This window comes from Ipomoea triloba, chromosome 12, assembly GCF_003576645.1.
Source record: "Ipomoea triloba cultivar NCNSP0323 chromosome 12, ASM357664v1".
NCBI lineage: Eukaryota > Viridiplantae > Streptophyta > Magnoliopsida > Solanales > Convolvulaceae > Ipomoea > Ipomoea triloba.
In genome coordinates this window covers 8747182-8818390 of record NC_044927.1, presented here as the reverse complement: position 1 = coordinate 8818390, position 71209 = coordinate 8747182, and the positions used below count along the sequence as shown (strand labels likewise).

Below are 71209 nucleotides of genomic sequence, written 5' to 3'. Positions count from 1 at the left end.
TATATATATATATATATATATATATATATATATATATATATATATATATATATATATATAGCGTATATGATAAGAGAAATATGAGTAATAATACACTAAACAGGTGAACGGACAATTTTACTCATTCATTTGACCTCAACTTAACCAAAATTTGATGAAAGGATCAACATTGAAAAAAAAAAAATTGAAAGTCAAGGGGCTTAAATTGTCCAAATTAAAAGTTGTGGACTAATTTTGAAAAATCAACATAGTCGGAGGATCATTGCTGGAATTAACTTACATTTTTATAACTCATAATGTACATTATTCTAACAGATAAAATACATTATTCTAACACATAATGCACATCATCTTATCCCAGAAGTTTCATTGTTCTAACTTAATGTACATTATTCTAACACATAATGTACACTATTTTACCTAGAAGTTTCATTATTTTAACATGTAATGTATATTATTCTAACTAAAATTATACATTATTTTAACTCATACAATTAAGAAATGTCGTTTTGAACTGTGACACATACAACTGTGTAAGCCACAGTTCGCACAACTGTGTAGATTATAGTTCACACAATAATTTGTCTATATTAATTGCATGCATATAATTTAAATGTCATTTTAAATCGGTTCATATATAATACAAGGCTGACTTGGTCCATAAGTATAATTTGCCCAAAAGAGTGGCGTGGGGGGCAGTTTGTTAATAGTTACTTGGGTTATGTGTCAGTCTGTTTTCCTTGTCTATATTTAATTTCCTATTTACTATAAAGTGTGTAAATAAAATTTCCTTTCTTGTCCTACAAATTTCCATCGCATTTAATGATTGCACTTGACATTTCCTGGGTTCACATGATTCTTGATGGTACGTCACTTTCTGCCTATAAGATCCAAGTTATGTGAACCCTAGCTTGGGCAATGCCCATTAATTCCTATTCCATTTTCCCTTTTATGTGCCATAAGAATTTCAGAAATATGAAAGTCTTGCTATACAATACCATTTCTCTCATACCAAATCAAAATTATGTAAAATTATAAGAGTATTGAGCGACTAATTGTCAATTAAACTAATAAGTTTAGGTGAACGCCGAAATAAATTTATTGTCTGGTGAATTAATATTGAAGGTGGACAAGAGCAACGACAAATAAGAAGATACTATCGGTTTGATATATATGACTAGAATATTATTGGATGTTGCTTTGCTTCTGGGTGGAGGTTTTTGTCATTAATTCATATTATCAATGGAATGTTACTTCTCCTTTCAGGAATCTAAGGTCAAGTCGACTCGTCTTCTATTAAATAAAGGGAGTATTTATACTGTTATTATTAGCATATGTTATAAGGAGTTTGACTTAGGAGATTACCATCACGATCCTACTACATCATTATATCCTAAGTTTGTTGATGACCTAGGATTGGACAACACCTAGCTCTGATGAGTAGTTAGTCTTGAGCTACTGCCTGCTTGGCCGCTTATATCAATGTATAGGTATATATGGACTACTTGCGTGGGTGGACCTCGTTCCCTTGTGCTGTTATTGTACCTTCTCTTTTTTATTGGATTGTGTTGTGTTTTACGAGTCATTTGGAATGTTTTCCATCATAAATTAAATAAATTAATTAGAAATCACAATTATGTACTCAACTTTTTAAATGAATAGTGTTAATTCATTTAATTTAGAGTTAATTCTAGAAATAGTCCTTCGACTATTGACTTTTACTAATTTTTGTCCTCGATTTTTAATTTTACCAAAGTTGGTCTCTTAACTATTGATTTTGTACCAATTTTGGTCCTTATGTTAAATTTATGTTAAATAGGTGTTAAAATTGAGGACAAAAATGTAAAACTAAATATTTTAACCTTTCTTCTTCACTTTGTTTCCCCTCCTCTATCACAAGATTATATATGAAACAATGTGAGTCAATATATCTATTTTTAAACATCTATTTTTATTTTTATTTTTTGTAAATTTTTAAATCATTTAAAAAAAAAATTAGTTTCACCTGCTATTACCTTGTGTCTACCTGCAAATTGAGCTAACTGCACAAATTTAAGAAGTTATAGGCTTAATTGTATAGAAGTGATGAAGAGATGAAGGGCCTAATCGGAGCTTTTGTAATTTTTGTGGCTAATTGCATTTTGACTTATAGTTTAATGGTTTATTTGATCTTTATCCCTATATTTTTTTTTGTGTGTAGTACTGATTCTATACAATGTAATATTGTCCATAAATACTTTCTCAACCTGTGACCTCCTATTTGGGAGAACCACAAAGGTGCTATTGAACTACAAGCTACTTGGCTAATTCATATATTATACATTCATCCAAAAGGCAAAGACAAGTCAGAAATGGTTGGTTTTTATACTTGTACATATATTGTTGCATTATTAGTACGTATTGCAGTTGGGGGAATAGTTGGAAACTGAGAAAAGATAAAAAGAGAGTGAGATAGGGAAAAGAGAAGAGGGCTTGTTTACAACCTAGTAGTAAGTGTCAAAGAGATGATGATCTTGACTTATCATGGAGGAAGAAATAATGGAGTTGTGGACCACCAATCAAGCTCAGATCAGCTCCATTATATAATATATTCATGCCCTCTCATCTACCACTTCATCAACAACTCAATTATCCTAATCATACATGGCAGAAAATAGGGCACCAAACTTCATCCTTGCTCTATGGACTTGTCCAAACTGTGTTAGTTGTTGAGTATTAGTACAGTGCAGATTTTCCTAACCAACACATCACCAAAAAGAGATGTTATTATAACTACTGCTTTGACTGCCCAACACCTTCATCATCATACTTCTAGCTTTTCTATCATAATGACCACTAGTGACTACAAAAGTGAACAATAATTATCCACTCTTGTATGTAGCTTGCTAACATCTACCACAATGTCCACTCATAACACAAAACACATGTATAGTAGTTGCAGTTTCATATAGATTATTTCAACATGGATCAACTCTTACAACACGGTTGGTTCATGGAATAAATATTAAATATTTCATCTCTCCCATTTTATGTGTCTGGATCGATTAACGGGCTTCACCGAAGTTATTTACACTTCAATTTATCATAATATCATGGTTATTATTAGTACTAGTTTTACACGCACATTGCGCGATACGGTAATGCCCAATGTTTATATTTAAATAAATATTTGAAAGTATATCAATACAAGATTATATAGGAGAAGTTTATACATATGTAATTGAATGTCGAATTTGTTTATTTAAATATGTAACTCAAAGTATATGAATCCAAGATAATATAGGAAATTCATTATAATTGTCACTAAAATAAATATTTGCAATTTTGTAAAATTGATAGTCTAAATAATTGGTCTAAAAATGATAGTCTAAATAAATACTACTTTTGGTTTGAATTTTTCTAAGTATTCTCAATTCCCTTTTGAGTAACATTATCATTGTCTTCATCTTTACTATTTGTCCTCTTCATTTTTGTTCGTAGTGTGTTATTTGCAATTAGGTTACTGTTCGTAGCATAGATGACAATGTCATGCAATGAGATTATGATGTAGGAAGCTATGAACTTTCCTTTAGGTGTTCTGCGCGGGGTTCATTTGGTTCAACCATTATTGTTGAATGAGTTATTATGGATAAAGAAATTCCTAGTTTAAGGAATAAGATTAGATAAATTAGTAAAAATTTGAACATTTTAAATATAATGAAGTCCAAAGATATTAAAAGGTAGTTTGACCATCTGAACCATCCATTTGAGTTAATAATTTGACCGTCATTTTTTCTACCCATTATAGGCCTAACTTTTTTTTTGGCTCTTATTAGTATAGTAGATATAAATTTATATATTTAGAAACTACAACAAAAAGTACTATTAAACCAAAAAAATAAAAAATAATAGAGAAAATGGCTTATTTGGTTCCAAAGTTATACCCATATGCCAAGGACCTTGTGGTCCAGTGGTACAAAGTTGCTCCAAGTCTTAGTGGAGGCGATATTGACTCTTTGTGCTTCAATAGGTTGAGAAATTAGTTATGAACATATACTGCATTATAACAGAGTCAGTTTATTGATGACTCAGTTCCTCAATTATGATTGTATCCATTTTTTACCCCACGTTATACCCATATTGAAAACTCAAAGCCCCTTTAAAATTAGCTAGATAGGTAAAATAGGAAATTCATAATTTATTGTCTATTTTTCTTTCATTACTAGGGATAAATAAGATGCGACTTTTCCACTTTACCCCTCAAATTTTAAATAGTTTTTGAGTTTTTTTCTACTTTACCCCTCACATTTTAAATGGTTTTTGAGTTTTTAGTCAAGTTGAGATGGATCCCCAACGTCGAGAACCAAACGAACCACTTCACTCATTACTAAAGGGTTAAATGGATACGGTCATAACTGAGGGGTTGGGTCAGAATCTGGGTATAACTTATGAATCAAAGATGCAATTTTCTCAAATTAATAAGATAATATTTTAAAATCATTAAAAAAAATAGTTAGTTTGACCAATTAATAGTAAACAACACCGTTAAAATGGGAGAAAAGGAAAAAAATAATATTATTGGTAATAATCCTATTTCATCCTTCAATAAGCCTTTTGATTTCTAAGGGGAATAAGTTATTCCCCTCATGAAGGAAATAGCTGTATGTTCGGTAAGCCTTTTGATTTCTAAGGGGAATAAGTTATTCCCCTCATGAAGGAAATAGCTGTATGTTCGGTTTGTGGAATAGTTGGAGGATTCTTTTAACATGTGTGTTGAAAAAAATTGTAAATCACTACTGTACACTTGTTTGGCTCGTCACTTGTAAATTGTGTGGTGTGTTTGATTTACTAGTGAATTCCTCTGGGATGATACGAGAAGATGGAGTAGAAGGATTACATTTACATCATCTTTGAACCATTATAAAATTTGGGAAAAAATGTCAAATACACCCTCAAACTTTTGGTAAAGTCAATTAGGCCCTTGAATTTTTGAAAGTTGCAATTAAATCCACAAACATGTTATTTTAGAGCAATGAAACCATTAACCTGTTGGTGAGCTGTAATTGCAGGTCAATTAAGGTTCGAGCCAACCTCCGGCAACATCCGACCAAATTCCGGCAAGTTAGGTCCAATATAAGTTGGTGACCAACTTGGTCGCCTTCTCCGGCAGAACGCGACCAGCGACCGTGTCGTTGATATTTTACCTAACTTCCGGGAATTTGATCGGATGTTTACCAGAGGTTTGACGGAGTTGGCTGGAACCCTAGTTGACTTGCAATTATAGGTCACTAATAGGTTATTGGGTTTCATTGCTCCAAAATAACATGTTTGTGGATTTAATTGCAACTTTCAAAAGTTCAAGGGTCTAATTGACTTTTTACCTAAAGTTTGAGGGTGTATTTGACTATTTTTCCCTAAAATTCCTTGTCTTATTTACATTATACACTTTATTTTACGTCACCATATCTTTCTTTCACGTTAAAAATCTTTTGAAAAACCTTTAATATTTCTCTTGTGCAAACTTTAATTTGCTTTTGACAAAAGTTTTTTTTTTCATTTATTATATAGTTAAGTGTTCAACATAACATTTAAGGGCGGAAGTGTTGAAAGTCCAGCTTAGTCTAAAATTTTCTAAATTTGATTAAGTTAAGATTTTATCAAAAAGTCTCAAAAGTTCATTTACCTCACATTAGACTTTTCCTTCTATTCAACTGGGACGACCATTAACTTTTAGATATCCAAAATAAGATTTTATGTGTAAAATCTACCAATATTTAAGTCCTTAAACAACATATTTGAAGATTATTTCCAATGAAGCCCTTTAACATAAAATTTGCACGTAATCTGCCAAAAAATTATGAAGATTCATAATTCATAAACATTAATTTGCATATGCACACAATACATTACATTCATCGTCACCATGCATTAAATATATATGTATATCCTATATACTATAAATACATCAGGCATTCACAATTGAAGGCACACAAACACAGATACTAATTAAGTTGAATACATAGACGAATTGAAGATGGTTCAGTACGAAGCAAAGAGTGTTTGGTTAGTGATGGTGTTAATGTTATTGATCGCCAGAGGATCTATTGTTGAGGCCGACTATTACGAAGATTGTTACAAAAAATGTAGTGCCCATTGCATTGGTAGTGGTCGCTTAATATCTATCTGTCTGGGCTTGTGCCATAAAATATGCTTGAACCCACCACCGGTGAGAGCCTCATCAGATGATACAATTGTAAGCTCGACTAATTCTCTTTACCTGCACAACTGATGTATTGTACTGTTTTTAGTGTAATAATCTAAAAACATAATAAATGTGAATGGAAGTTATACTCTTCATTTATGTCCGTTTTTCTATTAAGTTTTTTTTTTATACATTATGCTTTAAAAGTTGTACTATATAATATTTATATTTTCATATCTTGTTCAATAATAATAATATATACGCATTAACTAACATGGTTGGCCTTCCTCCTTTAAGCATGAGATTGGGAGGTTTGATACTCACCCATGTGAATGGATCAAACCATTTGTAAATTTAAAATTTTAATATAAAGTATTATTGATATTGAGCACATATTTTTTATGCATCGCATAAAAAATACTTGTAATAATATATATAAGCACATTTTGTCGACAGAAATATAATTTTTTTTTTACCGAATTTTATATTCTTCTTAATTTTCAATTCCTTCTAAAATTAATGTTTTATACAATCTTATAGACTATTGTGAATCAATCACACAATAATCTATCACATATTAATACTCTTTAACACATCACTGTCAATTTATTGGAATTCATATCTTTAAAAAAAAAATAGATAAAGTCAACTCCATATGCGAAATATCACTCTTACGCGTTGCGAGTTAATATTAATTAAGTGAGAGAATGGATTAATAGATAAAGTCAACTTTATATACGAAAAGTCGAAAAGTCACTTTTAGGAGTTTTTTTTTTTTAATAAATTTACCGGGTCTTTTTCTGTCCATTTAACGGTCCAGGTTCACTTCATATGCGGAATGTTATTGGGTTGTGGCGGATAATCGGTTATTAAATTGACTATTATAATTGGACTAATTGAACTAATATTTATTTAATTGGGTTAATTAAATGGCCCATTGAATAATTAATTGGTTTAATTATTTAATTAAATGTAATTGGATGTTGGATTACTCTGCCCAAATTGAAGAAATATATTTAATTGAGTTGGACCAGACTATTGGATCAATTGGGCTGCTTAAATTGATGGATTTTGACTTGGTTTTGGGAAATTGTGAATATTATATATTGGTTTGAAATGTGATGAAATGATAAACTTGGACGTGATAGTGTCCCGATACATTCCTTATATTTAATTCAAAATATCAAATTAAATATAGGAATTATCCAAATGGATAAAGGTGGTTAGATTTTTCTTACCCATTCATCATTATAAATAGTGGTTTCATTTTCAAGGAAAGAGAGCTCTAAAGATCTGCATACCGAAACTCTGTCAAAATCTCGCTAGAATATCGAGCTGCATATAAGCCTTTCATTAAAGAACAAGATGCTTAACTCCGGAGGCCTTTCAGCAAGGAACACTTCCAGTTCGGCATACTCCGAATTTGGCATACTTTCAGTTCAACATACTCTAAACTCGGCACACTTCTAATTTGACATACTCCGAATTCGACACTTCCAATCGGCATACTTCTAGTAGAGAATTAGATGACTTCTTATATACAGAGATTGTACCTTCCTCGTTTGATACATACTACTTCATTGTAACTGACACTTTGAATATTGAAATATACAATTCATGTTTCTCAGGTTTACATAGTTACTTGTTGTATTCCTATTACGTTATTCAATTCACAATACATTCATCCAGTATCATACGCCATTAACGATTTTAGTGATGGCTTCACATACTGAATCTGACACATCTTCTGAATGTACGCTTACTGCCGGTGTGCCTCCGGCTTCTCGAGCGGCTGCTCTGGCGCCGCTTTCTACAACCCATCATTTTGTATCGATTAAGCTCTCCTCCAGGAATTACCTTTACTTGCGAGCGCAGATTATTCTCTTCCTCCGTAGTCAGGGCTCCTCAAATATGTTGATGGCACATATCCTTGTCCATTATTGCCGGCGGCCACCTTGGAAGGTTTTGCACCAGTCAACAATCCTGTGGTGGGTTATGTCCATAATATACATTTTTGTAATAGTGTTATAATCAGCTAATATTATCAACTGGTCAAACCAGTTAACTAATCAGTTATTAACTATCAACTAACTCAATCAGCTATCAGTCATTTACCTAACACCCCCAAAGTACATAATTGTAACCCATAATGTACAATATTTTAACACATAAATTACATTATTCTAACTCATAATATACATTATTCTAATAATAAAATTCAACAACATTGTTTTAGACCACGTTTTGGACCATCCACACAAAAATTTGCCGAACTCAATAATTATTGCGTGGACCGTGGTCTACGCATTGGACCACGGTCTAAAAACGACGTTGTTTCGTGCAATTTTTTTTTCAAGCGACTCACTGCAACATAGATTTTTATAACACATGCTGTACATTAGTCTAACTCATAAAATACATTATCTTACCCCATAAGTTTTATTATTCTAACACATAATGTACATTATTCTAACACATAAAGTAAATTATTTTAACTCATAATGTACATTATTTTAACTCATAAAACTCAACGATGTCATTTTGGACCGCGGTTCACACAACTATGTGGACGACGGTCCACACAATAATTTGCGGCAAATTATGATATAGACCTGGGTCCACCTTGCAAGGTAGACTCAGATCTATGTTCACAATTTTAGAACTCTATATTAAAATTTTAGAACTCTATGTTCACAATTTTTAGACTATATATTCACAATTTTGTTATATATATTCAAAAATTGTGTTATACTATTTAATATAGAGTTATGAACATAGAGTTCTAAAATAGTGAACATAGAGTTCTGAAATTGTGAATATAGAGTTCTGAAATTGTGAATATAGAGTTAAAAAATTGTGAACATAGAGTTCTGAAATTGTGAACATGGACTTGAATTGTGGACCCGGGTCTATGGCATAACAACGGATAATTTGCCGAACTCAGCCAAAATTCCACTTTGGGCAAAGTATGCTATGGACCCGAGTCCACTTTGCAAGGTGGACCCAGGTCCATGTTCACAATTTAAAAACTCTATGTTCACAATTTTATATATCAATATTCACAATTTTTGAACTCTATATTTACAATTTTGTCATATAGATTCAAAAATTGTGTTATACTATTGAATATAGAGTTATGAAATTGTGAATATAGAGTTTTGAAACTGTGAACATAGAGTTATGAAATTATCAATATAGAGTTCTGAAATTGTGAACATAGAGTTTTGTAATTGTGAATATAGAGTTCAAAAATTATGAACATAAATTTCAAAAATTGTGAACATAGAGCTAAAAAATTATGAAAATAGAGTTTTAAAATTGTGAACATAGAGTTTTAAAATTATGAACATAGACCTACGTCCACCTTTCAAGGTGGACCCGGGTCCATGGCATAACAACTGCGATAAAATAATTGAGTTTTCTTTGTTATTTGTTAATTCTAACGGTAAAATAATTGAGTTTTTAACAGAAAGTCATGGATCTAATATGATGAAATTAAAAGAATGAGACTAAATATGACAATGCCATAATAGTGAAGGACTAAAAGTGGAAGTTGCTCAAAGTCATTGATGTAATATAGCAAAATTAAAAGAATATGACTAAATGTGGCAATGCCACATAGCGATGACTAAAAGTGAAAATTATTCAAAGTCAGGGATGTAATATGACAAAATTAAAAGAATAGGACTAAATGTGACGTTGCCACAATAGTCGAGGACTAAAAGTGGAATTTGCTATATATATATATCACCCGTTTTGACAGCTCTGAATTCACGCAAATTTTACTGTTGACCGCGGTCCACCAAGCATTATGGCCCAAGTGACAAAACGACGTTGTTTTAATTAATGAAAACAGACGGATGAAACGGACTCCGTTCCGCGCAACTGCAGTTCCCTTTCAACACAAGTGCAATATCAGTTCAACACAACTGCAGTTCCGGACGAATGAAACGGCGTCAACACAACTACAGTATAAGTTCAACACAAATGCAATTCCAGACGGATGAAACGACCCCCGTTCCGTGCAACTGCAGTTCCCTTTCAACACAACTGCAGTATTAGTCCAACACAACTATAGTATCATTTGAAATGAACTGTAGTATCTGTTATGGAGATTTACGAGAACCGTTTCTCTTACTTATTAAAACGACGTCGTTTTGTGACCATGGTCCACAATGCATTGTAGACCACGGTCCACGATATAACGACGGCTGAATTCAATAGCCAAGCAAGGATATCCCAAGTGGTGAGCCTGGTCCAATCCAATCGGATGAAGACAACAAACTAAGCGAACCCAAGCAACTCAAATAAATTAAGCCCAAAAAAAAGGGAGATAAATTTGGTAAGCCCAATTCAAACAAAATCTAATACCTCATTTGAGACAAATTATATCATTCACCAAAGTCTACCCTACATTGTGAATCTTAGTCCAAAAATAATCGTTAGAGCTTGTACTTATAGTTGACAAATTATATACAACAGCTAACAATTTTTGTACCTGTATGATTAAATAGTGATTGTAGTTTATACTTATTAAGTATGAGCTTGTATAGTTCATAAAATATTAATGCTATTTTGAATTTTGTACTTTTAATTCATAAATTATGATTGAAAACTGATTTTGGACACTCATTAACATTGCAAAGGATTACAATCATAATGCGTTTAAATTACAAGTCCAAAACATCTATATATATATATATATATATATATATATATATACATACTTAATTTTTTGAAAACCAAAACAACCGAACCAATATATTAAGCCTCAACAAAAAAAAATCAGGGGGAACACTATCCCAATACAAACGTTCAGTCCAAGTCTCATTACCATGGCTAACGCATGGGCCTTCAACCAGGGCCTCTTTACACGCCATTGCCTCGGCCAAGAGTGGATCCCGAACATATTGTAACTCACCATTACACGCAACGAAAAAAGCACCTTCTCCCGTAACCAAACCCACTCCGAAAGTCACACGCCCTAGTTCCCTGTCGGAGCCCAGCATCAAAACGGCAAACTAGCTCATGGGATGCGCTGGACACTCACAACTTCGACCGCCCCAGCCCACACATGCAGCGACGCTGTTACCCTCCTTCAAACCGTGATTGGAGTCGCACTTTTCTCCTCCCAAACTGCCATGTTCTGTGCCTCCCACAAGGAATGAAGGACAAACAGTCTTATAAATCGCTATCAATACCAAGAATTTATATATATATATATATATATATATATATATATATATATATATATATATATATATATATATATATATATATATATATATATATATATATATATATACACACACACACACACACAATTTAAACAATTAAGAAATTGCTAATAAATTATAATTCCTATATGAAAAAAAAAACATTTTTCCTAAACGAAAAGCAAGAATAGTTTTTAAAATAAAAAGAAAAAAGAAAAAGAAAAAGTAATGATATTCAATTCTAAGCCAAATAATTGTGGGTTGATCGTGTCTTCCCTATCCCTGTACAAACGGGAAACCACCGATTGGTTGCTCATAGGAACCACAAACAGTCTTATAAATCGCTAGCTACCCTTTATAAACCTCTCCTTCCACCACAGACAAAATTAAAACAATCAAAAAAATAAAAATAAATAAAATAAAATAAAAAAATAAATTAAAAGTAAAAATACTCAAGATCCATGGACTCCTCGATGATGATTCTGTTCTTCGTTGGATCCCTCTTCCTCCAGGGAGCTCTTGGTAATGAATTAAATTCCTTTTTCTATTAGTAATTTTCATTGCTTGCATGCATTCATTCATTCATTCTATATTTGCAAATCCATAAAATAGGCGATTAAGGCGATTGTAATATTGTGATATTTAGGTGACATTACCTGCGAGTATCTGCCAGCAAATGTTTGTTCGTTTGCGATCTCGTCGTCGGGTAAGAGATGTTTGTTAGAAAACTCAGTGACGAATGAGGGGAATAAGGTGGAATACCAGTGCAAGACGTCAGAGGTTGTAGTGGGAAGTAGCGTGGGGGAGCACATAGAGACAGACGAGTGCGTGGAAGCATGTGGGCTCGATCGGAAATCCGTGGGTCTCTCCTCGGATTCCTTGCTCGAGTCGTCTTTCACCGCGAAGCTTTGCTCCTCCTCCTGTTACCAGAATTGCCCCAATGTCGTCGACCTTTACTTTAACCTAGCTGCCGGTGAAGGTAAGACTCAATTTTTTTACAAATCAAATTACATATATAGTTCAGTGGTCGAAAGGCTGAAAGGCTGACTGGCTGATTGTGTGTAGTATCACTTCTCAATAAGGGAAGATCTCAAACAGCGATGAACACATCCCGTGATTACTTTCTCTCACAATCCCGGACAGGGAGTCCAGCAGTTTACCTTATCTCACAATCTCCAAACACATCTCGTGATTACCTTCTCTCACAATCCTCGGGCAGAGAGTGAGGGGCCCATAGGTTTAAACCTATATTTTTTTTAACCTAGGGTTTTTTGTTTGGTTGAATATTTAGGAGTGTACTTACCGGATCTATGTGAGAAGCAAAGGAGCCACACTCGACGTGACATGATTGAGCTTAAGAGCAGCAACGGCGAGATGGCACCGGGTCCTTCATCCGAAGAGGGTCTTGTTGGCGCTCCACAGAAGAGCCCTCGCCGTGCCATGGTTGAGCTTTCCAGCGGCGCGCCTACCCCCACTGATGATGATGATGTCGCTGCCCCATCTGTCTAATTGATCGAGGAAACAGCCCAGGCAGGGACTCTTGCATTGGGTCGTTCATTCATATTTATGAATGACAGAAGTAGAAAATATATATATATATATATATATATATATATATATATATATATATATATATTATTCATTTATAATATTCAGTGTTGTCGACTTGCATTGTAGTTATTTCATTAATTAGATTTTTCCGTTGAGATCATTCTTCATTACAAAAATTTGTAAAAATTAAATAAAGATCCATTGACATTCAGTAGCTCCCAATACTCAACTTTTCAAATTATAAATACATCATCCAGTTCAATTATATCATCAAGCACTTCTTACCCCACTCCCATGCTAGTGCCTAGCTTGTGCTTTAATTTAGATCAAATCTGGCACTAAGGGTATCCCCATTGGTTACTTTTGCATTGATTTTGAAACAGTAATAACTTGGTAGGCGGTGTTTTTTGCATTGATTTTGAAACAGTAATAACTTGGTAGGCGGTGTTTTTATAAATAGGAAGGGGATGTTTTATAGGAGTTCTTTCTCCTGCAAAACTAAGTGTTTTTGCAGGTTTGGTGGGCCCCATTTGGGGGAGTGTCACTGTGCCTCATTTGCGTGAGGCGCATGCAGTGACCGCGCCCGTATCAGTTCAACAGTTCAACACAACTGCAGTATCAACCATGACCCATCCCTTTCAACACAACTGCAGTATCAGTTCAACACAACTGCAGTATCAACCATGACCCATGGTCCACAATTCATTGAAACTTCTCAAAAATCACACTCAAGTTTAACTATTGAGGAAGGCCTAATATTTGTGTGTGGGTTATGGTCGATACTGCAGTTGTGTTGAACTGATACTGCAGTTGTGTTGAACTGATATGTTATCTTATGGAATACATTATTGAAGCAGCTCCAAGGAAGAAGGCAGCAGCAACTTCTGCTTGAAGTTCTTTGAGGGTGAATCTATGAAGTTTAGATCAAGTTCTTTAGTTAGGCAATCTAATTAGACATGTCTGGTTTCCACTCTGATCACTTCTTGCAAATGCATTCAGATTTCAAGCCTTCTCTTTTTCCATTTGTGTCAAAAAGATGCATGGACTCTCTTGCAATCTCAGTTTTATCACAGGTACTTCTGGCATCCTCCTATAATTTAGTTTTGCCTGGGTGCTTACCGTCAGAGATTTGGATCGGAGAGCATATATATGACTTACTCTAGGGTTGGCATATGATGCAAGCAAGTCCCTATGGGGAATATCATTTCTCAACATAGAGATAATTGGATAGACATTCATCACCTTGGTTCCACGATTAGTCTCACATTCAATTCGTTCCTACATGAGTTCTTTCAACATTATATATAAACTGCTCCTCGGACAAATCACTCCCAATGGGTACCTGTTTTCCACAAATCTATGCCAGCATAAGGTTCCGGACACCATCAAATCTTTTTTTTTACACCTTACACGGCTACACAACACTACATATAACAAATAGATTTAGGTATATATGCCAGTATATAATGTTGGAAAGTCATTCTTCAAAAGACTTCTTTAACTTGCTTTTCTCCCACATTGCTTTCAAAACCTTTGCTTTCAAAACCTTTCTACTCCCACGTTATAAAGGATAGCATTTCAAAGGAGCCTTGAAGTCTTATGAATTGAGAAATAAAGGGAAATGGCGTGTGCGTTGTTGTTGTTGCCTTGGTTTGCATGCGTGCGAGATGTGGATCTAGAAATAAAATTAAGAGTTCTTAAAACATATATCTACTTATTATTATTCTTTATTTATTTATGATAACAAACAACAGTTTAAAATATCACCAGATTTTGAAACAAAACTTGAATATAAACGTAAAATTTTAAAATAAGAATGTTTTTCATATAAGGAAACTTCGGCCGCTTAGAATAAGCACGAGTAGTTTTGATTACCCTACATTTAAGGGTTGGAAAGCATTTAGAAATAAAAGTAAGAATTGTTCAAACATCTATCTATTTATTATTATTTATGATAACAAACAAAAGTTTAAAATATCACCAAAGTAGATTTTGATGAAACAAAACTTGGATATAAATGTAAAATTTTAAAATAAGAATGTTTTTCATATAAGGAAAAAAATGGTATATATATATATATATATATATATATATATATATATAATAATAATAACAAAAGTGTCTGACCAAGTTTTCTTGCCCAAACTCAGGGTTATTTTAGTAATATTAAACATTTGGACAAAAATGTCATTTATAATTAGTATTTAAATAATTAATTACACTTTCCTTTTGAAAAATCTTCCAAATTATTTATTACATTTTACACCTATAAATACAATGGAAACTTATATTGCAATCTTGATCTTGCTCATATAATTCGGTAAAACAAATGAAGAGGTTGCAATCTACGGATACTTATCTACATATTGTCTAGTCTGCAATCTTGATCTTCTCCATTTATGTATGCTCATGTAATTCGGTAAAACAAATATGAAAAGCGTGCAATCTACAAATGCTCATCTACATATTGTAGAAATTGTAATCTTGATCTTCTCCATCTACGGATGTTCATGTAATTCGATAAAATAGTCCGTGGAAGCCCAACGACAAACCTCGCAAAATTGCAAAGCATAAAAAACAAAGATTGCATGCACCATAATAGGAAAGAAACAAATTGTATGTTGACGTTTTTCAATTATCTATGTTTTTATGTATGTATGTAATGATCAATTCACAACCTGTATACTTCAGAACTCGTTTCAAGTTTCCTTTTGAAAGCCATATGATGTATGTATTTAATTATTATACTAAACATAATTGGCATAGAATGTTTCTATGTTTCTAATTACGGAATTAAGGAATTAATTTCATATATATTAGTATACCCTTTTATTATTATGCACCCGTATATATGATATAATATGATGTACATATGTAATTGTTATGATAAATATTATTGCATAGAATGTTCCTACGTTTCTAATTACATAATTAAGGAATTAATTAATTAATTAATTATATATATATATATATATTCCATAATTAATTTATGGATTTCAAGAATTATATCACTGTACCTCCATTATATTGAAGTCTTCCGATGCACAGTTATTAGTTAAAAATTGTGATTACTATACTTGAATAAATAAAATAATAATATTAAATTTTGTAGCCTCAATTTAAAATCTATTATGTTAAGATTATAATCATAATAATATAATAATATTCCGTAATAATAATAATCTAAAATTCTTAATATAATTGTCCTAATATAATTTCCCTAATATTAATAATAATAATAATCATCATCATAATATAATAATAATAATAATAATAATAATAATAATAATCCAAAACTAGATCTTAATATAAAGTTCATAATTAAATTTTTCTATTAAATCCGTTTATAACGGTAATTACAAATATAGAATTAGGAAAAATTAGCAAGATTGGTTCTAGCTAATCAATTTCCTAATATAATTTCTATAATATAATTTTCCTATCATATTTTAATTAATTGATACTTTTCCTAATATATCTTATCATGTGTTAATCCGTTTATTATGGTAAATCTATATACATAATTACCATATACTATTTACAATTGAGTAAATACCAATTTTGATCACACGACTATTAACAAAATGACAATTTTGGTCGACATGTTTAATTTCTACCAATTTTGGCCCCACGACTATTTTTTTAGTGTCAAAATTCATCTTAGTCACATATCCGTTTAAAACGTGCCGGAATCTAAAAATTTTAAAAATACTTTCGTCCTTTTTAACTCAATATCCCAATTTGAGCATGAATAAAGAAATTTAAGCCCTAAGATCGATCACAATTCATAGTTCTCCTCCTCAAACACTACAAAAAAACGCCGGAATAGCGACGAACAAATTCCGTCGCTAAATGAGGAAATTCCATCGGTAAAGCGTTTAGCGACGGATTTCGTCCGTCACAAAAACCCTCCTCGCTAGAATTTTGCGACACAATTTTTTTCCGTCGCTAAGATTTGCAACGGATAATTTCCTCGCTAAACGAAAAGAATCCGTCGCTAAATTTCGTCCGGCGACGGATTCGTCGATGACATTTGTGAGGGACTAGCGACGAAATTTTCTGTCGCTACACTAACAATTTGTCCATCACTAATTTCCTTCTACGACGAGTTTTGGACGAAATTTGCAAGGGATTAACGACGGATACTTCCGTCGCTATTATTAGTGTCAGAATTTTCCGTCGCTATTTTCCGTCATTATATGTAGCAACGGATACTATGGTCGCTAATTTATTTGAATTGAATTTCATTTAGCTTGAACTTAGTGACGGAATTATCCGTCGCTAAAATTTTAAAAAAAAATTACCCACAATTAATATCATGTATCTGCATTAAATCTATTATATTAAAAAACATAATCTAAGCTTGCCAAATATATTAAGCAAACATAATATTAATAAACTTCTAAAAACAACATCAACATCCAAAAACATAATCTGAGCTTGCCAAAATAATAAGAAACAATGTCAAACAACATCAACAACATCCAAAAACATAATTGAGCTTGCCAAATATATTAAGAAAACATAATTGAGCTTGCCATATATATTAAGAAGTGTCACATCCTAATCAAAGACAACATGGTCAATAAGGGCCGAAACAGTCGTGAAACCATGATGTTCAAAACGGGGAGTAACAATGAACGGAGCAACCTTATCATATAACCATGGCTCATCCCATATTCTGGTCTCATTCTCATTACCAATCTGGCGGTAACCTCTCTGAAGAAAACCCTGGTCGCATTTCCATTAGCTTGGGTTTGCACCCAACTTTGCTTGTAAAAAGAGCAATTTGAAAAATACATAGCTTTAAAATAGCTTTGCAGCCAACGAATTCGGTTGAATAAAAAAGCGCCAGCCTTGCTTAGCCAACAGAGCTAAATTAAAATCATGAAGATGTTTAAAACCAATACCACCACACTGCTTCGGCATGCACATACGAGACCAAGAAAGTCAGTGAACACCCCCTCAACCATTAGATTTTGACTCCTACCAAAATTTATTCATAACCCTCTCCAGGGGTCAACACAAAATGTCGTAGAAAGATAATAAATGCTCATAGTATAGGTAGGCAAAGCTTGGGCTACACTCTTAAGCAAAACTTCCTTCCCGACTCTAGAAAGGATTCTCTTATTCCATCCCCCCACTCTTTGTTTGAGTTTTGTCTCAATAAAACCAAGAACTTCCTTCTTATTTTTCCCCACACCAAGAGGTAAACCCAAATACTTTCCAATAGAATTAACATATAATACACCAACTTCAACCGCAACCAAATTAGCATCTTGAGCCCAACATTTCTACTAAAGACCATACATGACTTATTAAATTTCATCGACTGCTCAGACATCTCTTCATACTTAACGAGGCACCTTTGAATGACCTGCGCCTCCCCAAGTGTAGCTTTGAAAAAAAAATCAGGTTGTCATCTGCAAAGAATATATGTGAAACAGCGGGAGGTTTTTTTTTTTTTTAATATGTTTAACTATATATTTGTGTTGTAATCATTTTCCTCTTTTTTTTTTTTTTGGTTGAAGGTTTTTTTTTCTTTTTTAAGTCTTGTTGCTTAGAAGTTTGGGGAACAAAATGTATCAAGGCATTAAGTATAGGGTGTTAAAGCACAACTACATAAAAAGGGAACAAAAGAGGGAAAACACCCAAGGATGAGGGAGACAATTTGCCCCCTGCCCAACCGACAGGTTGCCATAGGCGATCGATAGGCCTCCATGGTCACAACCAGACCATGGCAAGTTAGGCGACAAAGGGGTTTTTGGTCGATGGTTGGTGTTATTTAGCCAGTTGATTGGTTGGCCCGTGGGCAGTTTAGCCATTGGCTAAGTGGTTGGTCTAAGTAGTGGGTAGGTAGCAGTTTTCCTGGTTCTTTGCGAGACGTGGCAAATTGGTATGAAATGTGATAGTTGACAAGAGGCACGTGTGTGGTTATGGTTTGTTAGACACCTTGGTTCATTAGTGTATATATAGGGATGAGTTCTGGTGCGAGGATGCTCCAAGTGAAAAATGGGGTTAGATTTGAACCTTTGATCAAATTAGATCAACGGCTCAAATCAATGAAAATTTTAGAAAAAAAACGCGCGTCCTGTTGCAAGGTTTAACACAAGTTCCTAAAAAGCTTTTTCTTCATGTACTATGTCTTTGGCCAGAACAAAACTGATGAATTAAAGAAGCAAACTGTAGAAAAATGTCACACCTTAAGAAGGAAAACAACGCATCTTAAGAAGGAAAATCACACACCAAAAGCTTTAGATTGACACATCTTAAGAAGGAAAACAATGCACCTTAAGAAGGAAAACCACACACTTAAAGCCTTAGGCCGACACACCTTAAGTTTTAACAACTGGCGCACCTTAAGAAAAAAAATCACGCACTTAAAACTTTAGACTGACGTACTTACGTTTCAACAACTAACGCACCTTAAACTCAAGCCACGCACCTTAAACCCAAAAATCACGCACCTTAAGAAGGAAAACCATGCGACTTAAGAAGAAAAACTATGCACCCTAAATTTGACCTAGATGCAAAAAGACCAAATTGAAATCGCGTTTTTTTAATCATTGTTGATAATGGACGTTGATTTATGCAGAATCAATGGCTCTCATCTAACCGCACATGAGCCACCCACCCGCACGCGAACCTACTTTTCTCTCTTTCTCCCTCCCTCTCTCTCTCTCTCTCTCTATATATATATAGAAGGGGTAAGGGGGGCATTCTCTCTTCTAGACATGATCATCCTTGTCAACATCAACACTTCCACTTGACCTCACTCGTTTGTTATTGGCCATATACTATAGTATGGCTTGTTGGTTGGTAACTTTCAACTAGTTCCCCGTATTTTGACATTAGTCGTAGGCTAGTTTGGTATGTTAGTTGTAAAGTTTCCAACTAACACTACCTAGTTTGTCATTGGCCCTAATTTGCTAGTTTGGCTTGTTGGTTGGAAACTTCCAACTAACTTCCCAATGGGTCAATTGACTTGTAGGTTAGGCCAGTAGGTTGGGTTCTTTTGGACTTGTATTAATTCCTTATTTTATTTAATTCATTGTAGCCCAATTGCAATATTACAAAGGGTTTGAACTCTTATTATTATATCATTAATTTTCACACTTATTTCTCCTACATTAGCACAGTTTTATGATGGCCCCGGTCCATTAAAAACCTTCGAAACCATTAAAACAAGAGAGAAAATGATCTCTCATATATCTAGAGGTAAGATAATTATTGTTGAGTTTCTTCTTCCTAGTGAGCGTCAAGATGGGTCTTTGGGCAAAAACTCTCTATTTTTCATTTGTTTTTCAATCATTTTCCTCCCTTTTTTAGGTGGGGGAGGGGTGTGTGTTTATCTCTTTTATTGTTTGTTACTCAAGAGTTTTGGTTACCTTGGTGGAAGTGTTTGTTCTTGATAACGGAGAAAGAGGTGGGGAATTGGCCGATCTAGAATTTTTTTTTATATGAGAATTGATAGTGGGAAGATACAAAAGGAGGGAAGTGAGTGATGGTGGTTTTCAAAAGGTAGGGGTGGAATGCGTTTGTCAAAGAAAGGATGATTGATGAAGGGTTTTGACCATAGCGAAAGAGGTTTGGTGGTGGGAGTATGGATGATTTTTCTGAGGGAGGTGAGGGAACGATAGTGGATGGAGGGTGGAGTATGGTGTTTGACCGGGGCGAGGGTGATGCCATAGATCTAGAGTTTTTTCAACATAAATTAATGGACATTAAAGGAAATGGTGGTGACATAAGCAACAATGACAATGGTGCGTCAACGACGATATCAATGGTGACGACTATGCGCATATTGAAAAAATGATGGTAATGAATATAGTAATGGCGACTGTAGAAGTGGAAGCAACAATGACAACGGTGACAATGACGGCGATGATTACGGTAGTATAATGAGCTAGGGTTTTAGATTTTTATTTTTTATTGAGTTGCTTTATATTTGTTATTAATATATTTGGGCTTAAATATGTTTTTTTTTAATTGTATTAGATTGTAAAATTTATCTTATATTCTATTCTTAATATTGAAATTATTGCATAATGGTCATTTAGTGAAAAAAAAAAAAAAAAAAAAAAAACGTAGGTAAAATTGTGATAGCAGCAATGTCCGGAACAGGTGCCTACAATATCTACGCGCCAGTCTTCCTCACTCGCAGCACTGCAGCTGTTTGTACTTAGGCGGGTACCTATGAATTCTTAGATAATACTATAAATTACTTGAAAAAAATTAATACGCAAAAATGGAGCTTGATACCGCCGAATTGGAGGATGCGCCGGTTTCTGCTGGGGACGCCACCGTCGAGAGCGGTGGCGGTGGCGGTACAGGTGAGGAAGACGACGAGGTGGTGGTGTTGGAAGACGGCAGCGGAAACAGCGACCAAATGAGCGATAAGAAGGCGGCGGCGGACCGAGTGAAAGGGCCGTGGTCGCCGGAAGAGGACGCGATACTGAGTCGGCTGGTGAGCAATTTCGGGCCGAGGAATTGGAGCCTGATCGCTCGGGGAATTTCCGGCAGATCGGGGAAGTCGTGCCGCCTCCGCTGGTGCAATCAGCTTGACCCTGCCGTCAAACGCAAGCCGTTTACTGGTAACTCTCAATCTCAATTTCATTTTCTCTAAAAACATATTTACGAATTTTCCTAATTTGAATCATCATCATAGGGCAAAATGTGTTAATTCACTTGTAAGAGAAATAGGATTTGATAATTGCATAGACTCGCTGTTTACACCAATATGGCAATGTGGATGTGGCTTTAAACATACAAAGAGGACTGAGAAGAAATCGTAGTTGTAAAGCTTTGTCCTTTACTAAATTGTGAATTAGTAACAAAGAAAACAAGTTACAAGCAAAATGAATGGAATGGAATCTCTCAAATCAAATTCCAGTTGTTATAAAAGTTGAATAGTGAACATTGAACATTGATAGGGTGTCCTATGAACACGAAAAAGGAGAGTGTATTTTCCATTTCAACCATAAGTGCATCCTTGTTCTTTCCCTATAATGATAGCCCCTCCTACTCTCCTAGGACGCATTAGACGGTAGTGGTATGAAGTGTTGGTAAAAGTGTATTTTCCATTTCATTATTTCATACTTGTAGATGAGGGTAAAAGTGTTGGTAATACATATATATATATGCATGACATTCCTATGTTAACTGTGGAGGTTAGCTGTGCTTAGAAAGTAGTTTTTTTTTTTTTTTTTGGTTTTTTTTTTTCTAACTTTTTGAAGTAGTGAAACAATTTACATATTCATTAGATATTCTGGCTTGGAGAAAATTGTATTAAGTTCCATTTGTAAGCATTAAGTTATAGCATGATATCAATCGGTTTACCACTTCCATTGGCATTTCTCCGTGTAGAGTAATGAACAGAGAATTGCTTCTACCTATTTTCCTTGGTGAGAACAAATATCCGTTGTAAATCTTGCTTTTGAGTTTGTTTAGAAAGCAACTAATGCTTGCAAATCCATTTGGTAATGGATGTTGAAATATACTATTTAGCATTCTGCATGGAGTGAGCTATACCTGTAGGCTTTCCATTTTAGAGAACAATCACTTTCAGTTCAACTAGTTTGGGACATTGGATAGACTCTGGACAAGTTCTATGTTAGGCACAAATTCTTATTTATTTCTATGTCTAACACCTAAAGCCATATGGCCCAAAGTAGATCCCCCTGGGTATGTATGGTGTGGGGGGATTGTTGTACTCTACCTTTTCTATCATCATTCCTCATATTTCTGCATGTAAGTGGAGATGTGCGTAGTTTACCACTTTCCCTTAGATAGGATAATCTGCATTTTATAATTATTCTACAGTGATGTAAATGCTTTTAGTACAGAATGTGACAAAAATTTCAATTATCTAAATTCTAAAATGCCAATGAGACTAACAAATCTATCAATTGTGACAGAAAATTTAATGATCTAAAATACCAATGAGACTAACAAAGCTATGAATTGTGACAGAGGAAGAAGATCGCATAATTCTCCAGGCACATGCTGTCCATGGAAATAAATGGGCATCAATTGCAAAGCTTTTGCCTGGAAGAACAGACAATGCAATTAAAAATCACTGGAATTCTACCTTGAGGCGGCACTATGCGGCACTTGGAAAGCTTAAAGGTGAGTTTGGCAACATGGGTGAAGATGTTAGCCCTGAAAGATCTAAAGCGTCCTCTGAGGATACTCAATCATGTGGAGATGTCAATTCATTGAAGGCTTCTGAGGGAAAAGATTTCTTCTCAGTTGAAAACCCAAATGATGTACCCTCTGAAGACAAGAACCAGGATGCAGTTCAATCTATTGAAGAACCAAGGGAACCACCTACTCTGTTCCGCCCTGTGGCGCGTGTAAGTGCTTTTAGTGTTTATAATTCTTTGGATGGCCCAGAAGCCTTTTTCTCAGTACCAAGAGTTACTCCTCTACAAGGATCTTCGCTTCAAGCCACCTCAAATCCAAATATCGGGATCAGCAAATTGCTTGAAGGAGCTTTTGGTGAACATTTGGTTCCTCGTCAGTGTGGCCATGGTTGCTGTGGAAATTCACCTCAAGGAAATCATAACAGTTCCTTACTGGGTCCCGAGTTCGTTGACTATTCAGAGTCTCCATCCTTCCCAATCCATGAATTGGCTGCATTAGCCACCGACATAAGTAATGTCGCTTGGCGTAATAGTGGATTGGAAAATGGAAGCATCAACTTATTCTCCAATTCAGCTAGTAGTGTGATGTGTGGCGCCTCTCATGCACAAGGAGAAAGTTTGGAGGAGATGAGGAAGAGCGACCACCACCATTCACAGCTTGAAAAGGGCAAGGCATTGATGGCAGATCCAGCTTCAACACCAATATCTAGACAACCTCTACAAGTAAATACTAAAACTTGAAGCACGAGCTAATCGGGTGAATTCATTCGCATAATTTGGTAATTTTTTCAAAGGCACATGACAAGTAAGTTATCCAGAATACATTATCGTGTATTTGAGCCTCTAATCAGTAAAATATCTTGGCCTTGGCCCGTGGCTTAGAGTTGCTCACAAATTGTTCAAGCTAAAACAGTCTTGAGTCCTTGCATTAACATGCTGGAGAGATGGGATTTGCATGGTTGTTGTACCTTAACAAGAACAACATACTACATTTTTTAGTTGTTTTCAGATTTTCATTTTCTTTGGGAGCATTTAGCCAGAAGTTGCAGTGGTAGAAATGTAGAATGGAATAACTTAGTACATTTTTGCTTTTGCTTCCTTTTACAATTTTTTGGATGACAAGGGAAACCTCACAACCCTTTTGGGTATGAGCAAACCCAGCCTTGTGACCCTAGCCGGCAAAGGACCACAAGGAAATAAACCAACTTATGTTACCTATAACTGACCGGTTCAAACTAATGAGGCAAAGATTTAACTCGTGATCTTGTGATTACAAGCGTGGATCTCTGACCAGCGTGGATCTCTGACCAGCTTGGTTGGGGACCCCACTTCCTTTTACATTTTGTTTCTTCTACTTGGTGCCGTTTGAGTGGGGACCTTTGTGTTGGCCGACAACTCATGTTCTGTACTTTGGTATAATACCATTGCCCTGTTATGTGTGTTTGTGTTTGCAGAGGCCTCTTATTCTTGGAGATGACATTATTATTATGTATATTCTATTCAGAGATTATGTGTATTCTACTATATAATTATGTACATTAATGATTTGAATGTCATGCCTCATGAAACAGAAATGATAATACTTAGGCTTATGATTTTGTGTATTCTATTAATAGATTATGGGGGTGTTTGGTTATTGGCTTATCAGTCAAATTTTAGCTTATTTGATCAAGTTTAGCTTCTTTGACCTACCAATAAGCTATTTTGAAGTGTTTGGTAAATGGCTTATTGGCCTTGGCTTATTGGGCCAATAAGTTGAAAATTGAAAAGCTAATGAATGTAGCTTTTTCTATTAGCTTGTTGGGATTAATGAGTATATTGACTATTTTGTTCTTTGAAATCAATGGAATTTACTTATAAATGGGTGGTGGATTTGTTATACTTAAAGGTTGAAATAATACAATACACGCATACCCTTAAATGTCATTTTACATTCAATCAGCTACTAATAACCAGCTAATTTACCAAACAGTTTTTTTATAACCAGCTAATACAACCAGCTGGTCAAACCAGTTAACGCAATCAGCCATCAACTACTAGCTAAACCAACCAGCTATCAACTATAAGCCATCAGCCGTTTGCCAAACACCCCCTATGTGTATTCTAGTATATAATTCTATACATTATTGATTTTTAATACCATACACAAAATCCATGTAAAGAATACACAAAAAATTGTCACACATGTACACATAGGTGATCTTAGTGTTTACACTACTCCAATGGTTAACACGCATAATCTATAACAATAATATACATAATTCATAGCAATAATGTACATAAATGATAACACTAAATACACAAACACATCAAAATCTACGCATAACTCATCTTACACTACTCAAGTGATTAACATACATAATTGAGATGAATGTACAGAATTTGTGGTCAGAATACACAGAATGTCAACACAGAATGCACAGAATATCATCACAGCATACGCAAAACTCATCTTATAAGTTAACGGCCGAACAGAAAACGAAATTTCAAAAAAAAAAATCGTTAATTAAAAAGATCCAAAACGACGACGTTTTGTATAGGGGTGCACAATGCATTGGGCACCCTGGTCCACGATATAAATTGCCAAGAATAGTGTGTTGGGCTTAGAAAGGTGAGCTTAGAATGAAGGGGTAGGTAAGGGCAAATTATGCTATGGATCGGGGTCTATCTTGTAAGGTGGGCCCATGTCCACATTCACAATTTAAAAACTCTATGTTCACAATTTTAGAACTTTATGTTCACAATTTTAGAACTTTACGTCTACAATTTTAGAACTCTATATTCACAATTTTAAATATTAATATACAAAATTATATTACTCAATATTCACAATTTTTGAACTCTATATTCACAATTTTGTTATATAGATTCAAAAATGGTGTTATACTATTGAATATAGAGTTCTGAAATTGTAAACATAGAGTTCTGAAATTGTGAACATAGAGTTCTGGAATTGTGAACATAGAGTTTTGTAATTTTGAATATAGAGTTAAAAAATTATTAATATAGAGTTAAAAAATTGTGAACATAGAGTTTAAAAATTATGAACATAAAGTTCTAAAATTGTGAAAATGGACCTGCATCCACCTTGCAAGATGGACTCGGGTCCATGGTATAATAATTCGTAGGTAAGCCGATGAGAGGGGATGAAGGAATAGTGACAATTTATATCGTGGACCCTAGTCCAATATATAGAATTTGACTTCATAAAGTACAGAATCCATGTTCATAATTCACATAAGAGAAAATTGTCATTTTGGTATACTGACTATATGGGTCCTGTTAATTAAAGTCCACGACTTTCAAAACTATTAATTGCATACCATGACTATTCAATTTTTATCAATTTTGGTCACTCCGGCCAAATTACCGGCCAACTTCGCCGGAAAATCCTAAACCCTAAAATAATGAGGGATATTTTAGTAATTTCACATGTCTGGTCTTCATCTCCGACGTTCTTGCACTTTTCCGGCAATGCCTTCGCGATGAACAGAGCAGCAAACGGCAGTGTTACCCCTCCAGCGTAGCGTCAGCATCCCCTGTAGCAAAGCAGAGCATGTAGATGTGTTCTCTCCGAGTAGCTTTGACCGGCGGCAGCTCTGGTTCCTCTCTATCAGAACAATGGCGACCTTGGCTCTCCTCTAGCGACGAACAACAGTGGCCTCCTCTCCGGCGATCAACCTCCTTCCTCATCTCTGTTTTTCCCAGTGGTGACTGTAAGCAGCGGTGGAACAAAGAACCAACAGTGTTGTCCGGCGATCCTTCCCTTCCCCTGTCTGGCGTGAGCAGCGAGCTTTCGACGACGGCGCAATGCAGCAAGACCATGGCAGTGGCAGGCTGGATTCCTTCTTCTCCTTCTAGCAGCGGCGGGAAAATGGTGGTCCGCCGGAGAAGAAGAGATGTTTTTATATGCTTCAAGCTTTAATTTGCTTCAAGAGATGTTTTCAAGCTTTGATTTCTTGTTAAGTTTGATGTTTTTATTTGCTTCAAGTTTCATCTTCTTGAAATTGCATCCAAAAGGCAAGAAGCGGCAGATGGTCCGCCGGAGAAGAAGAGATTCGTCGGAGAAGAAGAAAACAGACATGAAATGACTAAAATACCCATCATTATTTTAGGGTTTAGGATTTTCCGACGAAGTTGGCCGGTAATTTGGCCGGAGTGACCAAAATTGATAAAAATTGAATAGTTATGGTATGCAATTAACAGTTTTGAAAGTTGTGGACTACAATTAACAGGATCCCTATAGTCAGTGGACCAAAATGACAATTTGCTCATTCACATAATTATATAGTTGAGGACACATATATAAACACTTAAAATAATACACAGAATTCATGTTCATTATATTGTGTTTATGTGTATGTGTATAATGAACATGAATTCTGTGTATTATGAACATAGGGATAGTAAGATAGGGGGTAGTATGGCCACAATGATGCCATCAAACTACACGGTACTTGACATTTCAATTAGCTATATTAGATAGCAAAAACTTATTTTACGAAATCTAAACTTATATGAAATTACAATTTTTTATTAAGCATAATTTTGTTTTTGGGATTACGATGAAAACCTACAATTACTATCTGAATGTATGAATTGAGTAAACTATAATCTTATGTAAAATTTTGTAAATTACACAAGTAAATCGTACTAGAAAAGTCATGTGCATCAGACTCAATAGAGAAGATGTTGGCAAGAATCAAACTTGTGATAGCCTGATACGAGAAACCAAGAATCGTGCTCCGCCCATTTCACCACTCCTTTCGCAACTATATTTTTAATTCTTAATTAGAATAATGTCGGTTATTGTTATTATTTGTTACAAATAACCAAAGTACTGGAAAACCAACCTTTTTCTGTAACTGACCAAGAAAAATCAAATATCACATGATCACATGTATCATTGTCTAGCTAAAGGGAAAGGGGGAACAAAATAAATAAGCAAGAAGAAAAGGCAAAAGAAAAAAAAAAGTTGGAAAAAGAAAAATGATTCTGTGAGGCCAACTGCCCCAATGCAAATAGTCCAAAATTTTCTGGTGCACTGGCTCCTACTCCTCCTCCTAAACCACCACAATGGTCCACCATTACTGAAAAAGTCCTCAGAAATATGCTGTATACATGCATTCTTCTTCTTCTTCCATCCATGGAAAAGTTTTTCCAAAAAGTGGAGGAAAAATGAAAGATTATGTTGTTTGGTTAGATAGAAAATGATTTCCATGGAATTTGACTTTCCAGGAAGGAAAACAAATTCTGAAGTAGAGTTAGGTATTTTGTTTTCCAAGGAAGGTGAGAAGAAAGTATTAAGTTTTGGACTATTTTACCATCAACCAAATTTATTAATTACACATTATATATAGCTAAACCATTATTACTAAGGGCATATTGGTTTTTATATCCATAATTCCTTACCATTCCAAACTCAACCAAACAATGAAATTCATATTCCCAGTAATTTCTTTTCCACCAACCAAACAGTGAAATTTGTTTTCCATGGAATTTGAATTCCATTTCCTTCAAATATTTTTCAACCGACCAAATGGACAGTAAGTTTCATAGAGTCAATAGTACTCAAATGGAATTCCTCTCTCTATAATATAAATTAGTATTAGTATTAGTATGTTACCCGCGCGATGCACGGTATGAAAGATTTAAGTATAAATATTATGGTCTTAGATCAAACGTTATTTAGACTAAAGAAATAACTAATCAAAATTACAAACCATTAAAAAGTTAGTACATATATGTGTGTGTGTCTATATATATATATATATATATATATATATATATATATATATATATGACATTTGTTGATGCACATACTAAAAAGATAAAATATTAAATTATACAGTGTTATTAAATTTTATATATAAAAATGTGATATGAGCTTTGTTCATTTATATATATAATTTTTAATTTAATAATTATATTTATTTGATTTGTAATTATTAATATAAATATTTGTAATTAAAATGAGAATTGATATATAATACTCACAGAAATTAATTCATGATTACATGAATTTATAAATTTGTACGTATTTTTTTAGCTTGCATCTTTGTGTTGTATACAGTTATAAACTCAACAATCTCTTTCATATATATATATATATATATATATATATATATATATATATATATATATATATATATATATATATATATATATATATANATATATATATATATATATATATATATATATATATATATATATGTCAACTTAAATGCGGCTTGGCCTTAACGTGCGGCCGGTGCGACCGCACCATTAGGTATGCAAAAATTTATTAATAGTGTTAGGAAATACATAACAAAGAAATGCGCCAATGCACCAAAAAACACATCATTGGGTACGCATCACCACAAAACACACCATTAGGTATGCATAAATGCACCACACAGTGTTCGGAAATGCATCATTAGGTGTGATGGGTATGGTGTGCTTTTTGGTGCGTGGTGCGTTTTGTGGTGTGTTTTTGCATACCTAATGTTGTGACCGTACCAGTCGCACGTTAATGTCTAACCACACTGAAACTTGGCCATATGCCCCCCCCCCACCCCCCACCCCCCACCCCACAGACACACATATGGGCAAGACCAAATGAAAACAAGGTCTTATCAATGGTTCATAGTTTTAGTAAAAAAGAAAAAGAAAGAAAAAAGAAAAAAAAAAAGGAAAAAATATCAATTTTATAATTATTGAAAACTTTTCAGAGGGAATTCATTTTATAATTATTACAAACTTAGCTTGAAAAGTTTAATAATGATAATTACTAACCCTTAATTTTTGGGGGTGAACTCCTCTGATTGATTAAAAAAGATGACTAGTTCCAATTGACTGATTATTAATTGTAGTCACTGTTTTGTTTGATTCTTATTCTCTCTCCCGCCCCCCTCATTTTTTGTTTGTCATACTATCCACCATGGTTGTAGCTTTAATTTGGTTGATGACTTCAAATTTCATAGTTGCTTATTGTGATTTAAATTTCAACAATTTCCTTCTCAAATTTGTTATTGACCATGGTGGATCTATTTCATTCATTATTGTCACAGTTCCAATATTTGCATTGAATTGCCTCAATGCTATATAGTATCTTCTTTAGGATTTCTACAATGATCGCATAAACTATCTTTTTTCTTTTACATTATTTTTGCTGGAGTAATTCCTTCCCAATCGGTTGACTCATGATGCATTACATGTATCGAACTTCATGTTTAAGACCAATGCCACCACTGAGTTGGATAATTTTGTTAGGCTAACATACACAATGTAAGTTATATTCAAATCATGACATTTGTAATTTAATAGAATAGCTCAAGTGACAAGTGAATTCTTTTTGTGAGGGTGAATTTCAAGAGAATCCGAGTTCGATTCCCACACTCCGGAGCTGACCATTAAATGGACAGAGAAAGACCTGGGAATTTCCCTCAAGTTTTTTTGAGAGATTTTTGTTATGAGAGCTAGAGGGGAGAAAAAAAGAAAAAAAAAGTGAGTGGACACGTTTAGGTAGTTGTCAACTTTTTGCATCATTTTTCTGCAATAGTCTCGATTTTCACAATTTTTAAAGAAAAAATATCATTTTGTTCACAGAACTTGCACGCCTAGTGGGTGCACACACCTAGTAGAGTGTGAGGGTAGTTACTAAGTTTATTTTTTCCCCTCTCTCTCCCTCATTCATTTCTTCAACTATACAACAAACGTGAAAAAAAAAATTCACTAAAATGTTTTAACCATTAATTTTGCTATAAATCATGCACGCGTTCAAGATTCTCACATGAAATCTTCATCGATGCAACAAAAATTGGAACCAAACTTGTGAAACACGAAATAACCGCCTTAGACATAAGAGAGATGTGACTCAAATTTCTAGTCTTTCCCATAATTCTAGCATGCACCTAAGGAGAATATGTGCAAGTATCTGGTGCTAATACTCGATCTCTTTAACGAAAGAAATCCTGTAGGGCATATGAATTTGGCAAGATTAAATTTATTAAGTTTGGTTGTATTTTAACACCGTATAAAATACTCTATCTCTCACCACTATCAATAAGAAGAGAAATCTTTGGTTTTGTCTTTGACTCTTGTACCTTTCAATTAAACCCGCCGTACATGATATTTCTAGTGCAATTTACCTTTCATGTGTAGTTTGTAGGACTAGTAATACATAAACACTTATGTAATTTGCGTGACTATTACACAAAANGTTCATAGTTTTAGTAAAAAAGAAAAAGAAAGAAAAAAGAAAAAAAAAAAGGAAAAAATATCAATTTTATAATTATTGAAAACTTTTCAGAGGGAATTCATTTTATAATTATTACAAACTTAGCTTGAAAAGTTTAATAATGATAATTACTAACCCTTAATTTTTGGGGGTGAACTCCTCTGATTGATTAAAAAAGATGACTAGTTCCAATTGACTGATTATTAATTGTAGTCACTGTTTTGTTTGATTCTTATTCTCTCTCCCGCCCCCCTCATTTTTTGTTTGTCATACTATCCACCATGGTTGTAGCTTTAATTTGGTTGATGACTTCAAATTTCATAGTTGCTTATTGTGATTTAAATTTCAACAATTTCCTTCTCAAATTTGTTATTGACCATGGTGGATCTATTTCATTCATTATTGTCACAGTTCCAATATTTGCATTGAATTGCCTCAATGCTATATAGTATCTTCTTTAGGATTTCTACAATGATCGCATAAACTATCTTTTTTCTTTTACATTATTTTTGCTGGAGTAATTCCTTCCCAATCGGTTGACTCATGATGCATTACATGTATCGAACTTCATGTTTAAGACCAATGCCACCACTGAGTTGGATAATTTTGTTAGGCTAACATACACAATGTAAGTTATATTCAAATCATGACATTTGTAATTTAATAGAATAGCTCAAGTGACAAGTGAATTCTTTTTGTGAGGGTGAATTTCAAGAGAATCCGAGTTCGATTCCCACACTCCGGAGCTGACCATTAAATGGACAGAGAAAGACCTGGGAATTTCCCTCAAGTTTTTTTGAGAGATTTTTGTTATGAGAGCTAGAGGGGAGAAAAAAAGAAAAAAAAAGTGAGTGGACACGTTTAGGTAGTTGTCAACTTTTTGCATCATTTTTCTGCAATAGTCTCGATTTTCACAATTTTTAAAGAAAAAATATCATTTTGTTCACAGAACTTGCACGCCTAGTGGGTGCACACACCTAGTAGAGTGTGAGGGTAGTTACTAAGTTTATTTTTTCCCCTCTCTCTCCCTCATTCATTTCTTCAACTATACAACAAACGTGAAAAAAAAAATTCACTAAAATGTTTTAACCATTAATTTTGCTATAAATCATGCACGCGTTCAAGATTCTCACATGAAATCTTCATCGATGCAACAAAAATTGGAACCAAACTTGTGAAACACGAAATAACCGCCTTAGACATAAGAGAGATGTGACTCAAATTTCTAGTCTTTCCCATAATTCTAGCATGCACCTAAGGAGAATATGTGCAAGTATCTGGTGCTAATACTCGATCTCTTTAACGAAAGAAATCCTGTAGGGCATATGAATTTGGCAAGATTAAATTTATTAAGTTTGGTTGTATTTTAACACCGTATAAAATACTCTATCTCTCACCACTATCAATAAGAAGAGAAATCTTTGGTTTTGTCTTTGACTCTTGTACCTTTCAATTAAACCCGCCGTACATGATATTTCTAGTGCAATTTACCTTTCATGTGTAGTTTGTAGGACTAGTAATACATAAACACTTATGTAATTTGCGTGACTATTACACAAAAACTGGAGTCTATTCACTCACACATTCTAATAGTAGTTAGATTTTTTCCTTAGAAAGAAATCTTTGGATTCACATTTTATTAGAAAATGCTCTATTACCATATTAATTGAATTGAGTAGGCATTCAATTGATACACCCCACTTATATTATTTTAATCCTAATCCATAGTATTTAGTATTTCGTACCTTTTATAATCATTGAATAGCGAAATTGCGCTTAGTGTTAAGTGTCTCAATTTTTTTTTAAGTACAATTAACTCTATTATAAATTTATAATGTAAGAAAAAAAAATTATAAGGTAAGTATCTACTCTATATTTTTTTATTTGTTACATTTCAAAGAGTTAATACCCTATCATAAAAAATCTTAAAGAGAATCACAAAAGTGTCATCTCAATTAAGTAATCTAAAATCATCAATACACACAAATATCCATAATCTCTTTCAGCTCAGCTGAACATAATTACAGTACAACACAGTACATATCTACCCCACCACGCAGCACTGTACTGGTCCCACACTCATGCTGCCGAGGAGTCTCCTCGTCTCTTTTCTTCTCTCTCTCTCTCAGCAATACAATAACCACCATGACTCATTCAGTACACTCCCCTCCAGCACTTCCAGAGTAGATTTCATTAAATTTGTCTTTTAAATTTGTCATTTCTGGGTATATATAATAAATTAAATGGCGTGTTAGTGGGTCACCTGATCCATTACCAACTTCGTCAAGTTTTTCTTTAGCCTCAACTCATCCACAACCCACAGTGGTTTTGGTAAATTTCTAGCCCTGAATGCCTTTAAAGATTGAATCTTGGAGGCTTTGATGCCTTCCCTTCACTCTGGGTCCTTGAAATGGCGCGCGTTGAGATGGATTTGGAATGTGGCGAACACCGCCGCCGGCACTCCTCCGGCGGCGCCACCAGTGAGGAGGAGGAGGGAAGCTTCTGTTTCTCTGACGCCGACGAAGGGTCATGTTATTCTCAGTTCTATTCCACGGCCGATGGCGACAACTGCAGCTTCGCCTGTGCGTCTGAGTCCGAGATAGCGGAGACTGTGGACTCCCGGCGAGCTTCGTCGGCGGCGGAGTCCGATTGCTCCGTGGATTTGGAGAAAGGGGTTGCTGAAACCAAGGGGCATTTCGGGAAAATTGAGAGAGATTGTAGGATTTGTCATCTCAGCTTCGACAGCTCCGGCCCTGAAACTGGGGTTTCGATTCAACTAGGATGTTCTTGCAAAGGTGATTTAGCTTCTGCTCATAAGCATTGCGCTGAGACCTGGTTCAAAATCAAAGGAAATAAGTAAGTCAAAACATAACCTCAATCACTTCTGTTTTTCCCCCCTTTTAATTCCCATTATGTATATATGTATGTGTGTATTTATATCCATTTATCTTCTTAAATGTCATTGATTATAATTGAAATTTAGGATTTTACAAGAAAAAGTATCCCCTAGCCAACTGGCTCAAACCAAGAAGCCTAATACGCCGTGAGGGTGGTGAGGGTGTGCTTAGTAAATCACGCTTTGTGACCTTGACTAGCAAAGGACCACAAGTAGACCTGTCAAAACGGGCCTAACCCTCGTCCACAAGGAGGTAAACCAGCCTAGGTTTTCATATCTGACCCAGCCTAGGTTGCCATAGTTGACCTGTTCAAACTAAGAGAACTGGGACTCGAACTAGTGACCTTGTGGTTACAAGATTTTATCCTTAGTTATCTTAGTTGGGGTAAACCCAGACTGCTTTGTTCTTTATTATTACTGCTTGATGCCTTTGATAGACAACTGGTACATAGTTCCTATTGATTGTCCTATTCACTACTACTAGGATTCTTGTAGCACATGTTTAAGGGGTAGAAAGGGATAACAAAATGATTCATGTTTTGATACACTTTATTATTATTATTATTATCTGTTTTGTGAGAATTATTTTTGCAAGTAAATATAAATGATTGTTTCCCCTGCCCGGGGCGAGATGCCTTTCGTGTATTTAATTGGGACAAACAGGTAGATAAAGAAGATGAATGGAATAAAATGAAAAGATTAAATAACAGGAAAAGTAATGTGAAAATATCTCTTTTGGATTTAGCTTAGCTCCAATATGAGACGACTAAAGTTAAAGCTTGAAAAAATCTAATCACACCCAAGATTCCTAGCCATTCTGTCCTTATACTTGGGATGGCTTTCTTTATCAAAGTGGAGACTTGACCCTTGTTGATTAAGTCCTTCCGTTGTGCTGGCAAGTGGATGGATTTTGCTGCTCTCCCCTGCTTTGCATATTTTATTCGTAAATTCCAAGTGCTTTCTTATGTATTTGGTTGAAAACGCCTTTTCTCTTATGCTTAGTTAAGATTTGCTGTGGTTTGCAAATGTTCAATTATCTGCACTTCCGGCACGCTATGAGCCTTTGATCCTAAAGGGCTTCTATTGCCACTTGTGTTGCCCTAAATTTATGCTGCCCACCTTTACTGGATGGTTTAAGGGTCACCCTGGAAGTCTTGCTATATAAAATTAAGTCATCCGTCCCGTTCCATCTCATGAGTCCCGAGCCTTTTCAGCTAATATGAGGCGTTGAATTTAACTGTGTGATGTCAAGTGTTTAAGACTAGAAAGCTATATATATGTGATGTGTGTGGTGTATTTGTTCTTTTTAGTGCAATTCTAAGCTCTGCAAATGCCTTATCTTGTTTTGGACCACCTATATAGACAAAACTTATTACCTATCTCTGATCTTGTCATTAAATTTGTACAACTCTTCCTAGAAGTCCCTTTGGCCACGTCTAAGTTTTTTTTTTTTTTTTTTTTTTTTTGTTTTTTTGAGTGCTACTGACTCTATTACAATGTAGTATCTGTTCATAGCTACTTACTGAAGCGCAAAGAGTCAATATCGCCTCCACTGAGGCTCGAACCCACCACTTCCATATGGGGTGCAACCGGGTCACAAATAATAGATATTCATTCTTTGGTTCAATTCATTTTCTTCCTTTTCTAGATTTGACCATTTCGCAATTGCTTTTCCAGGACCTGTGAAATTTGCAACTCTATTGCACGTAACGTTGTTGGTCCAAACGACACCGAGTCATCGGAGCTACAAGCAAACGAGACGAATGGTGCGGGCAGCACGAATGCAGCCACGGGAACAGCTTCTTCTCCCTCCACTTCCGAGCCTCGAAGTTGCTGGAGTGGGCAGAAGTTCTTGAACTTCCTCTTAGCTTGCATGGTATTCGCGTTCGTCATCTCGTGGCTCTTCCACTTTAACGCCCCTTCGTAGGGTAGGCTGGAAACTGACGGCCTCGCAGAGATGATCGTGATGAGCTTGCAACAGCTTTCAGCGTCGCTTTGTTGATACGTACCTCTCAATACACATGTAGGTTAGAAAGTAGAAACTCAGTAGCATCGTTGAATTGCCACTTTACTAGTGTACTGCAACTCCATTTCCTTGTGTGGATAACGCCTTATGATTCAAAAATGAGTATTTTATTTGAGATTAATTAGTGATTTACTTCTATAGATGAAGTTATATATGAACTTATGATGAGTTCATACCCTATTAGGAACAATCATGATATAGTTTTGTTGTAGTTGGATGTGAGAAAATTTTATTTATTTTTTTTAAAAAAACACGCATCTAATGAAAAACTAATGATCGATAGCCTAATTGCTCGAAAAGTTTGGTTATAAGTTTTCTAGTTTAAAAATTATTTCGGTTGGTTATTGATTTTTTTGTTGGTCATGAAAATCGATAACAATCGAAAAATTCATGCTTAAACGAGTAAAACAACTGGTAATTTGTTAATATATTTTAAAATAATATTATTTTTTGAAATAAAGCCTTCGATTAACATAAGTCCGAAGGCAACACATTATAAAGATAGGGAGGAGGGTTAGAAAACCACTCTGAACAATCAGACGTTGAAATGGACTACTTAGCTACGAAATGAGTTGTCCGATTTGCTGATCGTTTAGAGAAAGATAAAAAATACAAGAGAAAAACTACTCATAGATTTTTTATGTCCTTAATTAGCAAATGAAATGAGGACTCCCCAACATTCTGCTTTAAACTTTGAACAACTTTGAGGGAGTCTGTTTCAATCTGCACCTTGTCTAGACGTAATGCTTTAGTCCAGCTTAGAGCCATGAGATGACGAACACGAAAATGAGCATGTTTCTAGTAAAAAATATTTCTAAAGTTTGAACTTGGACATTTGATTTTGAAAATTGCAAGTGGCTATAGTAACTAGTAATATGTTTTTAGTGTTTAAAAATTTGAGTTTAGACAAATTTTAAGAAATTACAAGCATTTAGTTTATTAAGTTTAGTTAAAAATAATCAATCAAAACTTTTCGATTTCAACTAGTTCAATTATGGATAGAAGCTNTTTTTTTTTTTTTTTTTTTGTTTTTGTTTTTTTGAGTGCTACTGACTCTATTACAATGTAGTATCTGTTCATAGCTACTTACTGAAGCGCAAAGAGTCAATATCGCCTCCACTGAGGCTCGAACCCACCACTTCCATATGGGGTGCAACCGGGTCACAAATAATAGATATTCATTCTTTGGTTCAATTCATTTTCTTCCTTTTCTAGATTTGACCATTTCGCAATTGCTTTTCCAGGACCTGTGAAATTTGCAACTCTATTGCACGTAACGTTGTTGGTCCAAACGACACCGAGTCATCGGAGCTACAAGCAAACGAGACGAATGGTGCGGGCAGCACGAATGCAGCCACGGGAACAGCTTCTTCTCCCTCCACTTCCGAGCCTCGAAGTTGCTGGAGTGGGCAGAAGTTCTTGAACTTCCTCTTAGCTTGCATGGTATTCGCGTTCGTCATCTCGTGGCTCTTCCACTTTAACGCCCCTTCGTAGGGTAGGCTGGAAACTGACGGCCTCGCAGAGATGATCGTGATGAGCTTGCAACAGCTTTCAGCGTCGCTTTGTTGATACGTACCTCTCAATACACATGTAGGTTAGAAAGTAGAAACTCAGTAGCATCGTTGAATTGCCACTTTACTAGTGTACTGCAACTCCATTTCCTTGTGTGGATAACGCCTTATGATTCAAAAATGAGTATTTTATTTGAGATTAATTAGTGATTTACTTCTATAGATGAAGTTATATATGAACTTATGATGAGTTCATACCCTATTAGGAACAATCATGATATAGTTTTGTTGTAGTTGGATGTGAGAAAATTTTATTTATTTTTTTTAAAAAAACACGCATCTAATGAAAAACTAATGATCGATAGCCTAATTGCTCGAAAAGTTTGGTTATAAGTTTTCTAGTTTAAAAATTATTTCGGTTGGTTATTGATTTTTTTGTTGGTCATGAAAATCGATAACAATCGAAAAATTCATGCTTAAACGAGTAAAACAACTGGTAATTTGTTAATATATTTTAAAATAATATTATTTTTTGAAATAAAGCCTTCGATTAACATAAGTCCGAAGGCAACACATTATAAAGATAGGGAGGAGGGTTAGAAAACCACTCTGAACAATCAGACGTTGAAATGGACTACTTAGCTACGAAATGAGTTGTCCGATTTGCTGATCGTTTAGAGAAAGATAAAAAATACAAGAGAAAAACTACTCATAGATTTTTTATGTCCTTAATTAGCAAATGAAATGAGGACTCCCCAACATTCTGCTTTAAACTTTGAACAACTTTGAGGGAGTCTGTTTCAATCTGCACCTTGTCTAGACGTAATGCTTTAGTCCAGCTTAGAGCCATGAGATGACGAACACGAAAATGAGCATGTTTCTAGTAAAAAATATTTCTAAAGTTTGAACTTGGACATTTGATTTTGAAAATTGCAAGTGGCTATAGTAACTAGTAATATGTTTTTAGTGTTTAAAAATTTGAGTTTAGACAAATTTTAAGAAATTACAAGCATTTAGTTTATTAAGTTTAGTTAAAAATAATCAATCAAAACTTTTCGATTTCAACTAGTTCAATTATGGATAGAAGCTTGGTTATAGTTGTTAGAAAAACACATAGACGTAGCATAAGTATCATAAACGTTTTCTATAATTTTACGTTAAGAGAGAGTTCAAAATTGGTACCCATGGAGCATGTTTTAACGGTTGGTTGAATCCTTGCACTGCCCAAATGTCTGGTCTCTAGTCCGTCCACCAACTGGACACATGAGAGCAGAGGAAAGCAAATATTTTTACATGAAAAATTCTCTCACAAAAATCACTTTTTTTTTTTTTTTTCAAGAATGGGGCAAGACTATTTACAAAGCCGATATTAGGCCCAAAAGGTGCTAGCCTTTTAAGAGGTCCAAAACTACCCAGTTAAATTAATACATTAGTCATATAGCACTTGTAAGTCACGAGTGCAGTAGGTCATGTCTATTTTTTTTTTTATAAATAAAATATCGTCTCCATTAAGAATCGAACCCACCCCCTTAAATGAAGTGCAACCAGGTGCCACTAGACCACAATTTCTTTGGCATGTCATGTCTATTTAATTGACAATAAAAGAGATTATAATGAATATTTTTGTTACAAATATCATGCAATAATATTCATCCACACAACACTTGTTCTGAACAGATAGATCGAGGTCATGGTCAAACTTAGTCAAATCTACAACTATTATACACGGCAGTAAATCAATACCCTCACACAGATGATCGTGAGCTTGCAACACCATGCAACGTCCCTTTGTTGATGCGTACCTATAGGGCATACTTGTTTTCTCAAAACACGTGTAGGTTAGAACTTCACCATTGTTGCCACTTTACTAGTGTATTGCAACTCCATTTCAATTCCTTGTGTGGATACAGTCTTATGATTCAAAATTGAGTATTTTCTTTAAGATTAGAGCATTCCTATCAAGGGATAATATGGAGTTATTGTCAAAGAAGCTTACACCATGGCAAGAGAGAGATGAAGAAAAAGTGATTTGGGAGCTCGATAAAGTATGTATATTTAGATTCCCAAGAAAAACTAAAAATTAATGCTTTTCTCTTGCTGTGCGCGTATGGCAGCTGGCGCGTGCAATGCACGCTCGCAGGGCGCGCCTGACATTAACATTAATTTTTTTTTTGGAATTCAGTTTTGTTTTGTTTTTTTTTTTTAATTTTTTATTTGTCGCTCCCCATTTTCTCTTTTTTAATCACACTTACAAAAATTCCTCAATAACCGCGAAATATTCCCACTGACAAGGATGCTCTTATTGATTTACTTCTATAGATTATCTGCAGTGGTCGGTATGGTGTATGTGTTCATAACCATTTAGGAATAATCATCATGATATGGTTTTGTTGTAGTATTTATTTTGTAAGGTAACTTGTCTTTGATGTTTACTTCAGTGTAGTTGTTTAACTAAGTCAAACAACTAATAGTGGCCAAACAAGTTAAAATTGACTGGTATGCTAACTATTTTACCAAACAAGGTCAATTTGAATGTCATTTTGAAGTAGGTATATAATGTAAGATAAACACTGGTCCATACTATGTCATATTATTATGTGGACCATGGTCCACATAGTGTTGTGTGAACTATAACAAAAAGTATATTTTTAATATACTAAATGTACATTATTTGTATACTGAATGTACATTATATTACAATATAATGTACATTCAGTATACAAATAATGTACATCCCCTAAATACAATGTATATTATTTTTATACTGAATGTATATTATTTGATAGTGTGGTTCACACAATAATGATTGATGCCACTATAGGATGCCAATTGTTATACTATGGGCTAGAGTTCATATTACATTATGAACTCTGATCCAAGAATTATGTGTGTAATTAACACATTCTGTATATGCAGCTAACAATTTCTATATCGGTAAATAAATTGAAGGCATGTCATAGGATAATTGAAAACACATAACAAGATAACTACATACACATAAATTGTTAATTACAGATATATATATATATGTATCTAAAGTTATTATGTTATGTATCAATAATTACTTTATGATGTGCCTTTAATTTATTTGCATGTACAAAAATTGTTAATTGTTACCATACAGACGGTGGCACATGGAATAATTTGCCGTAGGATGCCCTCAAGGGCTGAAATTTTATGGCCCGCAACTTTGACGGGCCTCACGGCAGTTACAGACTTACAGGCTGCGAAGGCCTCAAGTCTTAACCAATTAAACCTAAAATAGTCTAATACACTCACTCCCTCTCGCAGTCTCGCACCCTCTCTGTGGCGCAACCTTCCGATTTGAGGAACACCGTCGGCCCGTCGTGATCATCTACGTCAGCCTCGCTCTCATCCCGCCGCTTCAGAACACTGCCGGCTGCTTTGAACTCCCCGCCGCCGCTGCTGCGTCGAGGTAATTTAAAAGTAGTTATGTTTTATTGTTCTGTAATGTCGGGGACTTGAATGATATACTCCCTATGACTAACAGAAGATGAGAATGGCTGCTAATGTAAATTTTTCTGTATACTCCTATATTTCTTTATACTCAATGAATTTTGAATTCTGTTACTTCTGTATACTCTGTATGAATTCTGCAGGCTCCATCCCAGTGGTTCTTTGTCATTTTCTATGGTCAAAATACAACTTTGGACATATTTGATATATACTTTACTTTGCTTTAATGTTTGAGTATATCATTCATAATAAGCTAAATGGACTAACTTCATGTTCGCTTTAAGTTAAATGAGCATCAATCTCATTTGTAAATTTATAATAAGCTTGAATGTAATATTATTCATCATTCCTAGGAAACAACAATAACAAAGTTCATTAGTTAAGTTTTTTCCCTTATAATATGCAAACAGAGTTCACTGCCTAATGCCTATGCTCTCTCTCTCTCTCTCTCTCTCTATATATATATATATATATATATATATATATATATATATGTATAAACTACACTAGTAATTAGTATGTTAGTGATGTTAAGTATTTTAGTTTGTTATTTGATTTATTTAGAAGAGTTGGATTGTATGGATTTTCTATGTATTAATTGACCAAATTGTGACTTGTAATTTGTATTATGTTTGTGTTGGCGTGTTGCTTACTTTCAAAACTTGGTTAAATTTGGTATTTTAACTCTTTAATTGTTTGAGAATGATGTTTTAAGCTTTTAAATAGGTATAATTTCATATATAATATATACTCAAATAAGAGGATGGGATTCCCCTTAGAAATTCCACAGGGATGTTAGAGTTGGGGGCATATTTCTCTCCCTGTGGCTATCCCTACATGAGAATACAAAGCATGCATCCATTGAGTTTGCATCCCAATCTACTATATCTATCTACTATACTAATAAGAGCCAATAAAGTTAGGCCTATAACAATTAAATGAAATGAATGGTTCTGATTACTCAGATTTTAGATTTTTTAAGTGATTTCTAAATTTATCCTTGATTATATGATATTCTCCCCTAAAAAACCACTCATTGTTAACTTTTCCGTTAAAAATTACATTCTCCGTGTTAATAGTGTTATTTCTCCGTTGAAGCCTACCTTCCCAGTCCATCGATCACCCCCAAAAACCCTAGCCTACGCTTTGCAAGAGACAGAGAGAAAACACATAGGAGGTACATAAAGATTCATTCATGGCATCATAGTTCTTTTCCTTACGGCTTCCTTTCCTTTATACTATCAAGTCTCTATTCAAAGAAATGCCTCTGCCGCACTGATTTGATTTCTTCCTCTTCTCCGAGTCAGTGTTCGGGTAAGTTGTCCTGTGATTTGTCTTATAATTTTTCATATTTTCGACGTCGTATGCTTCCGGCATTTTGTGAATCTTTTTTTGATTGTTTCTTCAACTGTTTTCGTGAATCATATCAGTGCCCTTTCTTTAGAGAGTTGATTTTTAGCTGCTATAGCATATGCATTCTGTTTGTGCAGGTCATAGATCGTTAGTATATCACTTTGTCCCTTTTAGTTTTGAGAAATATGTTGCTATCTACTGTGGAATCCAACTTTTTAGTCTAAATTTCAGTTTGTTTCCCGTTATTGAGGAAAAAAACCATTTTTTTTGGGTTTTTGGGTACTCCCTGCTAAACCTAAAACTCGTTTCTGAAGCTCTGTGTTTATTTTCTAGGGTTTTACTCTTCCGCCTCAATTCACTCTTCCAGGATACAAGTATACACTCCAGTTTGACACTTTGGTGAACCGTTCTTTGTTCCTCCAGACCTACACGCATAATGGCACCTACTAATTCCCCTTCTGCCATAGAAAGAGAGCAGGTATTGTTTCGATTTTGTATCTGTAACATATCATCTGTGATTGTGATCAGTGCTTGGTTTTGAGCTGTTTGTGGATTTCGGTATATATGATGCTTCCCATTCATTAATTTGATTGTTTGGGGAGACGTTCAATTTGTGTTTTTTTTCCTGAATCCCTCCCACCCCCCTCTCTTATTGAGTGCAGATATTTGGGATGGCAGAGAAAGAGATGGAGTACAGGGTGGAATTGTTTAACAAGTAGGTATTTTGCAGCATTTTAATGGACTTTGAAACCCCATTGTAGACTGGCCTTACACCAAGTAGTTTCATCTACCAGGAGTAAAACATTGTAATCAAATGATCTGAAACTGATACTACCATCTTCTAACCCCTTTTTCTGAATTTATAGCTGATACAAACTCTATTAATTTGTTGTAAATGGTCATGTGTTTAGAACATTACTTAAAACAGAAGTCAATGGGTGATGAGGTGTTGCACTCCTTTCCTATTGGAAAACAATGATGTTGAGTTCCACTGCTTTTTAATGGCTTCATGCCTTCACTTGTTACCTTAAGAATGCTTTTTTATTTTTATTTTTATTTATTTTTTTTCCATATTGGGAAAATGCTACTGTGATTCATAATTTATCTAATCCTTTAATCCATCTTTTGGTTTCCTTCAGGCTTACCCATACATGTTTCAAAAAGTGCATTGAGAACAAGTATGTTTGTTTTGATACATTTTACTTGTAGCCTTGTCACTTTGCTTCATGAATAGGTTGAGAAATTGATCTTGAATTGCTTCTCAGGTATAAGGAATCTGAGTTGAACATGGGTGAAAATAGTTGCATTGACCGCTGTGTTTCCAAATACTGGCAGGTGAGTTTTTAACTTTGCACCTAACCGGCTAACCCTACATAGGATCAATGGTTGAGCCAGTGCTAGATAATATACCCATTATAATTTTTTTTGCTCGCACATGTACTTTAATTTTCCATTCTTAAATGGAAATCTTCACTTTAATCAGACAAGATAAAATGTTGATTGAATGTAATATGTTAATTGCCATTAATCAGTCGCTAGATAATGCACCCGGCTTGTAACCTTCCAAACTTCAACCTTATATATTTTTTAATTTTATTATATTTTTGTGACATGTTTAATGTGTCTTAAGTTCCTTTTTTTTTTTTGGTTGGCACAATCTTACTTTTAATCATACACTGTAATGCTATTTCTATATTCCCTTCATAGAAGACTTTCACCAAATATCAGATGAAATTACAGGTCATGTGGGATAATGATGTTATTATCTGAGTTTCTTGCCTCCGTGATTAGGCAACATCACATTATGTTTCCTAGGCTAGAGAGGAGTCTCAAAATGTTCAAAGAACAAAATTACGTCACCTAGTCCAAGGCAGCTTTGAAATGCTTAGAACTCACATTTATAAGTTATCTAACCATTTCAGTGTTTTTCTTAAACCAATTTTTATGTATCTTTGGAGTTTTAGTTGACATCATTTACTCACATGACTGCAATGTCTGTTTAGTGCTTTTTCTGTTTTCCATTTTTTTTGTTTCCTATTTCCATAGTTTTCTCATTTTTTCTTTTTTCCATTAGAAAAAATATAGAAAAACAAAAAATGTGTTTATCAACATTTATTTTTCATATTATTTTTGAAATGAGAAAATACGAAGTTATTTCAAGTTTAAACCTACGAGTTTATTGATTGTTTTTCTTCATTTAAACCTACAAATAATGCTAGTGGTAGATAACAATATTTCGAGTAGTGTGGTTAGGTGCGCATTGGATCGAGTTGGTTATATCTAAGTTTTATTTTGAATATTCAAAATTTTGAGTGGTATTCTCTGAGTTTTAATTTGGACAATAGGAATACTATTCATGGATGACAATGAATAAAATAATAATATCGGGGTGTCTGACCTCTAGAACCCTAATATGGCTAGTTCAAATACTTGATAGTTGGGTTTTAAATGGTTTTAGGTAGTAGTGCAATCCCCATATCTGATTGTGTGTGTAATCATGGTTGAAAAAATTGCTAGGCGCTGCCTGGCGCCTAGGCGGGGATTAATAGGCACCTAGGTGCCCGTGTATTTTTATTTTATTTTATTTTATTTTAAAAATTTTTAAAGTATTTTTAATTTTTTAAAGACTAATAATTATAAACTATATAATACTTTAATAGTTAATACTAAAATATTAAATATTAACCTAAAAAAATATCTAGAGTTTGTACAATTTAGGGTTATTTCGCTCAAAACGATGTTGCTTTGAGTGAAATAACTCATTACAAAAAAGAACAATAGCTAATTGGCCGACTAGGCGGCCTAGTCGGTGCCAAGGAGGTCTAGTCCGCACCTAGGCGGCGCTTAAGTGGCCTAGTCGGCCAGCTGTCTAAACCACCATTTAAGGTGATACGCTGGGCGGTCGACTGGTTTCTAGGCGGGATTTTTGCAACATTGTGTATAATAGGTTTCGGGATGATTTCAAGTACTATATGTGAATGTCAATCGGGTTCGGAATGGGTATTTCTAATATTCATTCTTATTATGGTAGTTCTAAATGTATTCGAATTCACATTTGAAAATGACTAAATAGATGATTACTTACCTATTGACTATTGTCATCCCTAATAACATGGGTAGAGCAAAATACAAAAGATAATATTATATGTAGTCATAGTAGTGGATATATAGATAGTGGTGGTGATAGGAGGATAAATAGATATGGGTGGTAATAGGGTAGGTAGGTGGTTGTAGAGGTATATAGATAGGTAGTTGGTTAGATGATATGACTAGATTAATAAGTGAAGTGAAAGTTTGTAGGGTAATAATAATAGTGATTATTGATATGTTTTTGTATTTGGAAAAATTTAGAAAGCAAGAACTCATCATATGTTTTTCAAATCCTTTGTTAAATCGAAAAAATGGAAAAACAGTTTTCCAGATGGAAAAATGGGAACCAGTGCTAAAAATACAATTTTTGTTTCGTTTTCCTTTTTCCAGAAACTAAACGCAACCCTTTATGTTTTCTGCAGGTGACTAATCTAGTTGGACAGCTTCTTGGTAGTGGTCGTCCTCCTATGTAAGAGTTTGCTTCAACATCTCTCCATGGATGATAGGAAGAAGAAAATAAGTATAACTGCGTTTCCCCCCATCTATTTTGGCATTTAGCAAACACTATAATTTGTATTGACTTGAGAAAACCTCTTGCTATTCTTTTATGCCTCCAAGTTTACTGACAGCAAGATGCAACTTATAACGGTTTATCAATCACCGAATTAGTAAAATGAGCTTTTGTCAAAGTGGTTGAGTAGAATAAGTGATTGATTTTGTAGACCAAAACAGAAATACATATAACTATTGACTAAAGTAGTGAAGCAAATGGATTTCTTTGGTTTCTCATGAAGAAAGTAAATTGTATTGTTGAAAAATTCTCCCTACTTTTAGATGAAGTATACTTTTGGACCTCTTAAAAGGTCAATTATCTCTCTACTTGCTAAATTTATGTGATAAATTCAAGGTGTGAGGCAAATCTCATTGTAACATGTAAATCAAATCTTTAACTTACAGCAAATGAAAGCAGTAAACAATCTTCCAAAAGAGATATAGATAGCAATATAATAAATTCAAGAATAAATATAAAGAAAATGCAAGTGTGTAATATAAATACATAATGCTGCTTCTAATTCTTGTTCCTTTTGGCTTCCAAGTTGGTGGCTTCTTTTAGTATCTCCTGAGCATCATTCTCCATCCCCAGGCTGAACAGTGCAGTTGCCTGAAGATAGAATGCAGTGGGCCATTCCGGCGAAACTACTTGAGCCTGAAGTGCATCCCCCAGAGCTTCTTGCGCCATCTCGCTCATCAGATAACACAAGCACCGCCTCGCGTAAACAGTGGGTGACACCATACTTCCACCCTCAATGAACTGCACGCAACGCAATTCTCTCGTCATCAATACGAGCAGCTAAGGCTGTGTTTAAAGAAGTAGTGGCCGCGTTAATGGAGTTACCTGCGAGTAACAATCAATAGCGGTTGCAAAATCCTTGGCCCGGAAGGCTGAGTCGCCTTGCTTCTTGGAATTCAGGGTCTCTTGCATCTGGTCTGTCCATACTTGGAACGATAGCTGCAATGCATTAAAGTTCATATATTTTAGGATCAAACGTTTACCACTGGGCTAAAAGCTATAGCTCACAGCAAAGACACAACCTTTTAAATTCTTTATATACTGCCACCACATTTTCGAGAGGCAAGGTGCTGGACTTGACCATTCACCGGCCTTTGCCCAACAATCTTCCTAATCACATGGTGCTGGATTTGGCCCTTACCAGCCTCCACCCAACAATATATTCATTCTTCTACAAGAATAGTATGGTATGCAAAGTGCTTATGAAATCATTTCAAGGTTGGTTTTTGCATATGATGATATCAATGGTCAAGAATCAAGATTAGAGGTGAAGTAGAAGAATGAATAGAATGGAACAAGAGAGCAAAAAGCAGCTAAGATTGGGAGGGTTGACAATGATATCAAAGTAGGTCCGGTCCGGTCCCATGGAAAATGCTATTTGGTGGTGCAACAGGGAAAAGCTAGGTGACAGCTTTCATGGCTCAAAGAGTAATGTCAAAGGTTGAGAAACATAATCATCACTCATATCATCATATCACCTCCTCAACAATTAATACATATCCCATTATTTCCCAGGATTTCTTTTCTTAATTTTTGGGAAATGTCCCCTCCCACACTCATTCTATAATGCACCACATGGGTATAACCCGAGAAATGAAAATTTGGAGAAAGAAAAAGCAAATTTAAATACGTTTACTTATATACTTTTCTAATTTGAAATAAAGAAGGAAAATTGGATAATTGAAGTAAACACAGTTAGACTGACATGTACTTAGAAAGTATTTCAGAAAGTATGGACTACAGAAGCTAAAAGAATGGGAACTTTTGCGAGCATAAAAACAAACCTCGTTGGCAATTCCTTCATCATCCTTGTATCCAGTCTTGTCCAATATTTCATGAAATGCGGTAAGATCCACTCTCAAGCATGCTTCACCCATTGGTGTCAACAACAATGGCTGCGATGGACTTGCGGTTCCATGAGGAATACCCAACAAAACATATGATGGCACCTGATAGTACATTACGCTCTGAAGCTTTAGAAATCAACATAGTTTCAGAAAAATCAACAGTCCTTGATAATGAATGCATGTAACCAAATAAGTGTCAAAGGGATTGTTAGTGTTTAGTTTTTGAACATTAAGCTTTTTCTAGCTGGGCCCCACCTGGAACAACGTTGTACAGGGTGCTGTTTCATTTTCCAAAAAATGCGTCGGAGGTATTTCCGAACATTAAGCTTTGAGTTTCTGATCATACTTATTTATGAATATTAAACTTTAAATTTATGAACAAGTAGTGTCTAGTGTCTGAACATTGTAAACCTTGAGGTTACCTCGGTTTCCTTTTGGAGAGGCATAAGAGACTCAACAAGAGACTTTGCGTTTGGCCTTTCACGTGCTTCGTATTGCAAACAACGCGTGGCCAAACGAACTAGCTGAGTTCCATCATCATTAGAAAAATGACCCTCCAAACAAGAATCCATTAGCATCAGGAAATTCTTGCCACGGATTAAATCTAGTGCCTGCAAGAGGATAAAAAGAAGAGTGGTTTCTCGGTTCAGGCATAAGCAACATCGAAGCAATATATGAGTTCTCGTTATCACATTCAAATGAAAAATGGATTTTGTTAATTTACAGAATATATGAATTATGAAGAAAATGCGAATAGAGTGGTCAAGGATTTACATGGCTTGGGGGAATATGTTTGCCACTCAGAAGGTCCAACAACATAGTCCCAAAGCTATACACCACACTTTCAGGTGTCACTCTTCCTGTCATTCATACGCATAATTAATCTCAACATTAGCCTAAATTTTCACCCAAGAAAAAAAAAAAAAACCTAATATGATAAGGTTAACCGAGAAATGATTACTGACCTGTCCTCATGTACTCCGGTGGGGTGAAAGCCAGGTTTGTGCTATAACTTTTGCCATCTCTGCTATTCTTCATTAGGCCGAAGCAAGAGAGCCTGGGATTACCATCCTGCAGAAAACTAAGTGAAATGAGAGACACAAATTACTGATAACTTCCAAATTATAGATACATTGGCGTGGAGCCAAATTCACCTGATCAAACAAGACTCTGTAAGCATTCAGATCATGATATATCGCCCGACCCTTGCTACTGCAGTACTCCAAAGCTTGTGCTAAGTAAAACGCCACCCTCAACCTCATCGCCCATTTCATCGGCTGGCTCTCCCCTATGCCAATGCAGTCCATGGGGCTAACATCAGTAAAATGTGGTCCTAGACTTGACAATAAGATGATCAAAATCTAATGGTCTTGTAAACAAGATACTACTACAAACAACTCTTATAAATTTTGGACAGAATCACCATGATCAAGAACAATGGCAAAGAATATTGCATAATTGGGGTTAATCCCATCCAAGATGGCTAAAGATACAAACTTGTAAAAGCCCAACCCTCCTGGTTTGAGCCTGTCAGCTATAGGCAACCTAGGCTGGTTTACCTCATTATGGTCGGGTTTACCCCGTGCTGCGGGTTTTCCTTGTCACCCCAAGAAAGAATATTGCATGATCTAATTAAAAAACCTACCTAACAGATTATGAGTCTTCATGAGGTAATTCCAATTATCAACATTAACATAACAAAAGGATCTTGCATGATTGGGGCTAACCGCATCCAAGATGGCTAAAGATACAAACTTGTAACCACAAGGTGATGAGTTCGAAGCCTAACCCTCTTGGTTTGAGCCAATCAGCTATGGACAACCTATACAGGTTCACCTCAGTGACCTCATTGTGGTCTTTTATCGGCTAGGGTCACAAGGCGGGGTGCCGTGGGTTTTCCTTGTCACCCCAAGAAAGAATATAGCATGATCTAATGAAAAAACCTACCTAACAGATTATGAGTCTTCATGAGGTTTGATGAAAACACCTACCTAACAGATTATCAACATTAACATAACAAAAGGATCTTTACCAATTACCAAAGATTTGATGAAAATAGCAAGAAAAAGAGAAGAACTAACAGTGAAATAAATGCTTTGCAAGGGTCTCATTGGTCATAAACTCTGCCACCAGCAGTCTCTCTTCCCCTTCACAGCAGCACCCAATCAGATTGGCCAATCTTTCACTCCTTAGACTCCCCACTGTCTTGGTCTCATCCTAAACATCAAAAACCACCTCAAGAACCCACAATCTCATTCAAAATCTTAAAAAGCACAAAACTTTATGATCATATCAAACACCCAAAATTTAATCACTAACCATGAATTGACGAGAATCAGGCCAAGCATACTTGTTGAAACGCTTAACCGCTATCCATCGCCCATTTCTGAGCTGCCCCTTGAACACCACATTGGGAGCTTTCTCCCCGTGCTCTGATACAATGTTGTCCAAACAAAACCCATTGGTCGCGGCTTTCAGCTCCTCGAAACTGAACTCCGTAAAACTCGGCCACGCGTTTTTCTCCCCATTCTCTGCAACCCATTTCAACAAAACCCTCCACGGTTACTCATCACCTTATCCACAACAAAAATAGAAACAAAACAAAAAAAAAAAAGAAAAAAAGAAAAAAAAAACACGTTACCAAGATCAGAGGAATCGAGAAGGGAAGGCTTGAGGTGAGAGTGCCACCAGCAAAAAGAAAACTTTGAGCAGCGAGCGCCCATTTTCTTCGCAAGAATTTCAAGAAAAGAGAGTACTGGGCAGTGGTGATTTTGAATTGGTTGTTTCAAAGCAATGAGACTTTAAGCAGCGAATTCTCTTTCCTGTACGGGTAGATAGATAGGCAGGTTTTGCCTTTTTGATGAAGATCATGCAACGCAGACAACTGTGTATATACTGTATTATTATGCTTAGTATACGTATAGATTGCGCATTCTTTGACTATTTTGAAAAAAAAAAAAGAACATTTATTTTCTCAGCTTTGTTTGTGCCTTTTTTGGGTGTTTCAACTCCATCATCATTCCTGTTTTGTGCGTCGCGCTGTTTTCTCTGTCTCATCATTCCTCTTCCTATTAATAAAGTGTAGATTAATGTATACTTTAGACCAGATGAGTCTGCCCACAAACAAATCTGATCCAGTTTGGATTATATTAGTCTCTTCAATTTAAGGGGATTGGATAATATTCCCAACAATAATGCTCCTTATATATGTGCGTATATAATACTCACCATCAGTGTTATGTTATAGTTATAGTTAGAACTTTGAATAGAGTTAATCCTAGAAATAATGGTCCTTTTTGCAGTTTTGCTATAGGTGTAATCCCATAAATGGCTATAGATTTTAAAAATTGTTAAAAGTTCCTGGCAACCTCGGGCCGAATTGGTTGAACAGTTGGTCATCACAAGATTTTAAGTTCAGTTCTTCGTGAAAGCTGTTTATTGACATCATTGGTTTGAGCTTGTTAACTATGTACAGCTTAGGGTCTGTTTGAAAAGTAGGAAAATGACTTCTGAAAAATATTTTCTGAAAAATGAGTTACTTTCTTGAAAACATTTTCCTTTACAGTGTTTGGTTGTGTTCTAGAAAAATGTCATGGTGTGCTTGGTTAATTTTCTAGAAAATGAGTAGAATTGTATAATTAATTATTTTATTTAGGATATTAAAAATATTTATAATAATATTAAATATAGTTTTATTTATTAAAAATTATAAATAAGTAAAAAGGAAACATAAAAAAAAAAAAAACATCACTGGTTTTCGGCGGAAACCAGAACATTGGTTTCCACCAGGAACTTTAAAAAAAAAAAAAACATCATTGGTTTCAAGCAGAAACCAAGTTTTGGTTGTTGGCGGAAAATGACTTTCGCCAAATTTTGGTGGAAGTCATTTTCTGCCAAAATGCCTTCATTTTTCCCGGTCAACGGAAAATGTTTTATGTTGACTGGATTTTCCTATTGCATCCAAACACTAGAAACTCGAAAACCATTTTCTAGAAATCATTTTCGGGTTTCCAAACGGACCCTTAAACTAATTTATCTTTTTATAGTCATTTGTCAGCTAGAGCCACAAAACGAATTTCACTTAAAATGCACCTTCGGGTAACCGTTGCAGACTTTTTCTTTAATAAAAAAGGAAAAAGTGTCAAATAGACCATTGAACTTGTCGCTTTTGTGCAATTGGACCATTGAACTTAAAAAGTGTGCAATTCAACCATCAAACAAGCAAAATTTGTGCAATTGGACCACTTTTACAAAAATTTGTAATTCAATTTGAGTTAAAAACATTTCAATATTGACTCCCAACTAGTATGGTAGAAGAAAATGCTACTCTTAATACATATATGTTAGTAATATAACTGAATTTTACCAGAAAATTTTTGTAAAAATGGTCCAATTGCACAAATTTTGCTTGTTTGATGATTGAATTGCACACCTTTTAAGTTCAATGCCCCAATTGCACAAAAGCATAAGTTCAGTGGCCTATTTGACACTTTTTCCAATAAAAAATATTGTATGTTAAAAGTTAATCCCCATCTATTTGGCTGTTCTGAATTTAGTCCTCAATGCACTAAGAAGATAATTAAGATATATTCACCAAAAGAAGCAAATTCGTATCTTTTGGGTGAAATTCTTCAATTTGGCATCGGTGGTAGCTTGCAAGTTGAACTTGACATTCCAAATTCCAAGTCAATATTAGTCTTTTTCTAATCCCGTTTGAGACTTGAGAGGCGTCCCCTTCAGTCTTTTTTTTTTTTTTTTGGACAAGTCTTCTCAAGACTGAAAGTTGAGCAGACCTAGTCACCTGGGAAGAAATTTGCAACCTATTGTTACCATCAATTTTTTTAAAGGTTTCTTTACCAAATATTGATAATCTTAATATTAGGGACTTATTCATGTAATATATTATACGTTTCATAATCATACTTTCATTGTTTGATCATATATATTATTACTTACAAAAGTAATTACCCAACATTGTTAATTAATGTTAAAATTATGATTATATTAAAATATTTCAAAAAAAAAAATAAATATCACCTATTGCCTACGCCCAACTATTACCAGAAATGTTATTTTTCTCGTTAAAATTTTGGTAATAGTTGGCTGGAAAATTAGACGGTAGAACTAAATGCGATACAAATTACATAGGCATGCATCTAATTTGAAAATAGAGCAAATTGCCATTTTGGTCCACTAACTATAAGAGTCCTGTTAATTGCAATCCATGACTTTCAAAACTGTTAATTTCGTACCTTAACTATGCAATTTTTATTAATTTTGGTCACTCAAACCAAATTGCCAGCCAAACTTTGCCGAAAATTAAAATAGCGAGGACATTTTATTCATTTCACATCTTGTTCTTCTTCTCCGACGAACCTTCATATTTTCCGGCGATTTAGCTCTTTTACTATTAATTTAGTACATAGCCTTTTGTTAATTTTGTCCATCTTTTTACTCCGATCCATTGCGTTTTGTTTCTTTTCATCCAACTATGAAGCACAACACAAGGCGATGATACAGAAGAAATCGACGCAATCTAACCCTTTCCTCGAAGTGCTCGCGGTCTCCGGCGAGGAAAGCCAGCGCCGTTGCAGCCGCCACCATGTTTTCGCGGTGTTTCCTCTGTGCAGCCGCCACCAGATGCGAAGAAAGCCATGGCGACGGCAAGATCCGTTGTAAATTATTGTCTCCTCCCTGCAAGATTTTCCGTTGTAAATTATTGTCTCCTCCCTGTAAGATGGGGGAAATCATTATGAACTTTATTAATTATTTTGCCATTAACATGGGCTGGTGAATAATCTCGTCAGAGTTGCGTCATCTCGCCGTGGATTCGCCGGAGAAGAAGAAAAGATGTGAAATGATTAAAATACCCTCATTACTTTAAGTTCGGCGAAGTTTGACCGACAATTTGGTTGGACCGTTGGAGTGATCAAAATTGATAAAAATTGCATAGTTAATGTACGAAATTAACAATTTGAAAGTCGTGGATTGCAATTAACAGGATCCCTATAGTCAGTGGACCAAAATGACAATTTGCTCTTAATAGTCAATGACCACATGTTATACAAATTACATAGTGATGAGTAAAATGGTGAATGTAAAAATGAGGGTGTAAATGTCGTTCCGCTGAGGATTGGGGCTATGACATGTACTTGTATGAGTTGTAAAATTCTAGGCACTTAAGTGTTGGTATTCACTTACTAGAATCCAAGTAAATTATGATTTAGGAATTAAAATAAAAGATGCAAATTAAATGAGGAAAAAACTATATGAGAAAAGAATGGGTTAGATTAGGGGTATTGTACTCTTGATGCTCTAATAAACTTAGAATTAGGGGAAAGAAAGACAATTAATCAAGGGATTTATTGGCAATGCACTCAAGAATTTAGTTTAACTACTTACATAATCAATAAAGTAGAATTAGGTTAAGATTGCCCCACTTTCGTGATGCATCAATCATAACCTTAAACACAAAAGCACTATAAGCCCCCAAATTACCTATATTCTCATAGTAGGAAAATTGAGTTTGAAATTGGTAAGGCTGAGTTTTTCATCCAACTTTTGTTGTAATGCAAAACTCTCCAAAGCAAATCAATAAAAGTTGCGCATCAATTATCAATAAGAGAAATTTATAATCCAATTCAAATATAAAAATCCTAGGTTAATAAATTATCTCCTTCATGCAATAATCATAAACCTAGCATCAAGAATAGCAATAGAACCCTAATCCAAACCTAAAAGCCTCATGCATCATAAAAGTAAACAAAGCAAAACTATAATAAATAACGATAAACATTACAAGAAATCTGAAAAGTAAGTAAATAAAGAAAAAAAGAGAACTTTACTAATAATGAAAAACAAATCCAACTCCAATCTGTGATTCTAAGCTTGAAATTAAATAATCTAATATAAAACTAATCTAAACTATGCTAGTGAAATCTGAAGAGAAGATGAAAAATAGACTAAAACTAACTAGGATTGGGAACCCCTTAAATTGTAGAAAATATGCAGAATATATAGCAAACAGATGTGCCTTAGGCAATGAGGCAGCATCCAAAATTGATCCAAAACATTCCAAAATCCTTCATATGCTACTCGTTTTAAGCAGTTGCACCTGTAGACATCAAATATATAAAAGAGTATCAATTTCCCATTAAGAATTAGGGAGTTAAAATAAAAAACAACTAAAATAGGGAGTGAATAATAGTTCAGAATCAAAGACATCACATAGTCATGCACATAATTTGAAAATATTAATAGTCATTGATCAAATTTGATACATGTACAATAGTCAAGGGATCAAAAGTGAATCTTTTTCTTCTTTTGAGAATTATCATTATTCTAGTTATAAATGCGGGTTAAAATGTGTATAAATTTCCCAATGAATAAAAAGGATAACAAAAATATATAATTAAAATAAATGGCACTCCTTGAGGAAAGATCACACGATTGAATTCAGTGGTAGGTTATTGACTCTTTGGACTGTAACAGTCAGAGAAAATATAAAACAATTATATAAGTCAATAGTACAAAAAAAAAGAGGATAACAAAAATATATAATTAAACTAAATGTAAAATTACATAGATAGAGTTATAAGATAAACTCTAGTGATAAAAAAAAAAAAAGACTATTATCTTACATGGAATTTCAAAAAATACATTAAACTTCATTCTGAAATGATTTTAAAATTTTTTTTATAGACTAGAGTATTTTGTACTACATAATATTGTCTTTAGTCATTCGATATTTCTGTGTTTTCATAATGATATGTAAAAATTCATAAAACAAAATAAAATTAGAATTTGTAAGTATTTATGTTTAACAACATAACATCACACAATTATATCAATAGTGGCAGGATAATTGGGCAGGCAGCACTCGACCCGAACCACAAGATGACAGACAGGCTCAGGAAGTTAAACAGTCATTCGTTACACAAGAAGGACACATTGAAGAGAAGTTACTCCAACGGCTCCTTGGAGTCATTACCTGCACTTAGTGTAGATATTAAGCAACCGTTACAAGCACAGAAGAGTCGTTGTACCACAAGTATAAAAAGAATCATGTTGTAGGAGGAAAGGGGGACATTTTGACACACAAACATCATTGTACTCACTTACAATTGTACTCAACTATTATACTCACTTATCTAATATTGCTCCAGTAACATATTTACTGTCATTTGTGTTCTTGTTGAGAGCTGAGATCAAATCTCAAGCAAGCTATACGCGTTACAAAACATTAGCTTATCATTGGAGATGGCTAGATAAGGATCTAGTAGTTCCCATGAATCCCGTTACCTGTACTACAACGGCAACCATGGCCGCGAGGGGGATCTTGAGGTGGTGCAGTAAGCCGCCTCAGTGCCTTCCATGGCGGCGCGTCTGCCTCCTCAAGTGGCATCTGCCTCATCTAGGGCGTCTGCCTCCTCAGGTGGTGTCGCCTCCTCAAGTGGCATCCGCCTCATCTAGTGCGTCCGCCTACTCAAGTGGCGTCCGCCTCATCCAGTGTGTTCGCCTCTCCGCTTCCTCAAATGGTTTCACCTCCTTAGTGGCGTCCACCTCATCCAGTGCGTCCGCCTCCTCAAGTGGCGTCCGCCTCATCCAGTGCGTCTGCATCCTCAAGTGGCGTCACCTCTTCAAGTGGCATCCGCCTCATCCAGTGAGTCCTCCTCCTCAAGTAGCGTCCGCCTCATCAAGTGTGTCCGCATCCTCAAGTGGCGTCCACGATTGTCAATGTACCTATTGGTCATGGTCCGCCGTGGTTAATTCTGCTAAAAAATAATAATAAATAAATAATTTATACACTCTATTCCCTTAGGGCCGGCACGAGATCCGATCTCGCTAGCTACCTGACGAGAGGGTGTTTTCTAGGTCAAACTTAAGGCTTGGTTACGAAAACACTACACTCTATTCCCTTAGGGCCAGCACGGTATCTTATCTCGCTAGCCACCTGACGGGAGGGTGTTTTCTAGGTCAAGCTTTGATTTCGAAAACACCACATTGTAGTCCCTTAGGGCTGGCACGGGATCCGATCTCGCTAGCTACCTGACGGAAGAGCTGACCTTTGACCGAGTCTACGGGCGGTCGAAGTGTGCTCGCACACAAAGCGCCAAAAAAAAAAATTGGAACTAGGCCTCGGTCACTTTTGGCTGAGGCCTGGCCGAGGCATGGCCTCAAGCCACTTTTTGCCGAGGCCCCGCCTCGGCTGCCACGTTTGGCCTTTCTTCTTCTTAAAAAAAAACTTATTCATCTCACTTTGCACTATTTTTACTCCCTAGTTGACTCGGTTACACTTGCAAACTTGGGAATAGGGGGACTGGTGACAGGATAATTGGGCAAGCAGCACCCAACCCGAATCACAAGAAGACAGACAGGCTCAGGAAGTTAAACAGTCATCCGTTACACAAGAAGGACACATTGAAGAGGAGTTACTCCAACGGCTCCTTGGAGTCATTACCTGTACTTAGTGTAGATATTAAGCAACCGTTACAAGCACAGAAGAGTCGTTGTACCACAAGTATAAAATGAACCATGTTGTAGGAGGAAAGGGGGACATTTTGACACACAAACATCATTGTACTCACTTACAATTATACTCAAAAGCCGTCGCTGGATTTTGCCGCCTGAACTTAAATATCCTGTAATAACAGGTTATTTATCGATTCTTGGGCTTCATTGCCTCTATTTGACATGTTAATTAAAGAGTTTAATTGCACTTTTAAAAATTTAAGTACCTATTAATTGACTTTTTGTGTAAAGTTTAAGGGCCTATTTGACAATTTTTTCAAATATATATATCAAAATACGTTAAAATAATACATTCTCGAAATATGTTATTTGATACGTTTCTAATTTTGATACTATTCAAGAAATACATATGATCCTTTGTGGTGGATTGACTATGAGTTAGTGCATAAGATTGAATAGAGGATAGTTAGCAAATAATCATATATATAATCCCCACATATTAAATTGTTTGGAATTTGTGGTGCTTGGACAACGAAATTTTCTTTGTATATAAACTTTTTATGATGCCACATAGGACCAGTGGCACCCTTTACAAAAGAATTGAAATTATGCTGATTCTAACATTTATTGTTTTCTTTATCTTTGTAAAGACCCTAACGTATGACTATTATTACTTTGGTCAATTTTCTTTTGGGTTAATACCATGTAGAATTTTTGAGTATATTGGTTTTGCTATGTTTAGTTCTAAAATTTCAAATTGACCACTCATGGTCCTACAATTTTCAATTTGTTATTATTCGTGATCCAAGTTAACCATCCATGACCCTTCAACTATCAAATTTTAACCATTTATGGTCCTTCCAAGTTCCAAGAGGACCACACCTGGTTAAATTTTGGAAGTTGAAGGAATATGTGGTTAACTTTGACCACGAATGGTAACAATTTGAAAGGCGAAGGACCACGAGTGGTAAATTTAAAAGTTTAAGACTAAACGTGACAAAATCACTCTAATCGGAGGACTCCATGTAACATTAACTCATTTTCTTTTTTAAGTTACACTTTTATGCTTTTATGACATGAGAGAAAATTCTCATTATTCAATAGAAATATATTTCGTATATTCTCATAAATTATTACTCTCATCACCTGTTTTGATTGTTATTAGAAAAAAAAAATTAAAGAAAAAAAGTGTAACACTACTTCTTTAAAGTCAATTGGCACGTGGTATGTTAGTAAGGATTAAAGAGTAAAAATAAAGAATTAGACTATATAGATCAAAATTTTCATTAAAATCATTCACCTTTGACATGGCAGTTTATGAAACTAGTAGTAATTATATTGTGGAGCCAGTGGTTCTATGGTGTAGTGGTTAGCACTCTAGACTTTGAATCCAACGACCTGGGTTCAACTCCCGGTTGGACCTAAGTAATTATATCCTGGAATGGTGGACTAGGTGGAAGGTGACATTGTTTAATAATTTTACCTCCTTATTTTTTTTTTTTACCTTTTTTTAAAAAATTGTATAAATAAAATTAATAAAATTAATATATAAAAATATTTCATTAAAAAATTTTAATTGAGATATTTTAAATGATACCATATTATTTTTTTCCAATTTTTGTAAATAAATCTACAAGTACATAAAATCATTATTTTTTTTAGTCTCTAACATATCTATAGTATCTGCTTCACAAAGACATTTCTTATAAAAACAGCAGATGCCATCAAATCACAAAGTATTTGGTCATAAATTCATTACTTTATAGTTTATATACATAATTTGGTTCATTAAAGTCACTACTACAAGAACAAAAGTTCACTATTGTAGGTACATAAATTCATTACAGTAAAAAAAATAAATTAACCACTGTTGATGCTGCTATTTGTATGTACTTGCAGCGTTATTTTTATGTACATACAATATTATTTTTATGTACTTAAATCCATGATATAATTTGTGATATGACATGTATTTGATTAATAAGTATATATATATTTTTTTCTAATGCGAGGTGTAATTGATCAATTCACAGTAATCAATAAATAAATAAAAATTATTGTCACATCATTTGGTGAAAAATTTTAGCTCATATGGGGGTGTTTGGTAAATAGCTCATAGTTGATTCTGTCAGTGTGTTTGATTAATTGATAGCATTAGCTGATTGTAGAAAGACATTTGGTAAATTAACTATTAGCTGATAGCTGATTACATCTAAAATGAGTCTCAAAAAGGTTATTGAAAAAGCTACTTTGAGCAGCTTTTTAAATTTTAGCATTTTAAGGCAATAAGTTGCTACAAAAAGCTAATTAATCAAACACTTATATTGAATTTTTAACCAAGTCAGACAGCTAATAGTAGTCAAATAAGTCAAAATTAACTGATAAGCTAACGATGTTACCAGGCCATAGTTTATTAAAAAAAAAGTACTTGTATTATTACTCAATTAATTAATTATGGAATAATTAGCATGTGGATTATGATTTGGTTAACACTAAAATTGGAGCAAAACATGATGAAATGATGGTCATCACCACTACCAAAGAGGCACTATAATATATTCTTTTGTTTGCCACAAGGATGCTGTCATTATCTCTACAACCAAATGGGGATCAAAAGGACCACCCACCCCACCTTTAAAGTGAATGAAATTGATGAGCATTGAATGGAAAAAGTTCCATCACACCTATTTCTCACTCATTTCGCACACAAACACCTTCACTTTGCACTTTCATAATATACATGCATGCATAAATACATACATGCCAAAAGAGAAAACATACAGGACTATTTTTATCATATATTACTTTGTTTTCATTTTTCAAATCAGTTATAGGATTAAAATATCTTCATTTGTAACATATAGAGAAAGAGAGAGAATGGATATGATCATATGAAAATGATTGATTGTTAGTGAAAGAAAAAATAAAAACAAAATAAAAGAGAAATAACTCTCTAAATTAAGTGTTTAAATAATAAGTTAATACAATGACAATTTCACAATTATTCACAACTAAGGGTGTGTTTGGAAACGCAGAAAATGATTTCTAGAAATCATTTTTCGGGTTTCCTTTGCGTGGGAACGCTTGGAAAATGTGGTCAACGGAAAACAACTTCCGTTGATCAAGGAAAATCAAGCCAAAATTTCAGAAAATAACTTATGAAATTTTTTCCCGGAAGTCATTTTCCGGAAATGGTTACATGGACAAAGCAGGGCTACACTGGCCGAAATAGAGCAAGACGGCGGGAAAACAATTGGTTTTCATGCGGAAACCTATACTATGTATAGGTTTCTACCGAAAACCATGGGAAACCAGTACAGTTTCCGGAGGAAACCATAGCAGAAACCAACTCCTAATTTTATTTTAATTTGATGAGGAGAATTGTGAATTGCAATCGATCTTAGGGCTTAAATATCTTTATTCATTCTCAAATTGGGATATTGAGTTGAAAATGACGAAAATACCTTTAAAAATTTTAGATTTTCGCACGTTTTAAACGGATTGGTGACCGACGCAATGAATGCTGGCACTAAAACAGTAGTCGTGCTACCAAAATTGGTAGAAATTAAACATGTGGACCAAAATTGTCATTTTGCTAATAGTCGTGGGACCAAAATTGATATTTGCTCTTCTATTAATACATTATTTATAGTTTTCTTATAAAAATTTTTATAATATATACTCCGTAATATATTTTTATAAATCATAAATAAATTAATGCATTGTAAAAATAAAAATTGATTGACACAAAAATAGAGTGTATTATACATAAATACAATATCAATGAATTTTCACTAAATGATATAATAACCAATAAATATGTTTCTTAAACTAATGAAACAATCAATGTTGAGTAATACGGAGTATAATTATCAAAATGTCTAGAATCAAAAAGTATGAATTAAAATATTCATCTTGTTAGTACAATTATCATTGATTGGCATTTATTTCGCCTTGTTGGGTATCTCTTTGCATATCCAAAGCTATTTTAGCCCTCCATTCATTTGCATGCTCTCATTGAATGCTCATTTAGACATTTTAAACAGTATCCAATCATAACGATCTTGTGGTGACATATTTAAGAACATATCGTTCTTTGTTTCATGTTCAACCATCTAAAAACAAGTATCACTATCTAAGTTCAGGAATTCTTTAATAGTTCGTAGCATCACAACAACAATTTTCTTTTTCCTTTTTTTTTGCCACAAACTAGGGATATCAGCAGCAATTGAATTAAGAGTGTTAGAAAATTTATATAACACATTAGATTGATTTGTTTCCTCAATTGAATTATTATTCCCTTCATATTGGATCCTATTTCTTTCTTTTTTTTCCTTATAATAATTTGTTAAAGTTCTTCCACATTTATCTCTTGAGGTATTGATGAAGTATATTGTGAGAATGGTGGATCTTGAGAATCTATATGCATATTAGTTTGTGTAAATTTGTCATTAACAAAACTAAATTGCAGTTGATCAATTCTATATTAATTTTTTTAAAGAAAATTATTAAATGTACCGTAAAACTTGACAAGAATAGATGAAAATTTTGTTTAGTTCATATAGAAAAAAAAATTTGTAGAAAAAGTTTTAAAAAAAAAATGGAGTTGGAGGGTTGGATTTAACTATTTATACTTATGAGGAAAAAGTCTACCAAAATCTTATTATGAGACATTTAAGAAGTCTTTAAAAATCTGAATCAAATATCGACAAACTTTTAAAGTCGTTAAAAGTCTTTTAAAATTTATAAAAATCTTGATTAAATACACCCTAGGATGGCATGTAGTGGCATACCCTTATGTGAAGTCATGAGATTGAGCCTCACTGAAGGTGATACTGACCCTTTGTGTTTCAACAGGTTGATGAAGTATGCATGAACATATACTAGAATGTAATAGGGTTTGTTGTATTCAAATAATAATAATAATAATAATAATACACCCTAAGATTCCTTCAAACCTTTTGGTTAGAATTTGATATATCACTGAGCTTAGATGGTTAGAATTTGATATATCACTGAACTTAGATGTGTCAGGTGATCAGAGTATCATGTAGTTTTATTTATTTTATTTTATTTTTATTTTTTAAAATTGTAAATCCTACAAAAGATATTACAGCATAGTCGGATTGCCTCGTTGACAAAAGCTCTAAAATTAGAGTTTATGACACAAGATTTGGAGTGGAGTGTTTGGTTTAATCATGGGAATCAAATCCTTCTAAAATAATTGATAGCCTACCCTTAACCCAATTCCATTACTCTCTTATTTTGAAAACTCATTTTAATTATTAACTATGAAGTATTTAATTCTAATTCTAATGTGACAAAGCATTCATATCTAAATTCAATTATAATTTATATATATATACACATACACACAAAATCAAAATGTCACCCTACAACTCCAACTCCTCAATCCCTTCAACCCAAAAATTTTCTCCTCTAAACTCATCGCAAATACTACCTACTGAACCAGTAAATTAAACTTGTGTAGACTTCATTTAAAACTCATTGGTTGGAGACTTTTTTTTTCGAGTACTATTGACTTTATTTCAATGTAATATTTGTTCATAGCTACTTTTTCAACCAAATGAAGCACAAAGAGCCAATATTGCCTCCACTGAGGCTCGAACCCACCCCCTCCCATGTGAGGTGCAACCGTATGCCACTAGATCACATTGGTTGGAGACTTGAGATACTCGTGAATAATATTCCGGTCAAATGCCCATTTCTATTATTAAAAAATAGAAAATAAAATTTTAAAAATAATAATAATAAAAGTGAATGAGTAAAATTTGAAAGTACATATGAAGAAAGAGGCATGCTTATGCATATGCTCTTTTTAGCATATGGACAGCAACACTCAACAATTTCAAATTTACACAATACACAATAGGATGTGAACTTTGCATCTATTAATCAAATTGTAATTCCATGACATACATACATTATGTTCGTTGCATTTAAGCAATTTAACTATGGATCATGGACAAGGAAAGGCGTTAGCCTTCTTTCCTAGAATACAGATCAAATCGACCAGACCTCGTGTGATGACTAGAGGAGGCTGGGGATTGTCCACCAACACAAAGTCGGTAACTTGGCATGCCAATCCCGACTTGCTCTACCCACGATGGATGGAGCTTCTAACATCTATACACCATTCATTGCTGTTTCAGCATGCGTTATGTTCCCGTTCTCTACTATCTTTCCATTGATTTGGGATCTTGCCCTCTGGCAAAAGGGACAGAGACATCTCGACGACATTAAATTAGCAAGAAGAAACCAACCATTTTTTTGCAGGATCTCCAGAATCTATTATACCTTTTCTGCAGGGTCTCCAGAATTCCCATTCAAAAGTTTGTGGTTCTCTTCTTTAGTCTTGTTGTCCTTTGTCAATGGTAATGCCACCGGTCCAGAGCGATCAGGCAATTCTGGTTGAGAAATCCCAGATTATTATTAGTAGTATTAGTATTTCCATTATCTTATATATATATATATAGGGGCAGGAACAAATGAGAACAAGGTTTCCTGTAAAAAGTAAGGATTGATTCGTCCATGAGGTTTTAATAAAAAAAAATACGGGATTAATTTTATAATTATTGAAAACTTTTAAGAGTGGGGCTCATTTTATAATTATTGCAAACTTAAAAATTTAGCAATGATAAGATGATTTCTCAAGATGGAGGGTGTGGATGTGTCCACACTTTTTACAGGAGAGGTGTTCTCACCTGAACCCTCCCCTATATATATATATATATATATATATATTGACTTCAAAGGAGGAGAGATTATTTCTGAATGCTAACCTGCCAATTTTTTGTCAATAAAGAAGACCACCAAATTAACAGTGTACCTACAAGAAAAATTCACGCGATTCAGATAAACATAACCATTCAGTTATAGTACGCCATCTCAAAAGTTCACATGAGCTCAGTCAATAACCCCTCACCATGCCACCACAATGTCTACAGTGTAATGTTTGTGAGATGCAACAATCAAGAAGCTTTGAACAATAACAGCTAACCATGCACAATGCTTTACAAACCTGCAGATCCGACAAAGCAATGAATTATTATAATTTAAGACATGCACGGAAAATATTTTTTTAGTTAGACCACGAGGTGTCCTGAGTAGGCTCGAATTGTAGGAGGCACCATAAGCTCGTACCATACTCACTAATCCCCGTTCACACCAGGTCGGCCCAATTAAAGGGCAAAGTGCTGGGCATATTGGTTTCTCAGTATCTCTTACAAACTTGAACCAACTATTCACCACAGCATTAGAATTTTACCTTTGTGTACCATATTTATGATATGTGCGGACAAAGACAAGAGAGAATATCATATGAGATGAAAATATTAGATCCCCACAGCCATAAAGCACTCCCCGAGGAACTGCAATGGCAAAAATTCATAAAAATCAGCTTTGAAAAATGTGAAATCAAAAATCAAAGAAAAAAGAAATCAGACATAACCATCACCTACAATTAATTAAAAGAACTTCTACAATACTATCAGGACGAGGCAGTCTCGCAAGTTTTGAGCCCTGCCGTATTGCAGAAAAATTAGTATAAGAGATGCACTCACAGATATGAAGAGTATAACCAACAATTTAATTTGGAAACCTCCAAATAACTCTAAGAACATAATTTGTCCTTTACAGAACACCATTTGAGTACTTACCTCACGACAGTGATAATTTGGACCAGGAAGCTGCGTAGAATAGAAAGTAATGATCCGAAGGATTTGGCAAGCCTGCTCAAAGATTAGGAAAATAACGTTCAATCGACACTTTTACAATAATAGCCTGGAAAAAGAAAATTATTCAAGTAGGAAAAAAAAATTCAAGCATAAAATATTCTTAGGTGTTCAGATGTATTTAGTAAACTTGGAGGAAAAACAAATTTAAAATTCAAGAAACGGCCAAAAAGACCTTACCCTAAAATCAAAACCCTAATTAACTAGGAAATCCATTATATATAAGAAAAATCATAATCCCACCAGCCGAATCACTTGATCATCAGAATGAAATATTGAAATCATCTTTGCGGTAATCTTCCACGACAAATTGAAACTCAATTATTACAATTCATTGTAGAGACAAAAACAAACATCAATTGGTAATTTGGTATGCTGAGTCTTCCACATTGAAGAATTGGTCAATCAATGGATTAGTCCTCTGTATGGTTCAGCTTCTCCATGGTGAATGTTCTACATGGATGATCGGCAAATAATAGATATTCAAAAGGCCACATGGAAGTATTGTTGCAACTTGGGTGGACAGCGGCGATGATTTTAATTATCTGTACAAGAGTCTTCCAGAAAGTGGATTGGAGGGGGCCTACCGGTTGGGAGGAAGCGTTGGCTACTGGAGGGTGTCAAGGAGAGCTGCTAGTAACTGGAGGGGATCGTGATGGACTCATGAAACTGTGGCATTTGGAGGGGTAAGGGAAGAGGGATGTTTTGTGTTAAAATAGGGTTATCTTGGAGAAAATAATGCATTCCCATCTGTAAAATGTTTTACACCTGTTTATAAGCCTAATATGTATTACACTATTACACCCATTTGAGTATAAAACGTTTTACACCCACAATCGTAAATTTATTTTCCATCCTTATATATTTTTCTAACATTTTAGTCGAGTGAACAACTGTTTGCGGATTTTAAAACAGTTGGACCCAGAGCCCAAGTCATAACAATCATGCGGTGTATAAGAAAGACTCTATGAATGGGTGAGCACTTGACTGCAAGAACCTTCTTTTTAGTGGATAGATTAACATGCAAATACACAGAAAGAAAATACTTACAACTAAGAAAGCCAGGACCCTGCACCATATTAGAACCGTGTAAATCTTTTTGTTCTTGCAAATAAAAGGATGGAAAGTCCACTGCACCACAAAACAAACCACATTTCTAATGAGGAAACACTAAACTCAGACTTAATGTATGAAAACAAAGTACTGAGGAATCTAGAAAACCCATGTCAGCTAGTGCTAAGGGTAACTTCACGGCAAGCAGTGCTATTACAGATGAATATCAAAATAGATAAAGAGAGTAAGGATTATAAGAAATGTAAAAACAGAAATGATAAACAGAAGTAGCTAATTACATAACAGAAATAGACATTTGAGGACGACTCACCAAGACAAAAGACAGAAAGATGACGGAAAATACTGTTTCGCTGATGTAAGCTTTGTCTGGACCAAGTTCCTGCAGTTATTTTAGGGGAAAAAATGGGATAGTCATGCATCTTCCCTCAAGTAGAGGCTTTGAAATTCAAAATAGGTAGAACTAACCGGTAAAATAAAGAACCCAACATCTTGAAGTGTGGGTCCTGGGCGATGTAAGTAATGAACCCCTCGAGCAGCCACTCCATGGATGTACTAAATACAGGAAATATAATAGATGTCACATCTTAGCCATCTAAATCACAACAAGAACAGGAAGAAATTGCAAAGAATTGAAGCATCAAAAGGAAAGTAATAACTGCCTGTAAAAGTTCAAGTACCACTACTTCAAATTGCTATGACAAATTGACAATTAATTCAAGAAACTTTCAATCGCAGACAGCAACCTATAGCAAACATGTAAAATAGGCACAAAAGGCATAATGCTCTTCTATAACCAATGTCTTAGTGTGGAACTTGAGCTTACCGGGCAAGATATCTAGCGGAAATTCCCCAGACGTATAACATCAGGTGTTTTTTGGATAATTGGATGCAAAAAAGTTACGGAGTAGATGCTAACAGAAAGGCATAGCTTATTGATAAAGCTGGGTATTCTCACCTGATCAAGAGAGCAAAACTTATACCATTTTACTAGTTTGAACAAGCTATATACGCCAAAGACCTTGTGGTCAAGTGGCATTCGGTGTCCCGATTAACACTCCCACATGGATGATGGGAGTGGGTTCGAGTCTCAGTGGAGTCAACTGTTGACTCGTTGTGCTTCACTACCTTGAGAAGGTAGTTAGAGTCATTAGTACTCAAAAAAAAAAAAAAAAACAAGCTATATACAGTCAATTTCACAAACCCAGCCTGCCCCAAAGTTCAAGCACAATATTTACTGGTGAATTACTTTCCTTTAAATTTAGCCCAACCAATACCATCTAGTATCATAAATACATTGACAGAGCCTGCATACATGCTTGGTTAACTTCTTCAACAAAATTTTTTTTTTTGAGTTCTACTGACTTGTTACAATGTAGTATCTGTTCATAGCTACTTTTTCAACCTACTGAAGCACAAAGAGTCAAAAGTTGAGCCTCCACTGAGGCTCGAATCCACTCCCATCATCTATGTGAGAGTATTAAGTGGGACACCAGATGCCACTTGACCATCTTTGGCTCTTCAACAAAATTAATACACCCCAGTTAACAAAAAGTGGTGTTTCAAAAAAAAAAAAAAAAAAAAAAACTACTATTTGGTAGGAAATAAAGCAACATTCACCAAAAGGAAAACAGAGGCTGAGAGTGATGAATAACATATTGTACAAACCTGAAAAATTAGACCGCAAAGAATATACTTCCAGTTCTCGGCAAGAAGGCTGATCTCCGTTGCAGTCTCTGAACAAACTCTCTTCCATAGCTTCTCTCCCGGACAACAAAAGCAGCCCAATCCAGAAAAGTTGGGTCTTTTATGAGAAACAAATGAATAAAAGACCAACATAAAAATAAAAGGTAAGAAGTTTGTATTTGAAGGCAAACCTTGGAGGCCTCACGACCAATGTAAAGTGACATCTTCTTCGTATGTGTCAATCACTACCATCACTTCCATATTAGATCACAAACATGGTCAATATCGCTCATCCTAAACCCCTCTCATCCCCAGGAAAAACAAAAACCCGATTCAATTCCGAAACCCGAACTTCAAACCAATAGGCCCAGAACAAATTCCTTAAATCGGCTTCCGAGACAGAATTAGGATTCCACGCTATTCATAAACTAATTTATGATCGCAATTGACAACTAAAACAAAATGTATGATCGAATATCCTAAATGGAAAATGAAAATAAAAATTCTCAAATGGGTATTTCAAGTTGAAAGTTGGGAACTTTCTCACAGAGTCGCAGATGGATAGACTGATCGGTGATTCCTTTTTTATTCTCTCTCTAGATTTTGTGTTACAGAGGGAGAGAACTTTACTCTCGCCTTTTTGGCCCTCTCTCGCAGGCAAGTGCTGTGTACTTCTTCTGTCTAATGTCTGCTAACACGCGAGTTCTGTTCAACAATCAACACGGAGAACAGTTGAGAAAGAAAGAGAGGGGAGACAGCCCTTTTAAATTACAGTGAAAACACACAAGAGGAAGAAAACCAAAGGAAAATCATCCCCTTCTCTTGACTCTTCATGAGACTAATTAAATGGAAAAATTGGACTTTTGCTATCCAAAATATAGGTACGTATGTTATAAGCCTAATTTTAAATTTTTGAGTTATCATAAGTAATACTTTGGGAAAAGAGTCAAATAGGTCCTCCAACATTTCATAAAAAGTCAATTAGGCCCACGAACTTTTAAAAGGTGCAATTAAACCCTCAAACATTACAAATCGAAGCAATGAAGCCCAAAAACCGGTAATTGACCTGTTATCACCGGTCATTGGCATCTTCCGGCGATCGGCGTCAATTTCCGACGACCGACGACGACCGAATCGTCGCCGGTCGCCATTTCCGGCGAAAAGGTCGCCTTCTAATCGTCGCCGGTCGCCATTTCCGGCGAAAAGGTCGCCTTCTTCGCCTTCTTCTCCGGGAAGAAGGCAACCAGAAACGGTAGTTCTTCCCGGAGAAGGCGACCAGATCTCTAGTCGCCTTCTTCCAGGNTCTCCGGCAAAGGCGACCTCACTGGTCGCCTTCGCCGGAGAAGGCGACCTGTGAGGTCGCCTTCTTCGCCTTCTTCTCCGGGAAGAAGGCAACCAGAAACGGTAGTTCTTCCCGGAGAAGGCGACCAGATCTCTAGTCGCCTTCTTCCAGGGAGAAGGCGACCGGCGACGATTCGGTCGTCGCCGGTCGCCGGAAATTGACGCCGATCGCCGGAAAATGCCAATGACCGGTGATAACAGGTCAATTACCGATTTTTGGGCTTCATTGCTTTGATTTGTAATGTTTGAGGGTTTAATTGCACCTTTTAAAAGTTCGTGGGCCTAATTGACTTTTTATGAAATGTTCGAGGACCTATTTGACCCTTTTCCCTAATACTTTCAACCTCTCTACTAATGAGTTTATCAAAATATACTATTATTGATCAAAAAAATCAAAATATACTACTACTTTTAAAAAAATATCAATTAATCATGATTATTAATAAAATTAATTTTTCACGCGCAATTGGGTTACTAGTGGTAGTATAGATAACAATATCATGCAATAAGATTATTGTGTAGGAAGCTGTTGATTTACCTCGTTGTGTTTGTATATATATGACTGGATCTTAGTTGTACTATGAACTCTTGATCTTGCAAGCGTCAGTTGATATTTGACCGTGGTAATTTTTTCCCTACATGTTTTATGTGTTGTGAGATATGTATCGTACATTCTAATGTGAAAGTACTGAACACAATATTACGGAGTAATATTTATTATATTTGTAGAAGGTTAAAGAGTAATATCTTTTGTTTAGTTTTATAACTTATTTGCTTGATAGTAACAACAATGACTTTGCAGGTAGTCCGAATACTAAGCGATTTGTCCAGTTTCATCAACAGTTTTCACATGAGTGTAGTACTTGATTTTGTGTGTGGATATGTATGTGTTTTTTTGTTTTTTTTTTTTGTTTTTGTTTTTTTTTTTGTTGAATTGATACTAATCTTGGAATACTCACTACTGCATTTTCATCACAATGCATATAGTTAAATAGCTTGCCACTTTGTGCATAAATATTTTTAAATAGTTGTTACATCTTATATACCAATTATGGAAGAAGTTGTCAAAATTGATACTAATTTTGCCTTCAATCCAAGCAGGTTGAGTGTAGAAAATGAAATGAATTGTAAATTTATATTAGTTCTAATATATTTAAATGAGGCACAATAAGTATTTTACATGCATGATTAATGAATGTTGCAACGGTAGCTATTTTTGAAATTTCTTCATTTTTTATATTTGAAAGATTAATTCCAGCAATGTTGTAATCTAAGCATCTTTTCAATGCGTCAAGTGTGCCACAATGTTCTATTACCCAACGTTAATATTTTTAATAATGAATTTTCAATATAGCTACGTAAGATAATGATATAATTACCATTTACATATTATTATCAACATAAAAGCATATCGGTCATTTAAGTGTTCTGCTCGAAGTACTTTTGGTTCAACCATTATGGTTGAATGAATTCTTGTGGATAGAAAAATTCATAGTTTATTTTTTTAAAAAATAAGATTAGATAAGGTAGTAAAAATTTATACATTTTAAATCATATTAATAAAGAAATACGATTTACCTTTAAAGTGAACAACTGTGATGTAGACCAAAGATATTACAGAGTAGTTTCTCGCTTCAATTTATTGTGTTATTTGAATGTTTTGTTTGTCAACAAACCATCCTCAAGTAGTTAATATGATTGGCTTCAAACTAATTTTTCTAAAAAGAAATTTCATGTTATTAATAGGATTTCACTCCTTTTAACCCAGTCATCAAAGACATCTTTGCTAATAGTGACACAT

The 71209-nt window shown here is 34.7% G+C and overlaps 6 protein-coding genes and 1 non-coding gene across 10 annotated transcripts; 5 read left to right on the top strand and 2 right to left on the bottom strand.

The window, feature by feature from the left end:
• The first annotated feature begins 11725 nt into the window (after nucleotides 1-11725).
• On the top strand, nucleotides 11726-12984 carry LOC115997896. The gene is made up of 3 exons (XM_031237316.1): nucleotides 11726-11919; nucleotides 12044-12376; nucleotides 12689-12984. Exons 1-3 carry the CDS (start codon nucleotides 11859-11861, stop codon nucleotides 12904-12906), a joined length of 612 nt encoding a protein of 203 aa, XP_031093176.1. The 5' UTR covers nucleotides 11726-11858; the 3' UTR covers nucleotides 12907-12984.
• An 8044-nt stretch (nucleotides 12985-21028) lies between these two features.
• LOC115998102 (transcription factor MYB1-like) lies at nucleotides 21029-24355 on the top strand. Its single transcript, XM_031237577.1, has 2 exons — nucleotides 21029-21542; nucleotides 22921-24355. The coding sequence occupies exons 1-2, from the start codon at nucleotides 21197-21199 to the stop codon at nucleotides 23832-23834; spliced, it is 1260 nt and encodes a 419-aa protein (XP_031093437.1). The 5' UTR covers nucleotides 21029-21196; the 3' UTR covers nucleotides 23835-24355.
• Nucleotides 24356-33392: 9037 nt separating this feature from the next.
• Nucleotides 33393-36376, top strand: LOC115998510. Its single transcript, XM_031238093.1, has 2 exons — nucleotides 33393-34170; nucleotides 35888-36376. Exons 1-2 carry the CDS (start codon nucleotides 33725-33727, stop codon nucleotides 36135-36137), a joined length of 696 nt encoding a protein of 231 aa, XP_031093953.1. The 5' UTR covers nucleotides 33393-33724; the 3' UTR covers nucleotides 36138-36376.
• A 4635-nt stretch (nucleotides 36377-41011) lies between these two features.
• Nucleotides 41012-46485, top strand: LOC115999117 (mitochondrial import inner membrane translocase subunit TIM10-like). 4 transcript variants are annotated; one of them, XM_031238889.1, is made up of 7 exons: nucleotides 41012-41183; nucleotides 42323-42401; nucleotides 42911-43055; nucleotides 43240-43292; nucleotides 43717-43755; nucleotides 43843-43912; nucleotides 46090-46485. In XM_031238889.1, the coding sequence occupies exons 3-7, from the start codon at nucleotides 43014-43016 to the stop codon at nucleotides 46138-46140; spliced, it is 255 nt and encodes an 84-aa protein (XP_031094749.1). In that variant the 5' UTR covers nucleotides 41012-41183; nucleotides 42323-42401; nucleotides 42911-43013; the 3' UTR covers nucleotides 46141-46485. The 4 variants fall into 4 exon arrangements, with proteins under 4 accessions (XP_031094749.1, XP_031094751.1, XP_031094748.1 ...); XM_031238891.1 differs by lacking the exon at nucleotides 42323-42401 and having other exon boundaries at nucleotides 42945-43055; XM_031238888.1 differs by lacking the exon at nucleotides 42323-42401 and having other exon boundaries at nucleotides 41013-41183.
• A 76-nt stretch (nucleotides 46486-46561) lies between these two features.
• On the bottom strand, nucleotides 46562-50963 carry LOC115999116 (serine/threonine-protein kinase BSK5-like). The gene is made up of 10 exons (XM_031238887.1): nucleotides 50727-50963; nucleotides 50405-50616; nucleotides 50167-50302; nucleotides 49240-49373; nucleotides 49051-49156; nucleotides 48860-48945; nucleotides 48508-48696; nucleotides 48023-48187; nucleotides 47064-47177; nucleotides 46562-46979 (listed from the first exon to the last, which is right to left on the bottom strand). Exons 1-10 carry the CDS (start codon nucleotides 50806-50808, stop codon nucleotides 46737-46739), a joined length of 1467 nt encoding a protein of 488 aa, XP_031094747.1. The 5' UTR covers nucleotides 50809-50963; the 3' UTR covers nucleotides 46562-46736.
• A 7944-nt stretch (nucleotides 50964-58907) lies between these two features.
• Nucleotides 58908-58979, top strand: TRNAQ-UUG. Its single transcript has one exon. It is a non-coding gene; the product is annotated as a tRNA-Gln (tRNA).
• Nucleotides 58980-63361: 4382 nt separating this feature from the next.
• Nucleotides 63362-68894, bottom strand: LOC115997919 (phosphatidylinositol:ceramide inositolphosphotransferase 1-like). Its single transcript, XM_031237340.1, has 12 exons — nucleotides 68259-68894; nucleotides 68050-68139; nucleotides 66850-66936; nucleotides 66695-66763; nucleotides 66361-66441; nucleotides 65236-65307; nucleotides 65038-65098; nucleotides 64845-64947; nucleotides 64503-64598; nucleotides 64360-64406; nucleotides 63875-63984; nucleotides 63362-63784 (listed from the first exon to the last, which is right to left on the bottom strand). Exons 1-12 carry the CDS (start codon nucleotides 68289-68291, stop codon nucleotides 63704-63706), a joined length of 930 nt encoding a protein of 309 aa, XP_031093200.1. The 5' UTR covers nucleotides 68292-68894; the 3' UTR covers nucleotides 63362-63703.
• Between the last annotated feature and the right edge of the window lie 2315 nt (nucleotides 68895-71209).

What these genes read in the sequence shown, in the direction of transcription:
- LOC115997896 (XM_031237316.1), top strand. Translation starts at nt 11,859, where the DNA reads ATGGACTCCTCGATGATGATTCTGTTCTTCGTTGGATCCCTCTTCCTC. An exon ending in CTTCCTCCAGGGAGCTCTTG is followed by an intron (nt 11,920 to 12,043) that starts GTAATGAATTAA and finishes TGTGATATTTAG; the next exon opens with GTGACATTACCTGCGAGTAT. An exon ending in TAACCTAGCTGCCGGTGAAG is followed by an intron (nt 12,377 to 12,688) that starts GTAAGACTCAAT and finishes TTGAATATTTAG; the next exon opens with GAGTGTACTTACCGGATCTA.
- LOC115998102 (XM_031237577.1), top strand. Translation starts at nt 21,197, where the DNA reads ATGGAGCTTGATACCGCCGAATTGGAGGATGCGCCGGTTTCTGCTGGG. An exon ending in CAAACGCAAGCCGTTTACTG is followed by an intron (nt 21,543 to 22,920) that starts GTAACTCTCAAT and finishes GAATTGTGACAG; the next exon opens with AGGAAGAAGATCGCATAATT.
- LOC115998510 (XM_031238093.1), top strand. Translation starts at nt 33,725, where the DNA reads ATGGCGCGCGTTGAGATGGATTTGGAATGTGGCGAACACCGCCGCCGG. An exon ending in TTCAAAATCAAAGGAAATAA is followed by an intron (nt 34,171 to 35,887) that starts GTAAGTCAAAAC and finishes TTGCTTTTCCAG; the next exon opens with GACCTGTGAAATTTGCAACT.
- LOC115999117 (XM_031238891.1), top strand. Translation starts at nt 43,014, where the DNA reads ATGGCACCTACTAATTCCCCTTCTGCCATAGAAAGAGAGCAG. An exon ending in CTGCCATAGAAAGAGAGCAG is followed by an intron (nt 43,056 to 43,239) that starts GTATTGTTTCGA and finishes TATTGAGTGCAG; the next exon opens with ATATTTGGGATGGCAGAGAA. An exon ending in GTGTTTCCAAATACTGGCAG is followed by an intron (nt 43,913 to 46,089) that starts GTGAGTTTTTAA and finishes TGTTTTCTGCAG; the next exon opens with GTGACTAATCTAGTTGGACA.
- LOC115999116 (XM_031238887.1), bottom strand. Translation starts at nt 50,808, where the DNA reads ATGGGCGCTCGCTGCTCAAAGTTTTCTTTTTGCTGGTGGCACTCTCAC. An exon ending in TGCAAAGCATTTATTTCACT is followed by an intron (nt 49,374 to 50,166) that starts GTTAGTTCTTCT and finishes GCATTGGCATAG; the next exon opens with GGGAGAGCCAGCCGATGAAA. An exon ending in CTATTGATTGTTACTCGCAG is followed by an intron (nt 46,980 to 47,063) that starts GTAACTCCATTA and finishes CGTTGCGTGCAG; the next exon opens with TTCATTGAGGGTGGAAGTAT.
- LOC115997919 (XM_031237340.1), bottom strand. Translation starts at nt 68,291, where the DNA reads ATGTCACTTTACATTGGTCGTGAGGCCTCCAAG. An exon ending in TTGGTCGTGAGGCCTCCAAG is followed by an intron (nt 68,140 to 68,258) that starts GTTTGCCTTCAA and finishes CCGGGAGAGAAG; the next exon opens with CTATGGAAGAGAGTTTGTTC. An exon ending in TTGGGTTCTTTATTTTACCG is followed by an intron (nt 66,764 to 66,849) that starts GTTAGTTCTACC and finishes AAATAACTGCAG; the next exon opens with GAACTTGGTCCAGACAAAGC.